The sequence below is a fragment of the Alnus glutinosa genome, chromosome 8, assembly GCF_958979055.1.
Source record: "Alnus glutinosa chromosome 8, dhAlnGlut1.1, whole genome shotgun sequence".
Lineage (NCBI taxonomy): Eukaryota > Viridiplantae > Streptophyta > Magnoliopsida > Fagales > Betulaceae > Alnus > Alnus glutinosa.
Window position 1 is genome coordinate 9,324,921 of NC_084893.1, and position 72,089 is coordinate 9,397,009.

Sequence of the window (72,089 nt, forward strand, 5' to 3'; positions counted from 1 at the left end):
CAGAGCAGCAACATCACACACAACAATGGCTTCAGAGAGACTAACTCAGCACAATAACCTTACAATATAACTCTCTAAGCACTAAGGAATTCAATACCGAATTCTTACTGTTCTCAAAGTAAATAGCAAGTGTGTGCACAAGTGTCAACGAAAATAAGCACAGCGGAAAATAAATGGCACAAGGATTTTTGTTAACAAAGTGGAAATTCAATCAAAAGAAAAACCACTCTGGGGCAGCCAAACCCAAGAATTCCACTATTCAGAAGACAAGACTAGATACAAGATAGTAACACTCACATATACCCGATGCAATGGTCGTACCTTACTCTCTAACGTCTAACCCAACACGAACGTCTCCTAACCAAGTCTCTTACCTGAAGGGGTCTTCAATGGAATATTGTACCTTAGGGCCAACCCCTAAGATAGACTTCAGTTTATAGCGCAATGGCTTCAGAGGAAACTTGAACAGCTCGAACAATCTCTCAAAATAACTTTTCTGAGCACTTGTGGAATTCAATACCGAATTCTTGCAGTTCTCAATGCGCAGGGGCCTCTATTTATAGGCTGAGGTGCAGAATGGGCGACTGCTGTAATATGTATGGACGGCGTCCAGACGGTGAACCTGAGCCGTCCGGACGGACAACTGTGCAACAGGATTTTTCGAGAATTTCGCTAAAAATCTTTCTTGTTTAAGAGCCGCGTCCGAACGGTGAGACATTATCGTCTGGACAGTCGCACGTCCGCTACAAGTACTTTCCATATAAGGCTTCGCGCGTCCGAACCATGGGGGATGAACATCCGGACGGCTGAACTTCAACACGCAATTTCCATATCTGCTATGCGCGCGTACGGACTATGATAGGCAGTCGTCCGGACGGTTGAAGTCGAATCGGTAATTTCCATATTAGTTGCACGCAAGTCCGGACCAAGGCTGATTGACATCCGGAAGGTGATATTTGAATTGCGATTCTTGCCTTATGTATGAGCGGGTCCGAACGGGAATCTATGTCGTCCGGACGGGAATCTACGTCATCCGGAAGGTTGAAGCAATCTTCCCTTAAATTGAACTTGGAAAGAATCCAAATCTGATCGATCACTGAGAGGCGTCCGGACGAGCTGCTGAGACGTCCGGAAGGATACAGGCTGGAACAGTAGCTTCTCGATACAGTAGAGGTCCGGACGGAAAATGTACGTCGTCCGGACGAATGATGCTTGGTGTGTCTGGCGTCCAGACGATATGACACGTCGTTCGGACGGGTGGAACAGTGGACAGATGGGTGTTCGGACGGGATGGCACTGTCGTCCGGACGGCTGACAGGGAACCGAAATCTTCGATCTTTCACGCAGTACAAAGTCTTCTGAGAGTGCTCTGAATAGTGGAATCCATGTTTACAGCATCTTTATACACACAAGTGATTTTGTCCAGAATGAGGCCAAAATACTAACAAACTCCCCCTTTGGCCATTCTGGGACAAAAAATCACTTGACCGGTTTGGAAATACATTCCCGGTCCAAACCCAAAAATTACTCCCCCTTTTTGTCACAAAGGGACAAAGGGTAAAACAGAGTAATAAAAATACACAACTGTAATAAAAATTACTCCCCCTAACGATCTCAGAAGGACCCGGGAAATAGAGTAATATTAGTCCATCAGTTTTAAAGTCAAAAGGAAAGGACGAAAAAGCAAACATCAAGCTGAAAGGTAGAAAGAGGAGCAGCATGGTTAGGTCCTTCACAAGTATAAGAGCACACGCATGTATCCCTGTCTTGAGAAATTAGTCACAAAGCATGTCAAAATTATTCAAACATATAGTCGATAGACAAGGATAAGATAGGCAAAGATTCCCTTGCAAACAGAGTAACGAGAGTAGCGCTATTACCTCATGCAATGTGTGGGTGTGTGAAGACTTTGCCCATAAGGTATGACTTTCAATATTTTGACAAATAGCAACCAGATTTCCTAGACAAGGGAGAAATTAAATAGAAGATAAGCCAAAAGTCAAACCTTATAACTTACTAGGGCCTAGACACCCTCATCTGATACACTCCCCCTGAGATGCAGCACCTAAGTGATTTACTTGTATCATGAAGGACAAAGTAAATGTTTTACTTGCACGTAGAGGGCAAGGTATAAAGCAAATTTAGCACATAAGCAGTTAATATACAATTTAAAGCACATAATTCATATGATTAACTGTTTGTTTCTTATGGTGCTGCAAACTAAAGAGAATGCCAGAGTTTTTAGGTTCTAGGTTCAACTAGCATGTGGTCAATTTGGTCATCTTATCAAAAACCTCTTCTCTTATCCAAAAATACTGGAAACACAAAGTCAGAGAAGGAAATATGTACCTTTAAGGGAGTCTTTGGATAGTGTATATTTTCATCACACGAGGAAATAAGCTATCAATCATAACAAGTGAGCAGGAAACCTTTGCATATGTCAGACTTATGTTCTCAACCATATGTAAGAATAATTCATCAATGCATAGTGAACTAATAATCCAAGTAAAATACATGAGAGAGCTGACATACCTTAGAAGGGACCAACCTGCTACAATCTCCCAAAAAAAAAAAATTAATTTTTTTTTAAACACAAGAAAACAAAACATGCAATATGGAAATGACATCATATGCAAAGCAAAATCAAACCTGATGATGCCATTACAGAAAAAACAGTCGCTCGACCTGCTTTTTCTGTCTTCCCCAATAAACACCTGCAAAGATCTCCAAACAAAATATAGGGGGCAAAACAAAGTACCACTGGTTCCTAGATTGCAAATATAACAGCAAAATAAGCAATCAAACCTGATGCCTTAGGATTAGGAACTGAATCCTAGGCATGAACACCTTCTCCTGCTAGGTGCATTCATTCCCCCTCATGGGGTGAATGGTCTCATCACTCTTGACCCATACATGCTTAACCCGTGGGGATGGTTTGCGGGTCATGTCCATGTTGGCCATACTCCTGAGCATACCTTGTATTAGGCTCAGCAATCCTTCATAGCCATGGTAGCTAATGGGCTTCTGCGGCTTTCTCTTGTAGCGCCTTGATTTGTTCTTCTTTGATTTGCCACTATGATAGGTGTTAGTATTTTGGCCTCATTCTGTGTTTGGACAAAATCACTTAAGTTTAAAGATGCTGTAAACAGGGATTCCACTATTTAGAGTCTGCAAGTCAGAAGAATTCAAGTTCCATGTCAGCCGTCTGGACGATCGAGCCATCCCGTCCGGACGCCCATCTGTCCATTGTTCCATCCGTCCGGACGACATGCCATCCCATCCGGACGCTAGACAGACCAGCATCATCCGTCCGGACAAAGTGTTCATTCCGTCCGGACCCCATACTGTATCGAGAAGTTTCTGTGCCACCTTGCATCCGTCCGAACGTTTTAGCAGCATGTTCGGACGCCTCCCAGTACTCGATCAGTTTCTGATTTCTTTCCAAGTTCCAAGAAAAGGAAGATCAATCAATCGTCCGGACGATGTGGTATCCTGTCCGGACACGCGTCTCCGTAAGGCAAGAATTGTAATTCAGATATGACCGTCCGGACGTCTGACAGCTGTGGTCCGGACGCGCGTGCATCAAAGAAGGAAATTGCCGATTCGACTTCAACCGTCCGGACGACTGCCTATCATGGTCCGGACGCGCGCATTACCGATATGGAAATTGTGTGTTGAAGAATAGTCTTCCGGACGCTTATCCCCCATGGTCCGAACGCTCGAGAGCCTTATAAGGAAATTACTTGCAGCGGACGTGCGACCGTCTAGATGATGTGCCATCCCGTCCGGACAATGTCCTTAAACAGGAAAGATTTCTCCGCGAAATTTTTGGAAAATCTTGTCGCACAGTTGTCCGTCCGGACGGCCCATGTCCACCTTCCGGACGGTGCACAGGTATATTTTGCCTGAAGCTCATTTGAGCCCCCAGCCTATAAATAGAGGCCCCTGGGCACTGAGAACTGCAAGAATTCGGTGTGAATTCCATTAGAGCTTAGAGAAGTCATCAATCCCTCTGAAGCCGTTTTACAAGTGTGTTGTGCTATAAACCGAAGTCTATCTTAGAGGTCGGCTCTAAGGTAAGGAGTTTCATTGAAGACCCCTTTAGGTAGATGAACCTGGTTGGGAAGCGTTCGTATTGGGTTACACGTCAGAGATCAATGTACGACCACTGCATCGGTACATGTGAGTGTTACTGTCTTGTATCTAGCTATGTCTTCTGAATAGTGGAATTCCTGAGTTTGGCTTCCCCGGAGTGGTTTTTCTCTTAATTGAGTTTCCACTTCGTCAACAAAAATCTGTGTGTCATTTACTTTCCGCTGTGCTTTAATTTTTGTTGACACTTATGCACACACTTGTTGTTTAAATTAGAAGTCATTTCAAATTTCTATTTTCAATTGGTATCAGAGCTTGGTACACTCTGAGAAGATTAATTTCTTGAGTGTTATTATATTTGACTTTTATATCTTGATATGTCTCAAAATCTTAATTCTATTCCTACCTTTGATGGTACGAACTATGGCTATTGGAAAGCTCGGATGCGATTCTTTTTAAAATCTATTAACTGTTGGAGTATTGTTGAATCTGGTTGGACTAAACCAGAGGATACAACTCCTGAAATAATCCCTCTGAAAAACGCCCAACTTTCCAATGATAAAGCCCTCCATGCTCTGTGCCAAGCACTTTCTCCCTCTGAATTCGCCAAAGAAGCATGGAAAATCTTGGAAACAACATATGAAGGCACGAAATTAGTTAAATCTGCCAAACTTCAAATGTTGACTTCAAGATTTGAAGAAATTAAGATGTTGGAAGAAGAAACTTTTGGAGAGTTTTATTCCAAGATAAGTGACCTTAGAAACTCCATGGTGAGTCTTGGGAAATCTATCTCGGATGTAAAACTCATCCGAAAAATTCTAAGATCTTTGCCCGAGCGTTTCAGGATCAAGGTAACAACGATCGAAGAAAGCAAGGATCTTGAAGAGATGAAGATTGAAGAGCTAGTTGGATCTCTTCAAACATATGAGCTATCTCTGCCCCTGGTCAAGAAATTGAAGACCATTGCCCTAAAGGCTTCCAAGAAGAAGGTAGAAGCCTTATCTGAAGATGAATCTGAGGATGAAGACAAAGCTATGGCTATGTTAGCCAAAAATTTCAGAAGACTGATGAAAGATGATCGGTTCAAGAAGAAGTTTTCTGATAAAATGAAACAACCTCTCAAAGAAGCTGAACTAAAGGAAGAGGAAAAGAGAGATCCCAGAGGACCCCGATGTTTTGAATGCTCAGGCTTTGGGCATATCCAGGCGGATTGTGGAAATCTCAAAAAGGGCAAGGGGAAGGCATACAATGTGACTCTCAGTGATGAGTTAGAAGAAGAAGCTCCAGAGTCTGAAAAATTTCTGGCCTTTGTAGCCCCACATGTTGAAGAAGAAGACTCATATTGCTTGGAGCATAGTGAAAATGAGGAAGAGCTCAAGGAGGCCTACAAGACACTCTACAAAGAGTTTGAGAAGCTGAGGGAAGGCCGAAAGCAGCACCTGAATGATCTGAACAGTTTGCAGACCGAGAAGAGTTCATTGCTGCACAAAGTACAAGAGCTAGAGGAAAAGCTACTAGAGACACAGCTCTAGCTAGAGAGAGTCACTGATGAGAAGTTGACTTGTATGTTGTCCATCCAGAAGAGTCCAAATGACAAGACTGGTCTCGGGTATATAGCTTCCTCTTCTGATGTTCCTTCTTCCTCAAAGACTGTATTTGTGAAACCTACATCCCAAAGCTTCCTCCCGTTGTTGAAGATAAACAGAAGGAAAAGGTCAATGATGATGTTCCAGGCACTCAGCAGCCTCATTCCATCAGAAGACCTCCTATTTGCCATCACTGCGGTCTCAGTGGGCATGTTCGGCCTCAGTGCTCCCTCTTGAAAGCTCAAAAGGCCAAAGCCAAGAAAGAAGCGCCTAGACAAGCTCATTATGACGCCAGACCTGCGGCTCAGCATCAGACTCCTTGGCATCAAGCATCCTATCAAGTACCATGGGGACAAGTATCAAGGCATAAGTATCAAGCCCCTTGGTCTCATGCTCCTCAACATCAGCGGCCTCAGCAGCGGTTCGTACCAACCAATTACAGAGGCACTTACAAGAGCAAACCCAAGCATTTGAGAAGGCCTCAAGAGCAATACTCCAGTGAGCCTCTTGTCTGGATGCAAAACATGATGGAGTTGATGATGCAGTCTTGTCAGCAACCACCCACTGGAAGGCAACTTAGGCTGAGAAGGGCAGTTACCCCAGGAAAGGGAACCGATGCACCTAGCAGGTTCAGGTGTTCATGCCTAGGATTTTGTTCCTAATTCTAAGGCGTCAGGTTTGATTGCTTGCACTTTTTATGTTATATTTATGTGCTTGTTATGCAATCTAGGAACTAGCTTGTTGTGCCCCCTGTTTCTCTTGACAGAACTTTGCAGGTATCTATTGGGGAAGACAGAAAAAGCAGGTCGAGCGACTGTTTTTCTGTACTGGCATCTTTGAGCAGTTACAGGTGTGGTCTTACCTTTGCATATGATGTCATTTCCATATTGCATGTTTTGTTTGTTTTTAATAATAATAATAAAATAAAATAAAAAATAAAAAAAATTGGGAGAATTTGCAGGACTTTTTCTTCTTGGCTTATTAGATATTGTATGTATCCTTACCTGATATCTCAATTCTGTGAGCATTAATTTACTTTGCTTAGATACATTTGAGAGTATATGATTATTTTGGCCAAGTTAGTTTTCCTGGTTGTGCAAAAGTAGGATAGCTCCTTTCCTCATGCGATGAAAAAGTGCACTATCCGAGACTCCTTAAAGGTACATCATTCCTTCTCTGACTATTTGCTTCTAGAATTTCTGAATAAGAGAAGAGGTTTGTGATAAGATGGTCAAATTGACCACAGGCTAGTTGAACCTAAGATCTACAAATTCTGGCATTTCCTCTAGCTTGCAGCACCATAAGAATTGAGCAGTTATTTGTATGATTTTTGTGCTTTAAGATTGTTTATTCACTGCTTCTGTACTGAATCTGCAATATGCCTTGCCCTCTATGAGCAAGTAAAAAATTTATCTTGTCCTTCATGGTACAAGTAAAACAATTCGGTGCTGTATCTCAGGGGGAGTGTATCAGATGAGGATGGCTAGGCCCTAGTAAAAGTAAGGTTTGACTTTTGCCTAATCTGTCACGGATTCTCTCTCTTCTTTAGGAAATCAGGTTGCTCTTGTCATGATTTTTTAAAAACCTTGTGGGTTCAGTCTTCACACACATACACGCATTGCATGAGTTGAGTTGCCTATTTGAATTTTCTATTTTCAGGATAACTATTTGTGCTAAATGAAATCTCAATTCTCATTTATATCTCTGTTTAGTTTTTGAGATGCTCTCTGATTGTGTTATCAGTTGATTATACATGCGTGTTCTAACACTGACTTGAGGAAATTTGATCTCTGTAAATTTTCCTCAGCTTTTCTGGTGTTTCAGTGTGGAGCGTCCGGACTGTCTTCATTGACATCCGGACGGATTGGTGGTCCGGACGTCTCTCTCTTGGAGTCCAGACGGAGATGGAGCCCACATGTCCGGATAGGACCTGACGGAGTCCGGACGCGCGCTGTCATCATCGTCAGAATGGTCTCTTTATATCGTCCAGACGCGCGCGACCAGTCTGCTCCTTTCCGACGCAGCGAGCGTCCGGACGTCATCAATCCACAATCCGGACGGGGACCACACAGTGGCTATAAAAACCCCTGCACACCGCATTCCCTTCATATCCCACAAAATCTGAACTTTTGGCTACTTGTGAGTTATTTGTCTTTGAGTTCTTTGGTTTTTTGCATATTCCTCTCATATTTCAGGTAATTTTCTAGTCTTTTTTTCTTCAATTTTTTTTTTAAACTGTTAGAATGTTATTTTTTTAATATGAGATGCATATTGCTGCCATGTTGAACTTCCATGGACTTCATTGTGATATTGCTATTTATTTTCACAAGTTTTTTTTTACTACTGTTATTCTGCCAAATTTTTGTTATCCTAACAAGAATATTTTTGGAATATTTTTCTTTGGAAAATTCTTGTTGGATCTTTTGCAGAATCATGTCTGCCGGCAGTCCACCCCGCAGGGTCCGTCAGAGGCTTGTGGAAGATAGGGTTGCAATTCAGGCCAAAATTATGGACCGCTTGGTCATTGCTGAGCGGAACGTTCTTCGGGCTGATATCATGGTGCCACCGCTGGACAACATACTTGCCATCATCCAGACGTACAACTAGGGATATCTCCATAGCTGTGCTTGTCAGGAATACACCAGATTAGTCAAGCTGTTCTACGCCAACCTGGAGGTGGTTTAGAATGATGATCGTGGAGTGGTGCTTCAGTCCTTAGTTGCAGGCCATCTCATCACTGTTGATCCTCAGGTCATCAGCCACATCATCCGAGTCCCAGTGGTCGAGATTTCAGCCAGCCCATACAATGAGGTGGTGCTTCCTCCATCCCTGGATAATCTCAGGGAATTCTTCCGTGCCGTTCACCAAGGTGAGGAGCGCTCTACTGCCATCCGGATTGGTGACCTATCATCCACCCACCGCATGCTGGCCAAGATCGTTCAGCAGAACATCTGGCCTGTTGCCCAGCTCAGTGATCTAATTCTGAAACGGGCCCAGTTTGTCTAAGCAATCAACCTACGCTTGCCTTTCTGCCTATGCAAGCACATTTTGGGGGTTATATTATAGGCCCGTGATGAGAGCACTGCTGGTCTCCCTTTTGGCTGCCTCCTTACTCAGATTATTCTTCAGTCGGGCATCAATGTCAATGGTGAACCGAAGATGAAAATCAAGTAGCCCATCAGCAAGCAGACATTATGAAGTCTAATGCGCAGCTGCGGAGAGATGACTCCGATGATAAGGTGCCCCCACCTGTTGCTATGCTAGTCGGCTTTCCAGATATAGCTTCATCCTCACATATTGTGCCGCCATCTGAGCCAGAGGTCAATTATGCTCAGATTATGGAGGCTCTTGCTGCACTTCAGGGAGGGATGAGTAGAATGCAGGTGTCTATGTCCTAAATGTAGCAGTCTATGAGTTCCATGCAGTTAGCTGTGCACTCCATCGACAGGCGCATGGAGCAAAACCAGCTGGACCTTCAGGAGTGCCTGAAGTATCATCATCCTAGCAGCAATGATGATGAGGATGTTGCGGATGGGATTTTACCCATGACTGAGGATGTTTGATTCCATCTTATGTTTTGTAGACTTTTTATTGACTTTTGTTATTTTGAGACAATTTCTGCTTTGTTAAAACTTTTTGGATATATATTACTCTGTTTCCCGGGTCCTTCTGAGACCGTTAGGGGGAGTAATTTTTATGACAAATAGTTTTTATTACTCTGTTTTACCCTTTGTCCCTTTGTGACAAAAAGGGGGAGTAATTTTTATTTTTCGATCGGGAATGTATTTCCAAACCAGTCAAGTATTTTTTGTCCTAGAATAGCCAAAGGGGGAGTTTGTTAGTATTTTGGTCTCATTCTGTGCTTGGACAAAATCACTTAAGTGTAAAGATGTTGTAAACAGGGATTCCACTATTCAGAGTCTGCAAGTCAGAAGAATTCAAGTTCCATGTCAGCCGTCCGGACGATCGAGCCATCCCGTCCGGACGCCCATCTGTCCATTGTTCCATCCGTCCGGACGACGTGTCATCCCGTCCGAACGCTAGACAGACCAGCATCATCCGTCCGGACGAAGTGTTCATTCGATCCGGACCCCATGCTGTATCGAGAAGTTTCTGTGCCAGCTTGCATCCGTCCGGACGTTTCAGCAGCATGTCCAGACGCCTCCCAGTACTTGATCAGTTTCTGATTTCTTTCCAAGTTCCAAGAAAGGGAAGATCAATCAACCGTCCGGACAATGTGGTATCCCATCTAGACACGCGTCTCCGTAAGGCAAGAATCGTAATTCAAATATGACCGTCCGGACGTCTGACAGCTGTGGTCCGGATGCGTGTGCATCAAAGAAGGAAATTGCCAATTCGACTTCAACCGTCCGGACGACTGCCTATCATGGTCCGGACGCGCACATTACCGATATGGAAATTGCGTGTTGAAGAATAGTCTTCCGGACGCTTATCCCCCATGGTCCGGACGCTCGAGAGCCTTATAAGGAAATTACTTGCAGCAGACGTGCGACCGTCCGATCGATGTGCCATCCCGTCCGGACGATGTCCTTAAACAAGAAAGATTTCTCAGCGAAATTTTTGGAAAATCTTGTCGCACAGTTGTCCGTCCGGACAGCCCATGTCCACTGTCCGGACGGTGCCCAGGTATATTTTGCCTGACGCTCATTTGAGCCCCCAGCCTATAAATAGAGGCCCCTGGGCACTGAGAACTGCAAGAATTCGGTGTGAATTCCATTAGAGCTCAAAGAAGTCATCAATCCCTCTGAAGCCGTTTTACAAGTGTGCTATGTTGTAAACCGAAGTCTATCTTAGAGGTCAGCTCTAAGGTAAGGAGTTCCATTGAAGACCCCTTCAGGTAGGTGAACCTGGTTGGGAAGCATTCGTGTTGGATTACACGTCAGAGATCTAGGTACGACCACTGCATCGGTACATGTGAGTGTTACTGTCTTGTATCTAGCTATGTTTTCTGAATAGTGCAATTCCTGGGTTTGGCTGGATTGGTTTTTCTCTTAACTGAGTTTCCACTTCGTCAACAAAAATTTGTGTATCATTTACTTTCCGCTGTGCTTTAATTTTTGTTGACACTTATGCACACACTTGTTGTTTAAATTAGAAGTCATTTCAAATTTCAATTTTCAATAGGCAGGAACAAACTGCTGCTGATGCCGTGGAGCCTGAAACGCCGTAGGAGGTAGAGTGCCTGATGTAGCTCTAGTTGGCAGCTTCCTCTGAACCTTCAACTTCTGGAGTTGTGGGCATTTGGATCGGATGTGACCTGTGATGCCGCAGTGATGACAGGTAGGCAAGCTTCTTTTGTTTGAATGCTTCTTTGTATTCTCTGTAAAATTATGATTAGCATTCTTACAAAAAACATTGCCTTTACCTTTTATATGTCTCCTATGCGGAGGGACATATTTTGCTGAGGAAGAATCTTCTACTTCACTTTTCCTCAGAGCATCCTGCTTAATCCAAGGCCTGTGGGGTTTCAACAAATAACAATTTGGCCTAATATGACCAATCTTCCCACAATTATGACAAGTAGGGACAAACTTACCATGAGCTTGTGTACCTGTATCTTTGGATTTTGACATCACATGATTAGTTAAGCAAGAATTTTCTAAACAAGCTGTATCTACTATCACATGCTTAATATCAATAGAATCTATTTCATAATCAAAAGCATGTGAAGTAGAAGTACTCATATCATCAACAATTGAAGCAGGCTTGTTAGAAATATCTGAATGAATACAAAGCATGATTTTCAAATTATCACTTGAGAATTTTTTCAAGAGATCCTCGGATTCTTTTAATTTATTCTCAAGTGTATCAATAATGTTAAATAGCATGGTATTCTCAGATTTCGAAGAGTCAATCAAAGCATGTGATTCAGATAACTGAACAATCAAAGACTCTTTTTCTTGCTTCACCTTTTTGAGCTCTTTTAGAGAAACAATTTTATCTATATTAGCAAAAACTTTAGAGAGCTCAATATCATGATTTTCTTCAGATAACTGAGAGAAATCCATGATAAGAGGTGTAATAAAAAAATAGAAGTCACAAGAGATGAGGATCACACTCAGGAAATAAATCCTAAACAGAGTGTACCTGCTCTGATACCAATTGAAAATTGAAATTGACTTCTAAAAGTAAATAGCAATTGTGTGCACAAGTGTTAACAAAAATAAGCACAGCAGAAAATAAATGACACAAGGATTTTTGTTAACGAAGTGGAAACTTAATCAAGAGAAAAACCACTCCGGGGCAGCCAAATCCAGGAATTCCACTATTCAGAAGACAAGACTAGATACAAGATAGTAACACTCACATATACCCGATGCAGTGGTTGTACCTTGCTCTCTAACGTGTAACCCAACACGAAGGTCTCCCAACCAGGTATCCTACCTGAAGGGATCTTCAATGGAATCCTTTACCTTAGGGCCAACCCCTAAGATAGACTTCAATTTATAGCGCAGCAACAGCACACTTGCAATGGCTTCAGAGGAAACTTGAACAGCTCGAACAATCTCTCCAAATAACTTCTCTGAGCACTTGTGGAATTCAATACCAAATTCTTGCAGTTCTCAATGCCCAGGTGATAAGTGCTGAATGTTACACATTCAAGCCCCTTAATTTACATATGTTATGCTCTTAGTTTTGTTATAATTTGATGTTTTGTGTTGTTTTTGTGTTTTTTTATATTTTACAGGTTTTAGAAGAAAAACCAATCAAATTCCAAGATTATAATGAAGTCAGAAAACTCACTTTTGGATAGATTCAAACTCCAAATCAATTTTGAATTTAAGGAAAGAGAAGTTGGCAAAAATTCGTTATCTTTGGAAAGAATCCAGAATGAGCATGTCTCAGTAATTTAATCATAAATTTCGGCTCAAGTATCAGATTGCAACAAAATTGATGGCGTTGGAAAGCTAATAATAAATTCAACAAATATGTCAGAAATAGGTTTTTCCTAATTCGGACGTTTTCTATGCCAAAATCGCCCCGCAATAAAAGACCGTAAATCTGTACTAATTTTGGAATCCTTTTCCTACTTGGATAGAAATTTCAGAAAAATGAGAAGACTTGTAATTATTCTTTTTGGACTAGAAAACCTACTTAGAATTGTAATAGGAATTCTAGAACTTCTAAAGCTTCTCTAATCCCTATAAATAGGCCTCTAGCCTTTGAAGAAAGACACAAACTTGGAGGAAGAATCAAAGGCTACATTAAGAAGGAGGTTTTTTATAGTTTTTATTTTCTTTCTTTTCCTTTATTAATTTCTTATAAGGATGATTTCCATCCAAATTATGTGTAACTAATACTTTAGTTAGGGCTCGATTGAAGCCTTAATCATGTCTTTTTAAGTTTTTCAATTTGCCTTGCTACAATTTATATATTGATGCTTAACTTGATTAATTCTAGTTTCTTGAATTCCTCGCATGTTTATGTTTAGCTAGCATATTCTTGTGGTATGGATTTGTTATTTATGTCAATTTGGATGACCGAGTCCTGGGCATAATAGAGTAACGGAAGAACCCCGACACAGGTTCTTGGATTAATCAACATAAAGACAACTGGAATAGATACCATATTCCAATCTGAGTGTGTTTACCGATTTCCATAGATTTATGCTTTCTTGAAGAACAACTTAGTAGATACCATGCTAAATCCTTTAAGGAAGAAAAGAGTTAGAGTAGATACCATGCCTAACTCGTTATTTAGGGAAATCGATAGCTTTAGGAGAAGATACCATTCCCTTGTGGCTGATAAGCATTAAGCATCATGTTATGATTGTAGTATTGTGCATATTGCGAATCTTATTTGAGTATGATTAGCAGTGGATATCGAAGCCCTACCTTTTCTTCATAGTATTTTTAATTCAATCTTTTATCCTGTCTTATTCATCATATCGCTTTTAGGAATTTCTCTTTAAAGACAATTTATACCAATCCTCGTGGGAATGATCTCGTATTTGCCTGCTATACTATTGTTTTGATCTTGTGCACTTGCGAGTAAAACGTACAAGTATTTGCCTATTTATTTAGGTAGATATTTGCACAACAAGTTTTTGGCGCCGTTGCCGGGGATTGTGTTAATTGTGTTTTAAAAGTCTTTCCTTTTATTTTTCGTATTTTTGTTTATGTTCATTAAAAATTTAAAAAAAAAAATTAAAAAAATTAAAATTAAAAATTAAAAAAATTCTTATCCGTTTCTGAGTTCTTTTCTGCAGAATTTCGAATTTGGTATTGTGGACGAGCGCACAAGCCATATACGCTCGAGCACAGTTCTTCCAAACAGCAGTACTGAAGCTGCTATCCACGGATACAGAATTTTCTGTCTATGCAAGGTCGTCGATCTCAGAATTCAGACGTTATTCCATACGATCCAGAGATCGAACGCACTATTCGACAGCCAAGAGACACCTCAAAATCAGAAAATATATTCAAAGTTGAGGAAGAGATGGCAGAAGAACTTGTAGAGAATCCACCGGAGCGGAAGCCCATGAAGAGTTCTTTCATACCACAGAATCTAGATCAGCCCTCTTGCATTGCTTTCCAGCCGAATGTCCAAAGCAATTTCAATTTATCCCCCCACCTGCTCAGCATGGTTCCACATTACAGAGGCACACCTACAGAGGATCCTTATCTTCATATTCGAGACTTCTTTGATCTTTGCAAGACACAAAACATCCATGGCTTAAACGCGGAAGGAATCAGGTTAATTCTTTTTCCGTTTTCCTTGAAAGATAATGCTAAGTTATGGTTAAACTCTTTGGCTGCAAGGTCTATTCATAATTGGGAGGAGTTGGCCACAAAGTTCTTGAAAAAGTTCTTTCCAGCCCAAAGGACTAGGCAATTGAGGAGGGAGATCCAAACCTTCCAACAAAAAGATGGAGACCTATTCTTTGAGGCGTGGGAGCACTTCAATGATCTACTTCTAAAATGCCCACATCATAATCTATCTCAAGACGATCAGGTACAAGCTTTTTATGAAGGTTTAAATAATTCTAACAAAAGTCTTGTAGATTCAGCTTGTGGAGGCGTGCTAATGGAGAAAAATAGCGAAGAGGCCATCGAACTCTTTGAGACTCTAAGCGAAAACTCCCAACAGTTTTCATCCCGAGAAAGACAAGGACTCAAAGGAAAGGGCGTCTATGAAGTAAATGTCAATAATGGCGTTCAAACTCAGATGGCTACCATGGAGAGGAAACTGGATATGCTAGTAAAAGCCATGACTACTCATCACATCTCTCCCATTCAACAGATTGCTCAAATTGAGGTATGTGCCATATGTTCTCACTCTGACCACACCACTGAGACTTGCCCCATGTCTTCTTTTACAGATCAAGAGCAAGCAAACTATGTGGGACAGAATAACTATCCTCCAAAGAACAATCCATACTCCAACACTTCAATGCAGGGTGGCGAAACCACCCCAATTTTTCATGGAGTTACAATCAGAATGTGCAGAATCCACAAGGGCAGCAAAGAAATTTCCAGCAAGGAAATAACTATCAAGCTCCACCACAAGTAGTCCAACCGAATCCAGAACCAAAGAAGAATGACCTCGACAGTGTTCTATGCCAATTTATAACTTCACAACAGCAAACCAATACTCAGACCAATCAAGCTATTCAAAGGTTGGAAACACAAGTGGGGCAATTGGCCAAAGAGCTGAGCAAGAGAAAGAGAGGTGAATTTCCATCCCAAACACTACCCAATCCAGGAGGTCATGAGCAACTCAAGGCTGTATCAACCCTCAGAAGTGGGAAGACCATTGATAACAAGGTGGGAACTGAGGAGACAATACCAGCATCTCCAACTGCAGCCACAACCTCCAAGGTAAGTGAAAAAGAGAAGGTGAGTGCACCACCCTTCCCTCAGAGGTTAGTAAAACCAAAGAAAGAAAAGCAACTCCTAGATATTTTTGAGACTTTGAGAAAAGTTGAAATCAATATTCATTTACTAGATGCAATTAAGCAAATTCCCTCTTATGCTAAATTTTTAAAGGATTGCTGCACTAATAAAAGGAAGTTTCAGGCTCATGAAAAAGTTGCTTTAACAGAAGAGGTCAGTGCAGTGCTATTGAGAAAGTTGCCACAAAAATTGAAAGATCCAGGTAATTTCACTATTCCTTGTAGGATTGGTGACCAACTTTTTGATCGTGCATTACTGGATTTGGGAGCAAGTATCAATCTATTGCCATACACTATATATGGGAAATTGGGTCTGGGGGAGCTCCAACCAACCTCAATCACCTTACAATTGGCAGACAGAAGCATTAAAAGGCCGAGAGGTATTTTGGAAGATGTCATCGTAAAGGTAGATCAATTTATTTTACCTGCTGATTTTATTGTGCTTGATATGGAAGAATCTCCTATGCCATTGCCTTTACCTATTATTTTGGGAAGACCCTTTATGAGAACTGCAGATACAAAAATTTGTGTGAAAAAGGGCATTGTAAGTATGAAAGTAAATGGGGTGAAAATAGAGTTCAAAGTTTTTGATGCATTAAAATTACCCCAGGATCATCTTGATTGTTTTAATGTTTGTGAAGTTCAAATTTTTGTGGAGAAAGCTTTTCAGGTCCATCATATTGATCCATTGGAGGCCACTCTCACTCACAGTTTCAAGATACAAGACATTGAGCCCGATTCTGAGGATTTTTCTAATGACATCATTGAAGCCGTGCAATTCCTTGATGCATCTCCACCACATTCAAGTAAGTATGCACCTCCCTTTGAAATGCTTGAGCCAACTAATACTACTCTTGTTCCATCTATTGTCCAGGCCCCAGTTTTAGAGTTGAAGCAGCTTCCGACCCATTTGAAATATGCCTATCTGGGAGACAATGAGACACTACCAATAATAATTGCTGCAGAGTTAAGTTTCGGGGAAGAGGAGAAGCTTTTAACGGTTCTTAGAGATCATCAAACTGCAATAGGATGGACTATTGTCGACATTAAAGGCATAAGCCCCTCCAAATGCATGCACAAAATTCTCCTTGAGGATGAAGCAAGGCCAACCAGGGACGCACAAAGACAACTTAACCCACACATGAAGCAGGTGGTTAGAGATGAAGTTCTCAAATTGCTAGATGTTGGCATTATCTATCCCATCTCAGATAGCAAATGGGTAAGTCCAGTTCAAGTAGTGCCGAAAAAGAGTGGAATTACAGTGGTGAAGAATGAAGAAGATGAGTTGGTACCTACAAGAATTACCACCGGATGGAGGGTATGTATTGACTATCGAAGGCTAAACAAGGAGACCCGAAAAGATCACTTTCCTCTACCTTTCATTGATCAAATGTTAGAAAGGTTAGCTGGTCACAACTACTATTGTTTCTTGGATGGGTACAGTGGGTACAATCAGATTGCCATAGCTCCGGAGGATCAAGAAAAAACCACATTCACATGTCCTTTTGGCACATTTGCCTACCGGAGGATGCCATTTGGATATGCAATGCACCCGCTACATTCCAAAGATGCATGATGAGCATTTTTTCAGACATGGTGGAAAAATTCATTGAGGTATTTATGGATGATTTTAGTGTTTTTGGCTCTAACTTTGATGAATGCCTCCATCATCTACAGATTGTTCTCAAAAGGTGTGAAGACTGCAATCTAGTGCTTAATTGGGAAAAGTGCCATTTCATGGTACAACAAGGCATCGTGCTGGGTCATGGTATTTCTAGCAAAGGTATTGAGGTTGATAAGGCAAAGATTGACATCATCTCCAAAGTCCCTCCGCCTATGACGGTAAAGGGTATAAGAAGTTTTCTGGGGCATGCCGGATTTTATAGAAGATTCATCAAGGATTTCTCCAAGATTTCTAGACCCCTCTGCGCACTGTTGGCCAAAGATGCAAAGTTTGTATGGACTGACGAGTGCATGGATGCTTTCAATTTATTGAAAAAACTACTTACATCTACACCAATCATGATGGCACCAGATTGGAACCTCCCATTCGAACTTATGTGTGATGCTAGCGATTTTGCCTTGGGAGCTGTTTTAGGCCAGCGAGTTGATAAGGTACCTCATGCTATTTATTATGCTTCTAGAACCTTAAATGATGCTCAGCTAAATTATTCCACCACTGAAAAAGAGCTGTTAGCAGTCATCTTTGCATTGGAAAAGTTTAGATCATATCTGATTGGATATAAAGTCATCATCTTCACTGATCATGCTGCTATCAGATACTTGTTTGCAAAGAAGGATGCAAAACCTAGATTGATTCGATGGGTCTTACTACTGCAAGAATTTGATCTAGAAATAAGGGATAAAAAGGGAAGTGAAAATGTGGTTGCAGATCATTTGTCCAGGTTGCTTCATGAAGAAGAAGGGAGTGAGCTCCCCTTAGGCGAACAATTTCCAGACGAGCAATTATTTGCCGTCAATGTCCACCCTCCTTGGTATGCAGACATTGTGAACTACATCACTACAAAGGTTTTTCCCCCAAGTATGTCTAGTCAAGCAAGGAAGAGATTAATATCTATATCTAGACAATACCATTGGGATGAACCTTATCTATTCAAATTCTGTCCTGATCAAATCATTCGGAGATGTGTACCCGAGGAAGAGCATACCAGCAATTTACAGCATTGCCATCAGCTTGCTTGTGGAGGACACTTCGGAGCAAAGAAGACAGCACTGAAGGTATTACAAGCAGGTTTCTTTTGGCCTACTATATTTAAATATGCTTTTGGGTTTTGCAGTGCTTGTGATAGATGCCAAAGAACAGGGAACATCTCTTCTCGAAATCAAATGCCATTACAGAATATTCAAGAGGTCGAACTCTTTGACGTATGGGGTATTGATTTCATGGGCCCTTTCCCTAACTCCTGTGGATTTTTATATATTCTAATGGGGGTTGATTATGTGTCTAAATGGGTCGAGGCTGTCCCCTCTAAAACTAATGATCATCGAGTTGTTGTGAAGTTCTTGCAGGATTATATTTTCACTCGATTTGGGACCCCAAGAGCGATCATTAGTGATGGAGGAAGCCATTTTAACAATCACCCTTTTGCTTCTTTGCTAAAGAAGTACGGGATCACACATAAGGTAGGTACTCCATATCATCCCCAGACCAGTGGACAGGTGGAGATTAGCAATAGAGAAATCAAGAGCATCCTAGAAAAGACGGTGAACACTAACAGAAAGGATTGGTCTTTGCGCTTAAATGATGCACTATGGGCTTATCGAACTGCTTACAAGACTCCAATTGGTATGTCACCATATCGGTTAGTCTTTGGGAAGGCCTGCCATTTACCTGTGGAGTTGGAGCATCGAGTATACTAGGCCATAAAGCAACTCAATTTCAATATGAAGCAAGCAGGTGAAAAGAGAAAATTGCAACTGGTTGAGCTTGAAGAATTGAGACATGATGCCTATGAAAATGCAAGGATCTACAAGGAACGAACTAAGGCATATCATGACAAGAAACTTGTTCGAAAAGAGTTTCATGTAGGCCAAAAGGTATTGCTATACAATTCCAGATTACGACTTTTTCCAGGTAAGCTTAAATCTCGGTGGTATGGCCCTTACACTGTTACTAAGGTTTTCTCTCATGGAGCACTAGAAGTTCATAACAAAGAAAAAAAATCACACTTTCATGGTGAATGGGCATAGAGTGAAACCTTACTTTGAGACCGACTTTCAGCCTCAAGAAGAAGATCTGGAATTACATCCAGTTCTGAACACTGCCTATCCTGCTCTCGAGCGAAATTCAGACTAGGCTCGAGCGCATCTACCTCGATCAGTGATACTAAGGCCACATCATGCACTGACACTGCCATATCCTTTAAACTTTTTGTTTGTTTTGATTTTTGTTTATTCTTTTTGGTTTTCCTTTGTCTGGCTGAAGACGTTAAACTTAGCGCTCATGGGAGGCAACCCATCTTGTCATAATTTTTTTTTTTTTTTCCCTTCCTAGTTTTGTTTTTCAGGAAAAGTGTTTCTGCATTCAAGTTTGGGGGTGTGCTACGAGCCATACCTAGTCCAACCAATTTTCTCATCTCCCGGGTATGATCTTTCCATTCTATCTACACATTGAGGACAATGTGTAATTTAAGTTTGGGGGTATGGGACACACACACACTTTTAAAAAAAAAAAAAAATGAAATTGCACGTTCATGTTATTTTTAAGACTTTGGTTGATCTAAAAATTGTGATTTAAATTTCATTGGTGAGCTTAGAATGTTGAACACATAATCATTTGAAATTGATGCTAAAGTCCTACTACTTACTTTTGGCATCTAAGGATTCATTTGTTTCAATCTAAACTATCACAAGCACATTAGCATATAATTTTTGAGGTATGATATATGAACCTAATTGTGTATTTTTCAATGTCTTAAGTGAAGCTGGGTGACTTGTTAAATGGATACCTTGGCATATTTATAATAATAATAATAATAATAATAATAATAATAATAATAACCATTTTTGAAGCTTTCACCGAGTAACTGGACTTCTTGCCTCATTAAGCAGTGAATGTTCACGTCAAAAAGTGAGAAATTCAGATTGGTTAAAGTCATGACTAGTTTAGTTCTGTAGCCTTTTTTACTCGAGTTAGTAAGCTCTTAAGGGTGTTTCAACACTTAATGCCTTAAAACCATCTGGTTTGGGAGCATTAGCCTAACACTCGTTACATGGGTCAATTAGAAAGCTTAAGAGAACTAAGCATTACACAGTCTGAAAAAAATTAAAAATAATAAATAAATAATAATAATAAATAAATAAATAAATAAAGCTCTTGCTATTATGCCTTGGTTATTCAATTTGATGGGGATCCCAGTGAATTTTGAGATATTGAATCATTGCACATTGGAATTAATTTGAAGCCACATGATTATGTGTTAGTTCACCTTACACTGAATTGAACTTATGATGCCTGAGCTTGTCATCTGTAAGTGGTTAGACTTTGGAATTCTATTTTATATTGAAGAAGGAGTTTATCTTTCTAAGCTTGCTAATGAATGAGAATCATAATTTTGGTGACACTTAACTCTTTGGATTAAACATGAATTTTGGCATAATGTTTGTGGGTATCATTCATGGCAAACCCTTACGAGACTTCACTCGTCCACTAGGGAGTCCTAGGGGTTTAAAAGGCTTATTGCATACGCTAAATGCAATCGTGTTTCCCGCGACAGAGGAGGTAGAGTAGTTATTGTTTTAGTTTTCATTTTTTTTCAATTCTGCATTGCTAAGGGACTAGCAACATGTAAGTTTGGGGGTGTGATAAGTACTGAATGTTACACATTCAAGCCCCTTAATTTACATATGTTATGCTCTTAGTTTTGTTATAATTTGATGTTTTGTGTTGTTTTTGTGTTTTTTTATATTTTACAGGTTTTAGAAGAAAAACCGATCAAATTCCAAGATTATAATGAAGTCAGCAAACTCACTTTTGGATAGATTCAAACTCCAAATCAATTTTGAATTTAAGGAAAGAGAAGTTGGCAAAAATTCGTTATCTTTGGAAAGAATCCAGAATGAGCATGTCTCAGTAATTTAATCATAACTTTCGGCTCAGTAATCCAGAATGATGGCGTTGGAAAGCTAATAATAAATGCAACAAATATATCAGAACTAGGTTTTTCCTAATTCGGACGTTTTCCATGCCAAAATCGCCCCGCAATAAAAGACCGCAAATCTGTACGAATTTTGGAATCCTTTTCCTACTTGGATAGAAATTTCAGAAAAAGGAGAAGACTTGTAATTATTCTTTTTGGACTAGAAAACCTACTTAGAATTGTAATAGGAATTCTAGAGCTTCTAAAGCTTCTCTAATCCCTATAAATAGGCCTCTAGCCTTTGAAGAAAGACACAAACTTGGAGGAAGAATCAAAGGCTACATTAAGAAGGAGGTTTTTTATAGTTTTTATTTTCTTTCTTTTCCTTTATTTATTTCTTATGAGGATGATTTCCATCCAAATTATGTGTAACTAATACTTTAGTTAGGGCTCGATTGAAGCCCTAATCATGTCTTTTTAAGTTTTTCAATTTGCCTTGCTACAATTTATATATTGATGCTTAACTTGATTAATTCTAGTTTCTTGAATTCCTCGCATGTTTATGTTTAGCTAGCATATTCTTGTGGTATGGATTTGTTATTTATGTCAATTTGGATGACCGAGTCCTGGGCATAATAGAGTAACGGAAGAACCCCGACACAGGTTCTTGGATTAATCAACATAAAGACAACTAGAATAGATACCATATTCCAATCTGAGTGTGTTTACCGATTTCCATAGATTTATGCTTTCTTGAAGAACAACTTAGTAGATACCATGCTAAATCCTTTAAGGAAGAAAAGAGTTAGAGTAGATACCATGCCTAACTCGTTGTTTAGGGAAATCGATAGCTTTAGGAGAAGATACCATTCTCTTGTGGCTGGTAAGCATTAAGCATCATGTTATGATTGTAGTATTGTGCATATTGCGAATCTTATTTGAGTATGATTAGCGGTGGATATCGAAGCCCTACCTTTTCTTCATAGTATTTTTAATTCAATCTTTTATCCTGTCTTATTCATCATATCGCTTTTAGGAATTTCTCTTTAAAGACAATTTATACCAATCCTCGTGGGAATGATCTCGTATTTCCCTGCTATACTATTGTTTTGATCTTGTGCACTTGCGAGTAAAACGTACAAGTATTTGCCTATTTATTTAGGTAGATATTTGCACAACACCAGGGGCCTCTATTTATAGGCTGAGGTGCAGAATGGGCGACTGCTGTAATATGTACGGACGCCGTCCGGACGGTGAACCTGGGTCGTCTAGACGGACAACTGTGAAACAGGATTTTCTGAGAATTTTGCTGAAAATCTTTCCTGTTTGAGAGCCGCGTCCGGACGGTGAGACACTGTCGTTCGGACGGTCGCACATCCGCTGCAAGTAATTTCCATATAAGGCTTTGTGCGTCAGAACCATGGGGGATGAACGTCTGGACGGCTGAACTTCAACACGCAATTTCCAAATCTGCTATGCGCGCATCCAGACCATGATAGGCAGTCATCCGGACGGTTGAAGTCGAATCGGCAATTTCCATATTAGTTGCACACGCGTCCGGACCAAGGCTGACTGACGTCCGAACGGTGATATTTGAATTGCGATTCTTGCCTTATGTATGAGCGCGTCCGGACGGGAATCTACATCGTCCGGAAGGTTGAAGCAATCTTCCCTTAAATTGAACTTGGAAAGAATCCGAATCTGATCGATCACTGAGAGGCGTCCGGACGGGCTGCTGATGTAACGCCCCGAATTTGAACCAGCAAATTCGTAAGCAGAAACCTCCGGTTTCCACGTGACGTTACTACATCAGAGATAACTCTCGCAGCGGAATATATAATTATCCAACAGACTTGGATTAAATAACACATTAGAGCTTTTAAATTAAATACCTCTAGATATTCATTAGAAAATACTTATAACAAATACAAGGAAACAGGTGTCCATAATGACACAAAAGAATACATATAAATCATTAGCAATCTTGTCAACATAAAATACTATAAACACAGAAGACTACAAACAAAATATAAACTATGCGTCCTTAGCTATAAAACCTCTTGAGCTCTGGTCTTTATCTATTAACCTGCATTAACGGAATATATATATATAGAAACAAAAACACAAAACAACCAAAGTGAGTCCACTGTTTCCAATAATAAGGTGAATACTGATTTACTTAATAAATTCCTTAACATGCAGATATGGCTTTATAGCCACGCGTATAATGCAAATGTATGGGTTGTATGAATATGCATCGTAGTAACCATTTAGTTTGATGTTTTATGATCATCTTTCTTCAGACCTCTCGTTCTAGGTTATCTGAACCCGTTCACGTCCGTTGCCTCCCACTTAAAGTCGTACCTGTTTTTACTGGAATCCTACCGGTCCCAGCATTAGTTATATATTAGGTCTTCGGATACCCTTGGGTCACTATGAACCCCTCTTGGATCCACTGACTAGCCATACTTTCCCCTAGCTACTACATCAGCTTGTTGATGGCTATCTCATCAGCCGTTATATTATTTTAGACACAACATGCTATGCATGATCGGCCACATGCAATGAATAAATTATATAAAACAATAAACACAATATTATGGAAAAATCCACCAGCTTCGTTCTTAGTAAGTATAGAAATACTTACCCTCTTCTTCGTGTAGTTCCTTTAAACTTCTTTTCTGCATATAAATCCATCCATGCAATAATATATTTATCAATCATCTATCAAACGAATCATTGTTTATAGACCCTCATCTTTTTATATTTATTATTCATCACTTCATTACGTTTGAGACGATCACTCATAATAAATCTTAAAACCTTGGTTCATGATTTGGTGACGAGGCTATATAACCAATGCTACCAAATATGAACTTGAAGGATTAAAATATATCATAAGGACAATAAGGAATAAATACGATCAACTCATGAGAATCATGAGGACAATGAAATGAAAAGGGAATATAAATACGATCAACTCATGGAAGTCATGAGGACAATGAAATATAAAAGGAAATATAAATACGATCAACTCATGAAAGTCATGAGGACAATGAAATATAAAAGTAAATATAAATACGATCAACTCATGAAGTCATGAGGACGATGAAATGTAAAAAGGAAATATAAATACGATCAACTCATGAAAGTCATGAGGACAACGAAATATAAAAGGAAATATAAATACGATCAACTCATGAAAGTCATGAGGACAACGAAATATAAAAGGAAATATAAATACGATCAACTCATGAAGTCATGAGGACAATGAAATATAAAAGGCAATATAAATACGATCAACTCATGAAGTCATGAGGACAATGAAATGTAAAAAGGAAATATAAATACGATCAACTCATGAAGTCATGAGGACAATGAAATATAAAAGTAGTTTATATTACTTTCTTTTTATCTCTTAAGCTTATTGGGTCTTTAAACAATTCAAATAACAAGTAATGAAATCATAACCTATATCATCAAATTAATGAAACTAATGATTAGAAGCTTACCCAAAATACTTCCTAGCATACACTTCAAGCCTTGAACAACACAAGACTACACAAATCCCACAATTTTCTCTCTTGGCCTTAGGTGTGTGTGTGAGTGAAGCTTAATGGGCATTGCATCTTCCACCTTGGTTCTATTTATAAGAGAATGAATGGTTAGGATCAAGTAGACACATTTTGATCCAATGGATGGGAATTGGTGCATCTTAGCCTTATTTCCAAGGCACATGGGTTTCATCATCACTAAGGTGGTGCATTCTAGATGTGGGATGTGGGCAACACTTGTGGTGATGAGTGCACACATTAGAGGAAGTGGGTGATGAGTTGTCCAAATCAAAGGAAGTATTAAATAATGATATGTATGAATTTTCGTCCAAATAGAGGCCAGCTTACTCCAAACAACGTTTTGATGGTCAAATCTAATCCGATCACTGTGAAATTTTGAGGGTAGATAGATGACGTCAAGACGAACACTTTCTATTTTTGGTTCAACTCAATCCGAGTTCGTTACGACTTAGTTTTGGTCAATCAAAGTTTCTGGTTTACTTTGACAAGTTAAACCAAGATATTGTTTAGACTACTTTCATTTTATGATTACTCTAGATTCTATTCTAGACATCCTTTATTCTTTCATCATAAGAGGGGGAGGGAATAAATGTAGTGGAATGTTGTACTAGGTGTTGAATCATTATATCCTCTACTAACATATTTAATCATCTAACACACATTAATTAATGGCATTTCTTTAAGGTATAAAAATAGGTCTTTCACATGTTGAGTTGGGTGATGACTCATGTAATCATCATGATCATAGGAAGATAACATGTGATAGATGGGTTGGGTTTGTGGATAGCAATTGGAATGGGTTGGGTTTGTGGATAGCAATTGGAATGGGTTGGGTTAAGTCCAAAGATGGCCCATTAATGAATAATGTGAATTTCCGTCCAGAACAGGGGTCGTATTTTTGACGGATGTTTTCATGGCCTTAACGATGTCCAAACATCATGAAATTTGGAGGGGACCTAGAGGACTTCAAAACGAGTGTCTCAGTTTTTGAATCGACCAAAATGGAGTTCGTTTGACCCTATTTCCGTTATTCCAAAGTTTAAGGTCTGTTTTGAGTTTTTATCAAATTGCAGCTATAAACGTTTCTAAAAACAAAAATACACATTTATTTTCATAAATAATCATAGTTATTCTTTTGCCTTATTAAAAGTGTTTTAAAATTAATTTAAACCATTATAATTTATGTCTTAAAATCTGGGGCGCTACATTCCTCCCCCCTTAACAGAATTTCGTCCCCGAAATTCGTAAACTATGCTTCGCATAAAGTTTACATTAAGGGAAGATTTAGATTCCTAAATCTTAAGTCTAGTGATACAGATTTTATGTGAAGTATCTAATTATTAAACATGAAAAATAAACAAGCATACAACACCGTATGACAAATTATCATATATAGAATTTTAAGCTCATTATAACAAGAAGTATAACAGATCAAACTAATGTGTAGATTGCAGAAGAGAATGCATTTATTTTACTAATCGAACTAGTATGGAAATTACTACAGCGGTTGCATTTATTTATCTCATTATAGGAAAAATTTCCTGTATAACATTTCCCTTTTGCGTTGATGCTTTCTGATAATCTTGGTGGAAAGCTTGCCAAATAAGAACATGGAAACCAGGAAGGAGAGGGAGGCGAGGCAAGCAATCCGGAAAGGATATGAGTGCAGTACTCATATCGTGATGCTCTCTCTCTTCTGTCATAGATCGCCTTCACCGGATTGAGAGTAGATGCTAGAAAAGTTCACGGTGATGAGACAGAAGAGAAAGATGTTTCATCTCAGAAGCATGATCAAGAATAATCTTGCTTCTGGATGACATGATCAAAAATAATCTTGCTTCGTTGTTTGTGAATCTGGTTGTGATGCTGCATTTTTCTTGATTTAGGTTTGAGGTGGTGATACTACATCTTTCTTCTCAAGAAGTGATGATAGGTTCAAACCAGAAGGAAAATTTTGGCTTTCGAAGTGTGAAGGTTTGAGAACCCAAAGGTGTGCTTTGCAAGAGGGAAGACGGGTGAATTTATAGAGATTTGAGAGGAAACGGTGCAAGTGGTGCCGACAGTGTATCGTGAAACGCTCTTCCAGCTCATTCACGGGATGCTCCTCTACGACTGCTAGTTGCGAAAAATGCGGCAATGAATCCGAAAAAGTCTTTGGGTGAATTCGGAATTCGAGAAGGTGAAAAGGGTGAAAGTTGAAAAAGAGAAGAACTCGTGATTCGAGGGCTGTCTACTAGTGGTAGTGGCGGTCGTGCCCAGAACGACGTTGATTAGACCGCGTCTTGTCTACTGATTAAGCTCTCTTTTCTTCCTTCAGATCTTTCGAATAACCGCTTCATTTCTATCTTTTCTCCTTCAGGTTTTTTGAGGAGTATCATCATTTCCTTAGTTTTTTCCAAAAATGGCTTCCTCATCCTCTCAAAATAATTTTGATCTAAATACTGCGCCTGTAGTACCAGAAATTTGGCGTCCATTGTTCCTATCTCAGAGAGGTCCTCTTCTGACTAATGACTCTGTGATGCTGAATGATGCAGTAGCTGCATCTGTGGCTCAAGACATCATGACTCCTCGAGATGAAAAGTTGTTGGCTGATAGGACTGATGCTCAAGCCATCAGTGACTCTCTGGCATTCAGTATTCAGGGTGCCTCTTCAGTTTCAAATATGGCTCGCCGTCTGCAAGTTCGAGGGAATGAGATTCAAGCGTTGAAAGCTCAAATTTTGACTTTGCAGCGAATGTACATGGACTTTAGGCGAAGGAATCGGGTTCTACAGCAAGAAAATAGAAGGCTGAAGAAGGTGGTAGATTCGTATGCGAAAGACTTGGGAAAGAGGTATGCTGACTTGGAGCAGAACACCAATCGTCTCCAAGGACAATACCAGGATCTCTTGCGTGCAGTCCAAAATCTTAGGGTTTTCCGCCCTGAGGTTTAGCCAGGTATTCTATTTGATCTAGCAGTTCTTTACTAACAAAAATAAATAACTAACTGTAGTACAATAAAACGCAGGTATAAGCATACCGAACTCTCCGGGAATGATGCAGAAAAGGTCCTATTTGCAAGTTTATGTTTTCTTTGAATCAAAAGTAGTTCATCTTGTAAGACAATAATTTCTACGTACCATCCTTATCTCCTATTATTTAAAAACTCTCTTAAGATTGTTGTAATCCTTTGAACTGTTATTTCTTCTCAATCTTTTACTAAGGTGTAATTCTTATATGGTACTATGTTCTTCTTTCTATTTCTGCATAATTACTATTATCCTCAAATTTCATTAGATTAAAAATCTTAGTATTACTCCAATTTAGTTATGCAGTCAATCAATACTTAAATTTGCTAATCATAAACTTATCCGTCAAGTAAGGATTTCTAAGAGAATCAATAAATCACATAATCAAGATTTTATTTAACTTAAGCTCTAGAAAGCCTCAATAATATATAAACTTCTCTAAAGTTCGTCAGATGCATAGGGGAAAATAATCTTTCCAAAAATCATCAAATCATTTGATCAACTAATTTCCTCAACATATAAAAATTAGTAATTTACGCTTTATACACCTATCTTCAAAAGATACCAGATTTGGAATAATAGATACTCATTAATCATAGCATACCTTTCCTTACATTCTAGGGTTAATCGGATAGACCTCAAAGCCTCAAAATTTATCTCTGATCCTTAGGTTATCCTTATTATGGTTATGGGAAAGTTGTATCTCTAAGCACATGAAATATCTATAGAGTGCTTTATAAATTTACTAACTTAGTATCCATAAATTATTTCAACGTATTAAACATATGGATTCTGTAATCTATATCTCCAAAAAAGAAACATTTATGACTATACCTCAAAAATAATACTAGATATCAAATCATCTAAATTCTGAAATTACTTCTATTTACATACCTCCGATTTCTTATCCCCTTACGCTAGGGTCATCATCAAGGTGGAAGGTTTCTGCACTAAGATACATCACACAAAGTATTTTATAAAAAATAAATGGTTTACACCTATAGCTCTTGTGTTATTCTTAGACTCCTATGGTCAAGTCTAACGGTCCTCAGAGCAAACCGCTCTGATACCATTCTGTAACGCCCCGAATTTGAACCAGCAAATTCGTAAGCAGAAACCTCCGGTTTCCACGTGACGTTACTACATCAGAGATAACTCTCGCAGCGGAATATATAATTATCCAACAGACTTGGATTAAATAACACATTAGAGCTTTTAAATTAAATACCTCTAGATATTCATTAGAAAATACTTATAACAAATACAAGGAAACAGGTGTCCATAATGACACAAAAGAATACATATAAATCATTAGCAATCTTGTCAACATAAAATACTATAAACACAGAAGACTACAAACAAAATATAAACTATGCGTCCTTAGCTATAAAACCTCTTGAGCTCTGGTCTTTATCTATTAACCTGCATTAACGGAATATATATATATAGAAACAAAAACACAAAACAACCAAAGTGAGTCCACTGTTTCCAATAATAAGGTGAATACTGATTTACTTAATAAATTCCTTAACATGCAGATATGGCTTTATAGCCACGCGTATAATGCAAATGTATGGGTTGTATGAATATGCATCGTAGTAACCATTTAGTTTGATGTTTTATGATCATCTTTCTTCAGACCTCTCGTTCTAGGTTATCTGAACCCGTTCACGTCCGTTGCCTCCCACTTAAAGTCGTACCTGTTTTTACTGGAATCCTACCGGTCCCAGCATTAGTTATATATTAGGTCTTCGGATACCCTTGGGTCACTATGAACCCCTCTTGGATCCACTGACTAGCCATACTTTCCCCTAGCTACTACATCAGCTTGTTGATGGCTATCTCATCAGCCGTTATATTATTTTAGACACAACATGCTATGCATGATCGGCCACATGCAATGAATAAATTATATAAAACAATAAACACAATATTATGGAAAAATCCACCAGCTTCGTTCTTAGTAAGTATAGAAATACTTACCCTCTTCTTCGTGTAGTTCCTTTAAACTTCTTTTCTGCATATAAATCCATCCATGCAATAATATATTTATCAATCATCTATCAAACGAATCATTGTTTATAGACCCTCATCTTTTTATATTTATTATTCATCACTTCATTACGTTTGAGACGATCACTCATAATAAATCTTAAAACCTTGGTTCATGATTTGGTGACGAGGCTATATAACCAATGCTACCAAATATGAACTTGAAGGATTAAAATATATCATAAGGACAATAAGGAATAAATACGATCAACTCATGAGAATCATGAGGACAATGAAATGAAAAGGGAATATAAATACGATCAACTCATGGAAGTCATGAGGACAATGAAATATAAAAGGAAATATAAATACGATCAACTCATGAAAGTCATGAGGACAATGAAATATAAAAGTAAATATAAATACGATCAACTCATGAAGTCATGAGGACGATGAAATGTAAAAAGGAAATATAAATACGATCAACTCATGAAAGTCATGAGGACAACGAAATATAAAAGGAAATATAAATACGATCAACTCATGAAAGTCATGAGGACAACGAAATATAAAAGGAAATATAAATACGATCAACTCATGAAGTCATGAGGACAATGAAATATAAAAGGCAATATAAATACGATCAACTCATGAAGTCATGAGGACAATGAAATGTAAAAAGGAAATATAAATACGATCAACTCATGAAGTCATGAGGACAATGAAATATAAAAGTAGTTTATATTACTTTCTTTTTATCTCTTAAGCTTATTGGGTCTTTAAACAATTCAAATAACAAGTAATGAAATCATAACCTATATCATCAAATTAATGAAACTAATGATTAGAAGCTTACCCAAAATACTTCCTAGCATACACTTCAAGCCTTGAACAACACAAGACTACACAAATCCCACAATTTTCTCTCTTGGCCTTAGGTGTGTGTGTGAGTGAAGCTTAATGGGCATTGCATCTTCCACCTTGGTTCTATTTATAAGAGAATGAATGGTTAGGATCAAGTAGACACATTTTGATCCAATGGATGGGAATTGGTGCATCTTAGCCTTATTTCCAAGGCACATGGGTTTCATCATCACTAAGGTGGTGCATTCTAGATGTGGGATGTGGGCAACACTTGTGGTGATGAGTGCACACATTAGAGGAAGTGGGTGATGAGTTGTCCAAATCAAAGGAAGTATTAAATAATGATATGTATGAATTTTCGTCCAAATAGAGGCCAGCTTACTCCAAACAACGTTTTGATGGTCAAATCTAATCCGATCACTGTGAAATTTTGAGGGTAGATAGATGACGTCAAGACGAACACTTTCTATTTTTGGTTCAACTCAATCCGAGTTCGTTACGACTTAGTTTTGGTCAATCAAAGTTTCTGGTTTACTTTGACAAGTTAAACCAAGATATTGTTTAGACTACTTTCATTTTATGATTACTCTAGATTCTATTCTAGACATCCTTTATTCTTTCATCATAAGAGGGGGAGGGAATAAATGTAGTGGAATGTTGTACTAGGTGTTGAATCATTATATCCTCTACTAACATATTTAATCATCTAACACACATTAATTAATGGCATTTCTTTAAGGTATAAAAATAGGTCTTTCACATGTTGAGTTGGGTGATGACTCATGTAATCATCATGATCATAGGAAGATAACATGTGATAGATGGGTTGGGTTTGTGGATAGCAATTGGAATGGGTTGGGTTTGTGGATAGCAATTGGAATGGGTTGGGTTAAGTCCAAAGATGGCCCATTAATGAATAATGTGAATTTCCGTCCAGAACAGGGGTCGTATTTTTGACGGATGTTTTCATGGCCTTAACGATGTCCAAACATCATGAAATTTGGAGGGGACCTAGAGGACTTCAAAACGAGTGTCTCAGTTTTTGAATCGACCAAAATGGAGTTCGTTTGACCCTATTTCCGTTATTCCAAAGTTTAAGGTCTGTTTTGAGTTTTTATCAAATTGCAGCTATAAACGTTTCTAAAAACAAAAATACACATTTATTTTCATAAATAATCATAGTTATTCTTTTGCCTTATTAAAAGTGTTTTAAAATTAATTTAAACCATTATAATTTATGTCTTAAAATCTGGGGCGCTACAGCTGAGACGTCCGGAAGGATACAGGCTGGAAAAGTAGCTTCTCGATACAGTAGAGGTCCGGACATAAAATGTACGTCGTCCAGACGGATGATGCTTGGTGTGTCTGGCGTCCGGACGGTATGACACGTCGTCCAGACGAATGGAACAGTGGACAGATGGGCGTCCGGACAAGATGGCACAGTCGTCCGGATGGCTGACAGGGAACCGAAATCTTCGATCTTTCACGCAGTGCAAAGTCTTCTAAGAGTGCTCTGAATAGTGGAATCCATGTTCATAGCATCTTTACACACACAAGTGATTTTGTCCAGAATGAGGCCAAAATACTAACAAGTATTACTGCCTTGTAACTAGCTTTGTCTTCTGAATAGTGGATTTCCTGTGTTTGGCTACCCCGAAGTGGTTTTCTCTTGATAAGAGTTTCCACTTCGTCAACAAAATATTTGTCTCTTTTAAATTTTTCATTTAATATTTTGTTGCACAATTGATCACACACTCACGTTAATTAAAAGTCTTTATTTTTCAGCTAGGACAAGGGAGAGAAGTACACATTCAACTCTTCAGTTTTGCATATTCTTGAACAGAGTCAAATAGAGTGTCAACCAGATTTCCTTTATTGTTTCTGTTAATACAACTACAACATGAAATCCAGATCTGGTTGTTAAAGTGTCGCAGAATGGTTGAATCGAATGGTTGAACATGCTAGCTTCATCGGGAACTAGTGGTTTCATTGGGATTTATTTATTTTTTTTACTCATTGTAATTGGAGTTCAATCGTAAAAGGAATGTGCATTTGGACATGCTCTTTCTAATCTGACTGCTATCAGACTACTATCAAACTGTAGTTGTAGCTTGCCATCACTAGCAATTTCCTCATTCCCAAAAAATGTGTCGTTCCTCTGCTAGAATTCAGATATCCATTTCCCTCATCAAAGCTGACTCCTGGCTGAGGCAACTGCATAGGCTATTATACTCCTAGCAAGAACATTGAGTGCAAACTCAATCCATTTATCACTAATAGCATCTATAAAACCAATCAAAATGACAAAGTATATTGACATTGTTGTGAAAATTCTGCATTTTGAGAGGAAGTGAAGAAAGAAAACTATACAAAGTCCATGCATGTTTGAGTGTACACATTCTAGTACTCTTCAACAGATGTCAATTTATCATGTTTGATTGTACACATAGATGGTAGAGGAAAACGCCACGTCATTTGGGTGAAAACTAAAACTCTGGTGCTCTCCGCATGGTACAAATGAGAGGTGTACAACATTGCCATCTTCGCTCCCAGAAACGACAATGGAGCGCGAGCACTTGATGACAGAGAGAATGAGAGAATGAGATGATAGATAAAAATATATACTTCAATAAAATAGGCCAACGTTAAAGGTGAGTGCAAAAGAGAGGGGAAAATGAATAATACTACATGTGAAGTACACATGATAGGTTGACCGTTTGATTTAATGAGGTTGATTGACAGAATGAGGATTTTCGTAAGTAAATGGTAGTTCCATGCAGTCAAGTGGTGAGAGTATCAATTCATGGAGCCATATTAACAGAGGGTGGTAGTTCATTGAGGAAAAAGGTAATTACCCCTACATATATAAAATAGGTTATATGATATATTCATTTTTTTTCACATCATATAATATAATGTTTATTAAATAACAGTAGTCAATATATATTAATTATATATTATGTTATAAATATGTAAACATAAATTAGTTAAGTAACAAATAATAATAGTCAATATATATTAATTAACCATAATTAATTGGTCTTCTTTAAATTCAAACCAATTTCCTTGTTTCCCTCTAGTTTGAACTTTCAAACCAAAATTCTCTTTAAATTCAAACCAGCCCACTAATTCAATTGACCCAAACAATTGACCCTTTTTCCTGCGTTGAACAACTTAGTATTCATGGTTATTGGTTTGTTTAGATTTTCTCACCTTGTCAACACATTTCCCCCATTTTCTCTTTGACCATTGGATTTGTATCCTCATTTATGTCCATACACGTCACTCATACAGCTCATAAAAAACCACAGCCCTTTCCTCAACTATTAGATCCCCCCTTTTCATCTCTTCCCTTCAATCCTTATCTTCTACTCTTCCCAAGAAAGCCCACCCATTCCTTACGCACGTCTTTCACCTTTCATCTTCTACCCAATTTTCTCCTTCTTCTTCTCAACCACCATAGCCACTTCTTCCCATAAATCACACCGCCTCTAACATTGCTCCCCATTTTTTTTCTCCCTTGTCTCCCTCTTACCACTTTCTAGTTTCTACCAACCATGGCCAAAGAGAGAACCCATGGTCGTTACAAACCCCCTACAAGAACAGCCCACCTGTTCGCCGAATCCGAGAGCATATCCACTTGGCCTTCATGGTCAACAAGGACAATATGTTGCTCATGTTCGTGACAAAGGGTGGCAAGAAGAAGCAGTTATTTAAGCTAAATTCAAGCTCACCTAAAAATGAAAGCTCAAGCTTGAACTCGCATGGGGTTAAACCTTTGATGAGTGGAGCTCAAGTTAAGATTCTTGGCTCGTGATGAGCTCGAACCCAAGCTCAAGCTCAAGTAAATATTACATGAGTCGAGCTCGAGCAAGCACTAGTCGCTCAAGCTTAGCTCGTTTACACCCTTACCCTTCGCCGACTCGGGGGGCACCGGCAGTAACATGTCTGTATCGCCTACTACTTCAACGAGAGTCAGGCTATCTGGTCCTCGATATAACCCCAGCCTCGGCCTCGGCCTTCTCCTATTGCTTGTTGTTATCTTCTTGGCATTTCTAATTGCTATAATGGATCTGCTGACAGTACCAAAAAAAAATCTGGGTCAGACACGTTACCATAATATTGCATGTGAAATAGTTTGGACGAATATAACGCTAGCTACTAAGTTATTATGAAATATGTTCATGCTGTGAACTCTATTTTGTGAAAATTAGTGATTAGTAACAAGATAATGAAAATAATGAGTTTATAAAAACATGGATATAAAAGACGATGAATATTAAATTACATCATATTACATGGTACACCTGTACATACAAGATTAAGGCCATGGGCTTAATATTATACAAGCTAACCCTATGGTCAAAGAAATTTTTTTTTTATGTTTGGACTTGGATCCAATGATTTTTTGAGACTAGCGCACCATGTACGGATGGGGTCACCGTTATAGCTTTGCTAGTAATGTGGGCCACTTGAGGTCTGACTTGGTCGGGCTGCTAGTGTAAGTCGGTAGGCTACAACATCCGGGGCACCGATGTTGTGTAACAGGTCCCTAAGGGCAGAACCAACCCTACCAGGAAGGGGTTAATATCCTGGGTACCCATATGGAGTTGAACTATGATATGATTCTCTTATTATAGCATATACTATATCTAAATTGCTTTCATGGTCATTTTGTCAAATGAGCGACTATAAATTCACATTGCTGCATGTGATTTATATCTTACACATCTGAGTTCACCATATGATAACATGTGCATCATGCATTTTTATACTCACTAAGTCGTGGACTTATGCTTGTATCCATTCCACTTGTAAAACATGTGTTGTTTTATAGTTAGGATACCTTTAGATATCAGATTTAAGATGGACCTTGAGGCTAAGGCAACCGTTTGGGGTAGTGAGATCGATCCGGTTAATGCTTGAGGACTGATTGCTAGCATTTGAGGCTCGATTGTGTATAAAGGTTTAGTTTGGATCTATTATATATCTGATATGTATAGTATGATTTCAGCTAATGTGATGACTTTTAGTAGATGCTCTAGTTGTAATTATTAATGTTGATAGAATATTTTATGCTTATGTTGTGTAGTATTCTCTTTTTGAAAAGTAGAGATCCGTGAGACTTATTTATTCTGGAATGGGACTAGGAGGCAAACCGTAAAGTTAATTACCAGTTAATTAATTTCTTGGGGCATTACAGATGGTATCAGATCCTTATGCTCTGAAGACCATAGGAACTGATCTATTAGGTGTTAAAAGATGATCTACTAGAACATAGGATGAAATAATTGTACAAGGAATGTAGAGTCTTGACAAGAACGATTTTAAGGACATTGGACTTAAGGATTTTAGGATAAGATATAGTATTAAAGTCAAGATTGAGATCACTTTGTTGATGTCGCTATACGGATTACAAATAATCTATACTAGGATAGTTCGATACAAGTGCTAGGTATAGATCTACGCTAAGATATAGTATAAGTTGGTATTAGGATAGAAGCATAGTAGGGTAAGGTTCGTAATAGGGTTCAAAGTCTTAAGAAAGGCTCGATGTATTGTTCTGAGGCAAGGACTAATCATCGTGGTAACTGCAGATATGTCGACGCAATCAAGACGAGATGATGTATGGAATAGGCATGACAAGAAACCCTCCCAACCCAATGAAAAGACGAGGAATGTCTTGGATGCCACCCAAGCATTGGAAACAGTGGCAATTATTTTGGTAAAGGCTTTGTTCAACATTCAAGGAGAAAGGATTCCGAGTGGAAAGAAAGGTTACTCTCTTAAGGAATTTGATTAGCATCTCTTCCATGTCTTTAATGGGACCTAAGCCCCAAGGGAGCAAAGAATTGGCTTTTGAACTTGGAGGAGCTACTACAAGTTATGGACTGCATTCAGGAGCAAAGAGTCCAGTACACAGCTTACAAATTCTCTGAAGAAATAAGGCAATAGTGGTGCGCCAAAAGGGATTTGCTAGTAAGGGAATTAGAGAGCAAGAAGGCTAGTACGTGGACATGATTAGAGGAAGAATTTTGTTAGAAGTACTCCCCGAGCCCAAGGAGGATGATACACCAAAAGTCACGGATCAGAAGGACAGAGGCTTTTGTGTCATAGGTGTGGCAGGCTGCATCGAGGTCAATGCCGAGTGTGGGAAAGTGTGTGTTATTGATACAGAAAGGTGGGGAATAATGGAAGAGCGCAAGAAACTGCAACCAAAAAACATGAATGGTACTAGTAAACTTGGATGAGAATAATGGAAGAACACAAGAAAAGCGTAACCAATAGTGTTAGTTTGTAATTGGCTGCATTCTGTTGGACAAAATCACTTCTATGTAATGATGCATTTAAACAAGAATTCTGCTACTCAGAGGTCTTCTAGAAGATTTTGCACAGTCTACAAGTCAGAAAAATCGGATCCCTTGCAGCTGTCCGGACGACGTGATATACCGTCCAGACGCCCAACTATCCAAAGCATCATCCGTCCAAACAACGAAAACTTTCTGTCCAGACCTTCCTCTGTGTCAAAAAGCGTCGAACTGCTCCAGCTTGCATCCGTCAGGACATTTCAACAGTACGTCTGGACGACACTCAGTGTTCGACCAGTTACAGCATTTCTTTCCAAAACACAGATATGGGAAGATCCCTGCAACCGTCTGAATGATGTGGATTCCGGTCCGGACATGCTAATCCATAAGGCAAGTCGCGCATTCAAAATTCAGACGTCTGGACGTCAGCCTTCATGGTCCAGACGCGCGAGCTAATGATATGAAAATTGCATGCATCTGATCAAACATTCAAATGCCCATTCCCTTGGTCCGGACGCGTGAAGCCTTAATATGGAAATTGCATGCAACTGAAGTGTGACCGTCTGGACGCGGCTCAAATCAGGAAAGAATTTCAGCTAAATTTTGAAAAGCCGATCGCATAGTTGTCCGTCCATACGGCTTATGTCTACCGTCTGGACAGCGCCTAGGTTTATCAAGCCAGATGCTCATTTGAACCTGCAGCCTATAAATAGAGGTCCCTAGGCTTGAGAACTGCAAGAATTCGGTATTGAATTCCTTAATCCTTAGAAAGTTATATTGTAGAGTTATTGTGCTGAATTAGTCTCTCTTAAGCCATTGCTGTGTGGGCTGTTGCTGCGCTGATCTGAAGTCTATCTTAGGGGTTGGCCTTAAGATAAAGGATTCCATTGAAGACCCCTTCAAGTAGGTGACTTGGTTGGGAAGCATTCGTGTTGGGTTACATGTCAGAGTGCTAGATACGATTGCTGCATCGTGTATGTGAGTGTTACTGTCTATGTACTAGCTTTGTCTTCTGAATAGTGGATATCTTGGGTTTGGCTGCCCCGAAGTGGTTTTTCTCTTAATTGAGTTTCCACTTCGTTAACAAAATTCTTGTGTCTTTAAATTCCGCACTTATATTATTTTATTAACACATTGTGCACACACACTTGTTTATATTAGAAGTCATTTTGATTTTCAATTATTATCAGAGCCTGGTACACTCTGGTTAGATTCAATTCTTGAGTGTTAATCTTTCCTCTTTGACTTCTATTTGATAAAATGTCTCAAAGTCTTAATATTATTCCTGCCTTTGATGGTACGAATTATGGCTATTGGAAAGCTCGTATGCGGTTTTTTTTAAAATCTATTGATTGTTGGAATATTATTGAGACTGGTTGGACTAAGCCAGCGGATGCAACTCTCGAACTAGTCACTGAGAAAAATGCACGACTTTCAAATGATAAAGCCCTCCATGCTCTTTGTCAAACACTTTCACCATCTGAATTTGCAAGAATCTCAAATAGTGAATCCGCCAAAGAAGCGTGGCAAATTTTGGAAACAACATATGAAGGCACCAAACTTGTTAAATCTGCCAAATTTCAAATGTTGATTTCTAAATTTGAAGAAATTAAGATGTTGGAGGATGAGACATTCGGAGAGTTTTACTCCAAGATGAGCGACCTAAGAAACTCAATGATGAGTCTTGGGAAAACTGTCTCGGATGTAAAACTCATCCGTAAAATTCTAAGATCTTTGCCTGAGCGTTTCAGGATCATGGTAACTACAATTGAAGAAAGCAAAGATCTGTAAGAAATGAAGATTGAAGAGTTGGTGGGATCTCTTCAAACTTATGAGCTGTCCTTGCCCCCGGTTAAGAAGCGGAAAACCATCGCCCTAAAAGCCTCCAAGAAGAAGGCTGAAGTCTCATTTGGAGACGGCTCTAAGGATGAAGGAAAAGTTGTGGCCATGCTGGCCAAAAATTTTGGAAGACTAATGAGAAATGAGCAATTCAAGAAGAAGTTTTTTGAAAAAATGAAGAAGGTCCCCAGAGAAGCTGAACCTGAGGAAGCTGAGAAGAAAGATCCTAGAGGCCCAAGATTTTTTGAATTCTCAGGGTTTGGGCATATACAGGCTGATTGTGGAAATCTCAAGCAGGGTAAGGGGAAGGCATATAACACGACTATTAATGATGAGTCCGAGGAAGAAAAAGCTCCTGAGCAAGAGAAATTTCTAGCCTTTGTGGCTCAGCATGTAGAAGAAGAAGATTCTTACTCAGAGCACAGTGATGATGGGGAAGAACTCAAGGAGGCCTATAAAACCCTTTATATAGAGTTCGAAAAGCTGAGGGAAGGTCGCAAGTAGCACATTCATGATCTAAACAGTTTGCAGACTGAGAAGGGTTCATTGCTATGCAAAATACAAGAGCTAGAGGAGAAGCTACTAGAAACACAGCTCCAATTAGAGAGAGTCACTGATGAAAAGCTGACTCACATGCTATCAATCTAGAAGAGCCCAACCGACAAGACTAGTCTCGGGTATGTAGCTCATCCTTCTGATATTCCCTATACTTATAGGACTATCTTTGTTAAGCCTGCAGTCCTAGAGCCTCCCCCCACTATTGAGGATAAAGAGAAGGACAAAATTAATGGAGATGCTCCGGGCACTAAAAAGGCCCCTTCCATCAGAAAGTCTCCTATATGCCATAACTGTGGTTTAAGTGAGCATGTTCGACCCAAGTGCTCCCTCCTTAAAGCACAAAAAGCAAAGGTCAAGAAAGAAGTGCCCAGACAAGCAAATTATGGCACAAGACCTCTATCCCAGCATCAGACTCCATGGCATCAGGGTCCTTACCAGACTCCATGGAATCAGGCTCCTTATCAAGCCCCATGGCATCAAGACCCCAGGCACCAGGTGCCTCAGCATTAGCGGCCTCAGTAGAAATTTATTCCTACCAATCATAGTGGCAAATCCAAGTTCAACAAATCCAAGCAATCCAAAAAGCCTCAAAAGGTGGAAAATAATCTATACTGCAGGGAGCCATCGATTTGGATGCAAAGCATGATGGAGTGGATTGGCCAACAGATGAAGTCTTGCTAGCAACCACCCATAGGAAGGCAGGCTTGGGTCAGAAAGAAGGAAGATTTTCACCCCATGAGGGGGAATAGACTCACCTAGTTGGTGAAGGTACTCCTGCCTAGGATTTGGTTCCTAATCCTAAAGGCATCAGGTTTGATTGCTTGATTTTATAGCTTGTGCTTACTATGCAATCTTGGAACCATGCTTTCCTTTTGCCCCCTATTTCTCTTGAAAGAATATTGCAGGTACTATCTGAGGAAGACAAAAAAAGCAGGTCGGGCGACTATTTTTCTGTATTGGCAACATTGAGCTTACACAGGTTTGATCATGCCTTGCTTGCGTGTTGTATGATGTTATTTCCATATAGCATTTCTTTTTAATTATATATATATATTGGGGAGAAAATGCAAGAAATTTTCTTTTCTTTTCTTGGCATGTCAGATATTGCTTGTGTTTTTACCTGATATCTCAATTCTTTATGCATTAATTAACTTTGCTTAGATATGATTGAGAGTTTATGACTATATATCTGCCAAGTTTTTCCTGTATATGCAAAAATTGGATAGCTTCTTTCCTCATGCGATGAAAATGTACACTATCCAAGACTCCCCTAAAGGTACATCTTTTCTTCTCTCACTTTTTGCTTCTGGAAATTCTGAATAAGAGAAGAGGTTTTTGTTAAGATGATCAAATTGACCAAAATGCTAGTTGAACCTAATACCTAAAAATTTTGGCATTCTCTCTAAGTTGCAGCACCAAAAGAATCAAGCAGTTACTCTTATGAATTCTGTGCTATGTGCTTATATTCACTGCTTATGTGCTGAATTAGCAATATATCTTGTCCTTCATGGTGCAAGTAAAATTTTACCATGTCCTTTATGGTACAAGTAAAACAATTGGGTGCTGCACCTTAAGGGGAGTGTATCAGATGAGGGTCGCTAAGCCCTAGTACCTTAATAAGGTTTGACTTTTGACCGATCTTTCATTAATTTTCTCTCTTGTCTAGAAAATCTAGTTGTCTTTTTGTCATATAAGTTAAATTCATACCTTTTGGGAAAAGTCTTCACACACACACGCATTGCATGAGTTGAGTATTCTATTCAAATTTTCTGACTACAGGAAGACTCTATGCTAATTGAACTCTGAACTCTCTTTTATATCTCTATATAGTTTTGAGATGCTATTTGATTGTCTTATCAGTTGATTATACATGCGTGTTCTAAAGCTGACTTTAGGAAAAATATTTTCTGCAAATTTTCCCTCAGTTTGTCTTTTCAGTGTGAAGCGTCCGAATGGGTGTGGCTCAAACGATCAGATGATGAGGTTACACGTCCAGACATGCGCGGCTCAGACAGCTGGACGGTAAGGTTACACGTCCGAACTCCCACGACCTATCGCATGCTTATGTGGCAACGCGCGTCCAGACGGGTTAATGAGCCGTCCGGACGGGGACCCCACAGGTTATAAATCGTGTTTTACCCTAGCCACAGCCGCATCTCTTTGACCCCACTCGATTTTTCATTGATTTTCTTGTTTTTTTGTTCAATTTTCTCGTGGGTTAGTGCAAAATCTCGGCTCTTTCTGTCTCTTGTGCATTACTCTCTTCTCTCCAAGTATTTCTTTTGGCTCTTATTATTCCTTTTAGTGTTTTGTTATCTCTTGGAATATTTTATCTTTGGGGAATGATTTTAAGATGATAAAGTGCATATTTGAGATATCTGATGTGTTGGAATTACTTGTTTTGGAATTATATTGGACTGTATTATAATTCTTGCTGGATGTAATTTTTTTTTTTGGAAAAGTCCAATTTACTGTTGTACTGCCGGATTTTGTTTTGGAACTAACAAGAATCTGATCTTTTTTGGATTATTTTTTTTTTTGGCAAATCGTGTTGGTTATTTTGCAAAATCATGTCTGCCGACAGTCCACAACGCAAAGTCTGACAGAGGAGATTTGGCAGCTCTGAGAGCCAAAATCATGAACAGATTTGTCATTGCCGAATGGAACGTGGTTCGTACAGATATTGTGGTGGCCCTGCTAGACAGCATTCATGATATCATTTAGATCTACCACTGGGGCTACCTCCACAACTGTGCTTGTGTAGTCCTCACCAGATTGGTATGCCTGTTTTATGCCAATCTTGAGGTCGTGCAAAATGATGACCACGGATTGGTTCTACAGTCTTCTGTGGATGGTCATATCATTACGGTTGATCCTCAAGTTATCAACCAGATCATTGGGGTACCCGTGCTATAGCAGTCTGCCAGCTCGTACAATGAGGTAGTCTTGCCTTCGTCTCTGGATGATCTCCGAGAGTTCTTTCAGGCTGTGCCTCAAGGTGAGGAGCGTACCACTTCCATCAGGATTGGTGCCCTATCTGTCCAGCACAATCTCTAGCCCGTTGTGAGGCGCAGTGATCTGATTTTGAAGAGGGCCCAGTTCGTATATGCCATCTGCCTTTGCTTGCCCTTCTGCCTGTGCAAGCATATTTTGGGAGTTATTTTGGAGGTTTGTGATGAGAGCAATACCGGTCTCCCTTATGGTTGCGCTCACTCAAGTTATCCTACAGTCAGGCATCGACGTCACTCCAGAGAGCCGAAAATGAAGATTCAGGATTCCATCAGCAAGCAGACGCTGTTGAAGTCTAACGCCCAGCTGAGGCGTGATGATATGGACGATACTCCACATCCCCCTCCCATCCATGTAGCAGTTACTGACATGGCATCCTCTTCACAGACTGCTCCTCCACAGTAGGATGCCAGCTATGCTTAGATTTTGGAGGCTTTAGCTGAACTTCAGAGTGGCGTGAGCACTATGCAGCTGACTCTTTTTTGCAGTAGGAGGTTCATTCGATCAACCTCTGAGGGGAGCAGAGCCAACTGGACATCCAAGAGTGTCTCAGGTATCATCATCCATCCAGCAGTGATGATGAGGACGATACACCAATGGCAGATGCATCCTGATTTTTTTTTCTTCGTTGTTGTTTTTGATGTATTTTAAGACTTTATGTATCCTGTTTTGGATATTTTGTTAAACTTGGTTAAAAACTCCTGGATTATATTACTCTGTTTACCCTAGTCCTTCTGAGACATTTAGGGGGAGTAATTTTTGTGTGTTTAGTTCTTATTACTCTGTTTTACCCTTTGTCCCTTTGTGACAAAAAGGGGGAGTAATTTTTGGACTGGGATTGTATTTTTAACCGGCCAAGTGATTTTTATCCCAGAATGGCCAAATGGGGAGTTTGTTAGTTTGTAATTAGCTACATTCTGTTGGACAAAATTGCTTCTATGTAATGGCATTTAAACAAGGATTCTGCTATTCAGAGGTCTTCTAAAAGATTCTGCACAGTCTACAAGTCAGAAAAATCAGATCCCATGTAGCCGTCCAGACGACGTGATATACCGTCTGGACGCCCAACTGTCCAAAGCATCATTCCTCTAGACAACAAGAACTTTTCGTCCGGACCTTCCTCTATGTCAAGAAGCATCGAATTGCTCCAGCTTGCATCCGTCCGGACGTTTCAGCAGCACGTCCAGATGACACTCAATGTTCGACCAGCTACAGGATTTCTTTCCAAAAAACAAATATGGGAAGATCACTACAACCGTCTGGACGATGTGAATTCCCATCTAGATGCGCTCATCCATAAGGCAAGTCGCACATTCAAAATTCAGACGTCCGGACCTCAACCTTCATGGTTCGGACGCGCGAGCTACTGATATGGAAATTGCGTGCATCTGATCAAACGTCCGGACGACCATTCCCTTGGGTTCGGACGCGCGAAGCCTTGATATGGAAATTGAATGCAACTAAAGTGCGACCGTCCGGACTACAGGGCAACACCGTCTGGAAGCGGCTCAAATTAGGAAAGAATTTTAGCAAAATTTTGAAAAGCCGATCACACAGTTGTCTATCCGGATGGCTTATGTCTACCATCCAGACGGTGCCTAGGTTTATCAAGCCAGACGCTCATTTGAACCTTCAGCCTATAAATAGAAGTCTCTAGGCTTGAGAACAACAAGAATTCGGTATTGAATTTCTTAGTGCTTAAAGAATTATATTGTAGAGTTATTGTGCTGAGTTAGTCTCTCTTAAGCCATTGTTGTGTGTGTTGTTCCTGCGCTGATCTGAAGTCTATCTTATGGGTTGGCCTTAAGGTAAAGGATTCTATTGAAGACCCTTTCAAGTAGGTGACTTGGTTGGAAAGCATTCGTGTTGGTTTACACGTCAAAGTGCTAGATACGATCGCTGCACCGGGTATGTGAGTGTTACTGTCAATGTACTAGCTTTGTCTTCTGAATAGTGGATATCCTGGGTTTGGCTGCCCCAGAGTAGTTTTTCTCTTAATTGAGTTTCCACTTCGTTAACAAAATTCTTGTGTCTTTAAATTCTGCACTTATATTATTTTGTTAACATATTGTGCACACACACTTATTTATATTAGAAGTCATTTTGATTTTCAAATAGAATTACTTAGGATATGTGGGTTTCGCTTTATTTAGGAGTTGGAGATTAGGATACTTTATGTATGCCCAGACAACAACTAATTTCGTTCTGTTATGTACTTGCACTCGATTTGGAGTTTTGTACATAAAAGTGTAATATTACCCAAGGATTTTATTAATGCATGATGCTACCTACACTAGATTGGATGTGTTAATTGCCCATTATAAGAATGTTAGGCACGAGATTGTTAATGCTTAATGGGGTAATATTGGACATAGAACCTTGATAATGACACTTGAATGGTATCGATAACGTAGTAGGGGGGAAGTGACTCCATGACTGAGTTAATCGTATATGTGAGTTGGGGAATAAGGATAATTGGATACTGGATTCTGGAATATGATCGAGGTCAATGGAATTTAGCAGATCATTTAAGCCTCGGATTATTGGTATGGATGAGGTATGGTATTATAGAGGATTTTTTGGTGTATTTAAATGAATGGGCTGAAGAGCTCTAGGGTAAAGGTATTGTTCGTTGAGGACTTTGATTTGTAGGATGATGACTTTCTAGATATTGGGAGAATGGACCATGATGGCAAAAATGATTAAGTGAATAGATATATTGGTGAAGACTGCCATTACAAAGAACGTGCAGCATTAAAGACCAGTATGAGTGCCTTGGCCGCTACTCAAATAGAACGAAATAACTATGGATTTTGTAATGGGATTACTAGGAGTACCATCTAGAGAGAACACTAATTGGGTAGTAGTGATCGATAAACATGGACCACCCACTTCATTCCAATGTGGATTAAGCTAGTAGGATTGTATGTTTAGAGTGTGGTACGGTTGTAGGAGCACCGATTTCCATTGTGTCAGAACGTGATTATACATTTACTATTAAGATTCTGGTATAAGGTTGTACGCAGTTAAAGTTTGAAACTATTTTTCATGCATAGACCAACAGTCAGTCAAAGAGGACTATTCGGATCGTTGGAGGACGTATTATGGGCTTATTTCTTGGACTTTAAGAAAGTTGGATTCAGTGTCTACTACGAATTAGGATTGCTTACTATGCCAGATACCAGACAACTATTGGAATACCGCCTTACAAGACACTCTACAGACAAAGTGTAAGTCGCCAGTGTATCGAACTAATGTTAGTAAAAGACATTTATGTGGCACTTGTCTAAATCACCAGGGGATAGGCTTAATGGCATACCAAGTTTCCTTGACATCGAATCTAGCATAAATGCATGTTGCTTGCTCAATATTGTTGTTCAAGGATCTTATTTTTATGGCTAAATTCTTTTCTTGATTGTTTTGGACTGTTTGCAAAGTTGTGTGATTGTCAGTTACAATTGTAGTTAGATGATTTAAGAGTAGTCACTTAAGATAACTTTGCTCTTGTCTAGGAAGCATAGTATCATGCCAAGGTTACCCATGGACCCTAATTGTATGGAACTACTCTTTCTGTGAGTGGATAGATCTAGGGGTTGAAATTGATGGTGGTTGATGTAGTGTGGGTAACATTGACTAGGACGCTCTTGATGACTTACGAGACAACTCCCCACATCTTTTTAAGAATGAAGGAGTTTTAGTGCCAGAGAATGGATGGGATGAGATTACCCAAGAGTTTACTGAGTACGAATCTCACAAGACTACTGACATAAGGTAATGTTACCATTCCTTCAAAGTATTTTCTTTTATTCTAAAATTTTGAGGACGAAAATTTTGTAAAGAGGGAGGAATGTAATACCCTAAAATATTAAAAAGGGTTAAGTGGGCCTTATTTGAATTAATGGGAATGTTAGGGTTTGTTAAATAGAGTGAATTTTTTACTTTCTGTTTTAATCAAACGTTCAAAGTATTGGCCGAATGTTCGACCCTTGCCGCTCGATGAACGTTCGAACATTTGTCGTATGGTACAATCGATCGTATATCAAAAAGTAAATCCCACGCATTTGGTATGTATGTCAAATCGTACACCGAATGTTTGTAAAAACCCTAATAGTACATGAACATTCGACAGTTAGCCCGATTTTTTACTTTCTGTTCTAATCAAACGTTCAAAGTATTGGCCGAATGTTCGACCCTTGCCGCGCGATGAACGTTCGAACATTTGTCGTATGGTACAATCGATCGTATATCAAAAAGTAAATCCCACGCATTTGGTATGTATGTCAAATCGTACACCGAATGTTCGTAAAAACGCTAATAGTACACGAACGTTCGACAATTAGCCCGAACGTTCGACAGTTAGCCCAAACGTTCGACATGTGGTAGTACTATGAAAAATACTTCCATCCTTATCCTCATACCCTTGGGCATCTATAAATACCCCTCCCCTTCACCCCTTCACCTTATTTCCACCTCTTCGAGTTAGTTTTGTTCTAGAGAGAGTGTGAGAGAGTGTCTTGGTGGAGAATGAGTGTTCTGGCCCCTTTGTGCTTCTAAAGAGGTAAATTTCCTAACTCAACTATTTTATTTGTTGTTGCTATGTTGTTGGTTCGTTTTCATAGCATAAGTTCATAGGTTTAACTCTCTAAAATGTTTTGTTGGCCTTAACACTAGCTTAATGATGGATTAGTGTATTAATAATGTTGGACTTATCTTTGCCTGCATAGTTTCATTATTGTGGCTTAGAACTCTGTTAGGGATCATGTTAAGACCTTAGAACTTGCCTAGAGGTATTTTTGTGGCTTTTTTTTTTGGAAATAGGTTTTTATCCAACACTAAACGTTCGGCCCTTCATTGAACGAACGTTTGATGTCGAGACTGAACATTCGACTTCTTCTGTCTGAACGTTTGACGGTTAGACAATGAACCTATTTTGAGCATATTTAAAGCTTAGGACTTGTTTAGCTCAAGTTTAGAGATTAATGATAGGTCTTCTCACAGATTTGGAGGTTCAAGAATGTCTAGAAGATCACCCGGGCAAAACCTGCGACTCAAATGATTAAAACTCAAACGAATACTTTTGATTACTGTGAACTCTATTTTTTGAAAATGAGTGATGAAAAACAAGATAATGAAAATGATGAGTTTATAAAAGCATGCATGTAAAAGTCAGTGCTATTAAATTGCATCGTACGATATGGTACACCGTAGCACTTGTACGTGCAGGATAAAGGCTATAGGCTTACTATTATATAAGTTGACCCGATAGTCAAAGAGATTTATTTTGATGTTTGGCTTTGGATCCAATGGTTATTTGTTACTAGCACACCATGTACGAATGGGGTCACTATTACGGCTCTACTAGTAGCATGGGCCACCCGAAGTCAAACTCGGTCGAGCTGTTAGTATAAGATAGTAGGCTACAACATCGAAGGCACCGATGTTATGCTATAGGTCTCTTGGGACAGCAACAACCTTGTCGAGAAAGTGTTAACATCCTAGGTAGATTGATGAGTGCAAAATATTGCATATTTAAACCCCTTAATTTACATTAGTTAATTCTTTAACTATATCTTAATCTAATATTTTGTGTTATATTTGTGTTTTTAGTGTTTTGTAGGTTGCTAAAGGAAAACGACAGCTTTAAGGTGAAAAATGAAAAGCTTGAAAGAAATCACACTTTAAGAAGACCTAGACGATGTGGTTATGTTTACCATATCAATGAAATGATTAAATCGGAATTTCTCTAATTAGAGTCAAAATCGGATTGGATTAAATTTCAAATTCTGCACATGTCATAGTATTTTAGCCATGACTTTCCGGTCAAGTATCGGATTAAGGTGAAACTAGTGGCCTTGGAAATCTAACTCAAAATACTACAAATCATTGTGAAATAAGATTTTCCTAATTCGGACGTCTACTATGCCAACAGTGTCCCGCAATATAAGAACGCAAATTTAGACGAATCCTATTCCAATTTGTACTAGGATTGCTTCCTAATTTGACTAGGAGATTGAAGTACGATTTTTCTTGGATCTCTAGAACTTCTAGGGTTTGTTTGCTCCCTACAAATAGACTACTAAGTCTCAAGAAAAGAGAGGAGGAGAGCTAGAGACCAAAAATATTTTCTCTTTTTAGTTTAGTTTTTCTTTAGGTGTAGGTTTTATGTCCATAATCATGTGTAGCTAATTTCTCAACTAAGGTTGAGAATGAAGCCTCATCGATAAAGAACAACAATACTTTCATGTAAGTCGTTATTATCCGATTTTATTTGGTTTAATTTTTTCAATGTTTTACTTCGTTTCAATGTGTGGAATGATTCTTTGATATCTTTTGTAATTCAAGGATACATTTGATGATTTGAGATAATTTCACATAATTGATTGCTTGATTTTTATGTATAAAACAATTTGATATCCCTTGTGATTTATTATACGGATACAATTGATGTTTTGATTTAAATTGGATATCTTGTTGTGATTTACGGATACACTTGATGATTTGATTTCAATTGGATTTCTTTCGTGATTTGTGTAAAAAATGGATACATGAGATGATTTTGATTAAATGTTTGAAGCATAGTAAAACATACCTAAGATTTTAATTGTGAGAATTTTGGATTAATATTGACGAACATGGAGTATGTTGTTATGATTCGGTGGGTATGGATTCCAAAACCTTGGTGTTTGTTTGTTTGTTTTTTTTTTTTTTTTTTTTTTAATTTATGTTTTCTTTTATTCACCAAAATCAAACCTTTTTTGGGAACTATGTTAAGATTTAATTAATTTAGACATATATTTATTTTCAAAAACACAATTCCCTGTGGGATCGACCTCGCACTTGCAATCCATTAACTATAAACGATTCGTACACTTGCGAGTTAATTAAAATTTGCACATCAAGTTTTTGGCGCCGTTGTTGATAAAGTGTTAACATCCTAGGTAGACCATATGGAATTGAAATATGATAGGATTCTCTTATTACAGCATATACTATATTATCTTGCATTCATGGTCATTTTGTCAAATGAGGAACTATAAATTTACATTGCTACATGTGATTTATATCTTAAACATATGAGTTCACCATATGATAACATGTGTATCATGCGTATTTATGTTCACTAAGTCGTAGACTTATGCTTGTATCTTGTGTACCTGTAAAACATATGTTGTTTTATAGTTAGCTACCTTTATATGTCAGATTTGAGATGGGCCTTGACGCGGATGCGGTTGTTTGACATTGTGATATCGATCTAGTTAATACTTGAGGAGTGATTGCTGGATTTTGTAAGCCGTTCATGGTAATTAGTACTTTTGATGATGTTGTAGGCTTATCATTTTAGGCTCGATTGTATATTAAGATTTAGTTTACATATTTTATATCGATGATATGTATAGCATGATTTCAATTAATATGATGACTCTTAATAGATTCTCTAGTTGTAATTATTAATGTTGGTAGAATATTTAATATTGTTTCCGCTGCGTAGTATTATCTTTTTGAGCAATAGATATCTCTGAGACTTATTTATTGTAGAATGAGACTAGGAGGCGAACCATAAAGTTAATTGCCAGTTAATTAATTTCTCTGGTCGTTACACATAGTTGCAACATAACTCTTCTTCATCATCAGAGTTTCTATCACGCTCCTCAATTGACAGGTTATCGTCAAAGAACATGCTTCCATCAAGTTGCCCATATAATTCGTCAATAGCTATTTTTGCATTATCTCTACATAACATAGTAGAGTCTTCAACAAGGGCAACATTAGCGGCCCCCCCCCGGCCCGCCCAACACATTCATGTTCCTAGTATACATCAACGTTGATTCCTTGCTCATTTTCTTCGTTATCTCCCTCTACTACTGTTAGAATATCTTATATGTTTCTATTGGTCAGCTTCTACACCATTTTCCAACAATCAACGAATTTGGGATCTTTGAAATAAAACACTTGCGTAACTTGGCATGCTAATATGAACGGGTCGGACTAATACCATTTACGAGAAGTATTCACAATCATAAAGCCTTGGTCCCTTTTTATTTCACTCGTAATCCAAGTATCCCAACAATCGCACTTAAATAGATACACAAGATTTGGGACAGGCTAACGTAACTCAAGAACATTCTTCAACTCACCACAATTCTTAATGATATATGTGTCGTGCTCACCTCGAACAAAAATACTATTGTTCTGGGTAATACGAGTTTATGCACATTCTTTTGTATTGAACCTAACCCCATTCACAATGCAGCCTCTATACGTTCTAACTTGATAATCATGTCCGCATGCAAGATCATATAATTGCTTTGGGACATGTTATCCATTATGCCCACCACTGTATATATAATCTCAAAACCAAGGCTCAAAATTGGCCTCATGCTTCTTCTCAATGTCATGACAGCCTTCTCATCTAATCATCTGACAGTGTTCACTGCATAGAAAAGCACAATTGTTAGTAATCATCTTGTATAATGAGTAAACATAAGGTAAATGTAAGAAACCCCCATTGCTACACTTACTCCAAGTAGGAAGACATTTCCTTACAGTTACTAAGCACATACCATTGAGCTCTTACAAAAACGTTCTCATCAAGTGTTACAAATTTTTCTGCACCCAACGGTCGAACTAGTTGAGAGAACACATCCAAGACTTGGTCAGTTTCATGCAAGAAGCCGCCAGCATTTCTCTCTTTATGGTTCCATCTTGTCTCTCCCACTAAGATACATGGAGCAAAAGGTCAAACTCTCATCAGGTAAATAGCACTCGGCAATTGAACCCTTCAGTTGTGCTTTGTTCCACATACCTCTTATATATACCAAGTTCAAACATTCAATCGTGGCAAGTTCTATAAAGCCTTCAATCATATCACGATCGATCAGACTAATGCACTAGGATCAATCAAATGTTCAATCTAACCTTCGATCATGTCAAGTTCGATTGATCCTTTGATCGTATCACGATCGATCAGACTAATGCATTAGGATCGATGATGTCTAATGGGAGGATGATTCAATCATATCACGATCGATCGGACTAATGCACTAGGATCAATAAAATGTTCAATCTAACCTTCAATCATGTCAAGTTCGATTGATCCTTTGATCGTATCACGATCGATCAGACTAATGCATTAGGATCGATGATGTCTAATGGGAGGATGATTAAGAAATTATTACAATGAATGATCTTGTGGAAGAAAGTAAATATGACATATCTGCAAAAGTGTATTTTGAAAAGCCATCAATTAGTTAGTGACTTATGTAATTTTTGTATTGAGCACCCCTATAGAATGTCTTCATCGTATCACAAGTGATATGACTAATGCACTAGGAATGATCGGACGTTCAATCGAACCATCAATCATGTCAAGTTCGATCAATCATTCGATCTTATCACTATCGATCAAATTAGTGCACAAGGATAATACGAAATCCATAGAGTTCGATTGATCATTTGATGGTATCGGGATCAATCGAATTGATCGAATGTTTGATCAATCCTATCACGATCGATCATAGTAATGCACTAGGATCGATCGGACTAATGAACTAGGATCGATCGAATGTTCGATCAACATTCAATTTTATCAAGTTTGATCAATCATTTGATCGTATCACGATTGATCAAACAAATGGGGTGTGTGTGTGTGTGTAATAAGAATAGAAAAATAGAAAATTTTATTAATAATATAAAAAAGAATTAATTTTTTCTATAGGTTTTAATTGTTTTAATTTTTAATAGGCTAATATGATTTTAATAGGCTATTATTTTAGTTTTAAAAAAAAAAAAAAAAAAAAAAATTTAGGGTCAAAAGCGTCAACCAAGATAGTCGACACTAGTGACCTCATATTCAGCGTCAACTTTTGACAGTCGACGCTGATGATAGGCCATTAACGTTGACACCAAAGTCGATTCTAATGCATTATTTATTATTATTATTATTATTATTATTATTATGGGTCAATAGCGTCAATCTAAATAATCGACGTTGTTGACCCCTTATCAACGTCGACTTTTGACTCCGACGCTAATGATAGTTCATTTGCATAGGAATGAATGTCAACACTAAAAAATGTCAATTTAGGGTCACCATCTTTTAATTTTTTTCAATATCAACCCTCCCGTTCAAATTCAACATTAAATTCTAATGGAAAAAGTAAAATCCCCAAAATACCCCTCCCTTCTAAAAAAATGGGAAAATGTGTCCCACCAGTGGGTCACTGATTTAACGTTGAATTTGGACAGGAAGGTTAGACATTGCAAGAAATTGAAAAATAGTAACCCTAAATTGACACTTTAAAATTTAATAGTTTGATTGCAGAAGTAATAAAAGATCAGGGGTAGAAAGTGTTCCTTAATTTCATACAAGAAATATAGGGACAGTTGCGATGAGGTGGCAGTAAGGGTGATTCCCTACTACATGCCCTTCCCGGTTCCTTGGCCAGGTGGTCGAGCTACTGGGCCCAGGTGGCTAGTGGTTTTAGGCCCAGCGGTTGGTCCTCAATGGGCCTAGTCAGCCCAGGTCTGATCGTGTAGATATTGGTACATCATATGCTTTAATCTTCAGAGGTTCACCTGATTATTATTTTGCATTGAACAGCAATGGTATGTGAAATATAGTAGAAAACGAGAGATGCAACGCACCACACCTGTTACAACTTTGAACTCTTCGGTTTTTATTCAAGTTGTTTGCTCTTAAGATGACGCTTTAAAAGCTCAAGTTTATTCTCAGCTTGCCTGGTTTTTCCAGTTTCTCAAACTTGCAAGGGGATGTCTTCAGTCTTCAGAAGTTCATAAGATGAGAAGTCCAATAAGTATCACAATGGATGCCATCCATATTCAACCTTAGAGAAAACGAAAGTGTTGTCAAGTAAAGCAAGTAACATATCAAAAGCTAAACATTCAAAAAGGTATGAGAGAGAGAGAGAGAGAGAGAGAGAGGAAATAAAAGGCCACCTTATATCGGCTTCAGAGCCTTTCAAAAATATTTGATGAACATAAAATAAACCTTCATTAAATTGATCTATCGTGAAGGATTTCAAAGACAGCGATGAATTGAGTGCACAGGAGGGAAATGTCTACAATTTTGTATATATAGATCCGCAGGTCCAACCATTCTCAACATTTTTGTTGTTCTACAGGCAGAAAATTTCTTCTAGGAAGCATTTTCAGTGATCTCTTAATATACATATCCTTGGATTAAGATTACTGTCAACCCCATCTTCGACGTACCTAGAGTATTTCCTTCCAGAACCGGATAGACCTATCAGTCCCAGAGGAAATGAAGGCTGCCTCTACTGGTGAGTGCTCAACCCAGCGGGGCGCACCGATATGATTGGACGGCCACCGTGCTACTTTCTCTGCTGTCAGAGCATCCCATACTACAATCTGCAGCCATCCCCAGAATCCTCAGTTGAAGTCCAGATTATTGAGCTAAAAGGACAAGAAGTTACACAAACCTCATTGCTTGGTTCATCTACGGATAGTACAAATTCTTCAGTGTCATTGAAAACAGCCTGCAAACAAAGATTCAAACATTTGATAGTATGATTACATGGTCCATAAAGATCATAGTACCAATATAGAACTTTCCTTTTCAACTAATAGTGAGGACCAAGTATTACTTGGATCTTAGAAAGGAAAATCCATCATCCATATAGGAACGTATATGCAAGAGGAAGGCCAAAAGAAAAAAGGGCATTAACTATTCAAAGCACTTTTACTACAGTAATTTTTTTTTTTTTTTGATGAGTCAAGAGCATTTTACTACTGTTTACAGCAACAATGCTGTAGGTTTGGCTCATCAATTGATTAAGCAGAATACCAACTGTACAGAGCATATGTAAGTTCAATTAAATCTATGAATTGTCCTTTTTACTCATAGATACAACCAAAGTTATAAATTATCCTTTTTCACTTGCAATAACCTATAATAGGACAGAATTTGGTAGCCACGAAAGCAACATAATTCTAGTTCTACACAGGGAAATTCACGTCCCACCTGAGTCTATAAACCACATTATTAACCAAATCCTCACTTCTAAGTTATAAAGTAGATTGTAAACAATAAACCACAATGGGGTTAAAAAAAATACTATCAGGACACATAGGAATATGTGTCAAATTTCTAAATCACTCTCTCATATATATGTTCATTCATAGATTTTGGAAGCTATGGGACCCTCTCTGAAGAAAACTCCTTACTTTGAGAAACCCTCCCCATTTTTTTTTTTGATAAGTAAGAAGAAAATTTTATTAGAAAAACACAATCAAGTATACAGGGGGTATACAAGAGAGACAATTAAGAAGAAGAAGAAGAAAGCAATACAAGGAAATCGTTATAACTAATCTCTAGAGGTGCTAAATGCGCAGCCGTCCAGGAGTACAAAGAATGGAGAAAAAAGGAAATGAGCTCCTCTATGGTTCTTTCTCTGTCCTCAAACTGTCTATCGTTGCGTTCCGTCCACAAGCACCACATAAGACAACAAGGAGCCATCTTCCACACGACCGCACTACGGGACCGTCCCCCCGACCACCAACATGCAAATAAGTCTATCACCCGAGAAGGCATCACCCAATGCAAACCGAACCGGCTAAGGATGACATACCAAAGAGCGCGTGCAACCTCGCAATGAAGAAGAAGATGATCCACAGTCTCCCCGGTCATTTTACACATGCAACATCTATCAATCACAATGACACGCTTCTTTCTGAGATTGTCCAAGGTGAGAATTTTCCCTAACGCTGCCGTCCAAGCGAAGAAGGCCACTTTCAATGGGGCCTTGGTCCGCCAAATACTTTTCCAGGGGAAAAAAGAAGCTTCTTTGCAGGCAAGAGCCTTATAGAATGATCTAACATCAAAAAACCCTTTGCGAGAGAGGGTCCACCAAAGCCTGTCCCCCCCATCTTGAGCCACCTTGGATGAATACAGTAAGGAGAAAAAGGAAGCCATAACGTCCACCTCCCAATCGTGAACATCACGGAAAAATCTGACATCCCACTGATAGGAGCCACTTACCACTACCAAATGGTCTTCTACCAAAGAATCCTTGACACAAGCTATATCATAAAGAACTGGAAAGGCTTCCTTGAGGGGCATCTCTCCACACCAAACATCATCCCAAAAACGAATCCTCGACCCATTGCCCAAGATAAGTCTGGTATATCTACAAAACAAGCTCCACCCCTTCCTTATGTTCTTCCAACTCCCCACACCGTGAGACCCAAGGGGATCTAAGGAACACCAACCAGCCCTAGTAGAGCCATACTTCGCATCCACCACGGATTTCCACAGGGCTTCTCTCTCATTTGCATAACGCCACAACCACTTCCCTAACAGCGCCTTGTTGAAAATTCTCAAATTTCTTATGCCCAAACCACCTTCAGAAATAGGATGACAAACCTTGGACCAACTGACCAAGTGGTATTTGAATTCGTCGCCTATGCCACCCCACAAAAAGTCACGATGCAGCTTCTCAATGCGACTAGCAACACTGGAGGGAATAGGGAATAGAGAGAGAAAATATGTAGGAAGGTTGGAGAGAGTACTCTTTATAAGGGTAACCCTACCCCCCTTCGACAAATACAACCGCTTCCAGCTAGCCAACCGCCTCTCAATCTTCCCTACAACTTCATCCCAACAAGACTTAGCCTTAAAAGGAGCTCCCAACGGAAGACCAAGATACTTTATAGGAAGAGAGGACACTCCACAACCCAATATGTTAGCCAGACCGTCCATATTATCCACCTCACCCACAGGAACCATCACAGATTTGGCCAGGTTAATCTTCAATCCTGACACAGCTTCAAAAGAAATAAGAAGCATACGAAGATAATGAAGATGATCAGAATTAGCCCCACAAAAGACTAAAGTATCGTCTGCGAACAATAGGTGAGAAATGTTAATAGCTTCCCTGTTGCCAGAACCCACAGAGAACCCTGAAAGGTAGCCCTTTTGAACAGTAGCGAAGAAGAACTTACTAAGAGCCTCCATCACAATGACGAACAATAGTGGTGACAGAGGATCACCCTGTCTAAGGCCACGAGAGCTACTGAAAAAACCGGTTGGGGAGCCATTCACCAGCACAGAGAATCGCACCGTAGATATACAGTGCGCTATCCAAGAGCACCATCTCTCCCCAAAGCCACATCTTCTCAACATATACAGTAAGAAATCCCAGTTAACGTGGTCGTAAGCCTTCTCAACATCCAGCTTACAAAGTAACCCTGGTTCGCCGGATTTGATTCGACTATCCAAGCACTCATTGGCAATAAGAACTGAATCAAGAATTTGCCTGCCTTTCACAAAAGCATTTTGAGGGGATGATATAATCTTCTCCACCACCTTTTTAAGTCTATTTGCAAGGATTTTAGCAATGATCTTGTACACACCACTAACAAGACTGATAGGACGAAAGTCCTTTAAATCCACAGCCCCAGATTTCTTCGGAATTAAGGCAATAAAAGTGGCGTTAACACTTTTAACAAACTTGCTTTGAGAGTGAAAGTCCCATAAAACCCTCATAAGATCTGTCTTGATCACATCCCAACAGTCTTGGAAAAACGCAAGAGAAAACCCATCTGGACCAGGTGCCTTATCTCGATTCATGCTTTTCACCACCTCTAAGACCTCCACCTCCTCGAAAGGAAGTTCTAGAGAAGAGGCCTCAGCTGCATCCAAGGTGTCGAAAGCAATATTATCCATTCTAGGTCTCCATGGGAAGGGTTCTGTAAAGAGAGACTCATAGAATTGAGCCACATGCTCTCTGATAACCTGCTGGTCGGATGAAACAGAGCCATTGATGGAGAGCGACTCTATGGAATTAGACCTCCTGTTCGAGTTAGCAATCCGGTGGAAGAATTTAGTGCATTTATCACCCTCTTTCAGCCACAGAACCCTAGACTTCTGTCTCCAACTAATCTCTTCCTGCAAGGTAGAGTTCTCCAGTTCTCTGATGACCGCACATTTCCTCTCCTTTTCTACAGAAGATAAACCTTGTTGTTCCTCCAACCTATCAAGAGTACATAACTCTTCCATGTGCAATTTTTTGCGAAACTCCACATTGCCAAACTCCTGATCATTCCATCTCTTGAGATCAACCTTTAAAGCCTTAAGCTTTTGAGTGAAGATGAAGCTAGGAGAACCCTGGAAGCGATAAGACTCCCACCAAATCCGAACCCTATCCACAAACCCTTCAGCCTTCAACCACATATTCTCAAACTTGAACGGTCTGGAACCCCATTGAATGCCACTACAATCCAGGAGGATAGGGAAATGATCAGAACACAATCTAGGAAGCCTTTTCTGAATAGACCCTGGAAACTTGACCTCCCAATCTGGAGAGACAAGAAATCTGTCAATACGAGACCAGGAGGGGTTCTCCTGATTATTGGACCACGTGAAAGTCCCTCCAGCGAGAGGAAAGTCCATGAGGCCCTGCTCGAAAATAAAGTCTGAGAACTCCATCATAGCAGCGGTAAGGCGACCTTCCCTAGACCTTTCAGCAGGAAAACGAATGACATTGAAATCACCCCCAATACACCAAGGCATCTCCCACCAAGAAGCAAGGCCAGCCAGCTCGTCCCAGAGCAACCTTCTAACAGAGTCAAGGTTAGGACCGTATACCCCCGCGAAGGCCCAAGTAAAGTCATCGGCAACACTCCTAAAAGAACAAGCGACAACAAACTCCCCCACATACACATCTAATTTCTCGACAACCCTTCTATCCCACATGATAAGAATACCACCAGAGGCCCCGCTTGAGGGTAAGTAACACCAATCAACGAAGTGACATCCCCAAAGGCGCCTCACTAAGCTGTTGGAGATGAACTCCAGTTTGGTTTCTTGCAAGCAAATAATGTCTGCCTTCCATTGTCTAATTAGGTTTTTAACTTTCAACCGCTTGCTACCCTCATTTAAGCCCCTGACATTCCACGAGAGAATTTTTGGCTTCATAAAATACCTCCAATCGCCCTCCCTTTACACCTACTCTGAGAGTTGCTTCCGCTTCTCGCATCATAATTAATAGAACAAGATAATCTATTAAGTTCTCTATTGAACTTGTTGCCCGCTTTCAGAGAAGAACCCGTCTCCTTCTTGTCATTTTCAGCAAGGATAGCCTCAAACACGGCTGAAAGCTGACCTTCATAGCCATCACACGTAACCCCCACCGACTGGCTATACTCCAGAACCGCCTTCAAGAAATCCATTGGAGATTTTTTACCGGAAAGACCCCTGAAATTATCACCCGGACAGCAGCACAAAGGAGCCGGCTCTTCCTCCGGGGGCTCAATAAGCTTCATTCCATTCATGGGCCCCAAACCGGAAGGGGAGAAGAGAGTAATAGAGGTATCTACAACTTCTAACTCCGAGGGATAAAAGCCCGAAGGCATCAAAGGATCCAACGAACTCCGACCAGCCCAAACAACCATCACTGAGTCTGAACCCATCCTAACTGTGGCAGGGACTTCCGGAATTTTAGGAACAACCTCCAACCTAGAACCGGGTAGCTCAGACCCATTAAGAACCAGCGGAGAAGTTAAACTTTCCAAGGCAGGGACAACATTCAGCCCTCCGACGCAGAGCAGAGCTGGGCATATGCCGGTGTCCACCACGTTGATGAGTGGCCCGGGACCTAACTCCAACAGCTTGGAGTAGCATGCTGGAGTTTGGATATCGAGAGGAGCAGAAACACCACCGTCAGTCTCTGTGCATCCCGCAGACTGAACCGCACTCCTGGCTATATCCTTTTCTTCCTTCTCTTCCCTTGTATCCGCATCTCTGATAACAGGACGAGACCCCCGCTCTGGCCTGGAGGCAGACTCGACGCATGTGATCTCCAAAGACGTGATCGTCGTAGAGGGAAGACAGAACCCGCCAGAAGTCGACGCTCCCTCCAAAACACTCTCTGGACCTCCGGAACCCGACACTGCCAGTGGTTCTGTTACTGTAGGCGTTACTATAGGCATAGCCCGATCAGCCGTTGAAACACTTGGGTTGGGCTTAGATTTCGGAACCCAACAAGTCCTCTGCTTTTTCTTCTTTCTGTTCTTTTTCCTCTTCCGCCTGTCACCATTGGGCTTGAAGCCCGGCCCAACCAACAACAGCCCTTCACGCACACTACACAGTGCTCGGTCCACCTCATTTTTCAACTTCTCCAGCTGGCTCTGCCAGAGCAGCAGGGAAGGTAGCGTGTCTTTCCCTCCAAACTTCTGAAATCCATCGCTTTTTTCACCAAAGGAGTAGGCTGACTTGCCTCGGAAAACAGCATGGGACTTTGCTTCCGAAATAGGAAAACTCCTGTCCCCCTGCATAGCGTCGAAGGCATAACGGTCATGATGGTCTTTACCCAAGAGGTGCTCCGTCTGACCCTTCTTCAACCCTTCCTCCTCCGGTCGGCGAGGACCTGTGCATAGCACTTCAGCGTAAGATGGTGCTTTGTCTGTGGTTGAACCAGTAGCATCATCAGTGCCAGCTCCATGATCGTGAACCCGCTCCATCGCAGGCGGAGTTCCAGTCCGAACCAGAACTTTCCCTGCTGAGTCTGAGAGGAAATCCCTGGTCTTACCCAGCTCAGCCAAGAAACTGCTCCATCCCCACCCATTCCGTCCTTCAGGAATGTAAATAATCCCTTTCAAACCTCCCAAGGCATAGGCTGCTACTTCGATAAAACTTCCAGCTGTGTTGCCTCCTCGCCTAACAATGAAGACCTTGGACCCCTCCCTGAAAGACCTTACAAAATCCGTCCCTGTAAACCTTAGCACACTCTCCAGGGTCGAGAGCAACCATCCGCAGCTCTGGGCACCAAGCAGTATGAGCCCTGAAAATCTCCTCCTCCTTTCCTCCACTCTTACCACCGAAGCACCTTCTATCACCGAGAAGACAAACGTTTTGGATTCCACATAGCACCACCCCTCCCCATTTTAACACTTCTTTTGGGGATTAAAGGGCAGAGGTTTTGTGCTAGCAATTATAACAGAGGAAACTCGCCAGATAGCCATGTAAATGCCATCCAACATGCATAGGAAATAGAAGTTAGCCACAAAGAGAGTCTTTTCCCCAGAGTCCTATAGAAGCCTCATAGACATATATCAGTAATTTCAAAGTAAATTATGTCATAACCCTGCTTTCGCACTTTTTGACATTGAGACCCAATTTTCAATTTAATGAAATTCAGACTCATGATTTGGTCATTTATAAATTGAGACCTCCGCTAGTGTTTTTCATCAAATTTTTTTTTTTTTTGGATAGGTAAGCAAAAAAATTTTATAAAAAGTGTAAAGGTGCCCCTAAATATACAAGAAGTATACAAAAATGACATCAAAACAGGGAGAAAAAAAAAAACAAAACAAAACAAAACAAAACAAAACAAAACAAAAAAAAAAACAAAACAAAACAAACAAAAAAAACCTGCATACCCCAAAAACAAAAGGAAACCCAAGCACACCCTAATAGGATCCAGCCCACAAATCACTCAACAATACATCACAGCAAGGGCCCTCTTCTCAAATCTTTTAATTTAAGGGGTATTGTTATATTTTCATATTGTTTCTGCTATTTATTGGCGAAAAACACTAACGAATGTCTCAACTTATTGTTTCTGAAGCGAGTATTGATTTCATTAAATTGGAAACCGGAGTCCTAATGTCAAAAAACACAAATGTATGAAGGGGTGGTAACATAATTTCCCTAAATTCAATAATTAAAAAATCCAAACACACATCAGTGCCAAAGATGCTCAAACCACAAACCCTTCAAATAAGGCCTTTTGTGCATACCTGGCACCGCAACTGTGTATGTGTAGCTCCAAGATATTGTTTGACCAATCTTCCAGTGCCAACTTCCCAAAGCTTCACAGTCGAATCCTTCCCACAAGAGAGAACAAACCTAGAGAGGTAACATTTAAGTCATATTACAAAAGCTAGTACACAACATTTGTGAAATCCAATCTTAATGTATTTAACAAGTTGGTACAAAGGCAGTAATGTCCATCCATTAATAGAATGCATTGAAAACACTATTAAATCATCCATTAGATTCATTAGTATCACTGCATTGTCTTATTGACAGCACTCTTTACCCCAAATCTCTTCCTCATTCCAGTTCCAGCGCATCCAAAGCCGCATATTCCAGAAGAGCATGTATTCGGATCATATCATTAGTTGTGTCATTCACAATTCATGGAACAGCTTGCTTGCACTAATATAATTTCTCATTAGACAATCACCTCACTTTCTACACACACATTCACAACTCAGAGCCATTCCATGACCTATACCTTTGATCCTTTGTAAAATTTGCACTAGTTGCCTCAGCCACTCCATGTGCACCAACTATGGAGCGCACACAATTGGCAGTTACCCCATCCCATAACCGAACAGCACCATCTTTAGATGCTGTAACATACATGCCACCTGTAGATGAATTCCTGACCTGCATGACCAAATACATGGAATTGATTGCTTTAATGACCTTGACTTTATCTGTGAAATGTGGAAATATGATCCCTCCAAGTGTGAAAAAGAATGGGAGTAGACCATGCCTGATTTATGGCTCCATTAGCACCAATTTCTGGCACATTCGCAGATAGATAACACTGAAAGGTATTGACATCGTACAAGTGTGGGATTGGATGATCAGTTCCTGTGATTGTTTTTTTTCGCCCAACAAATTAAGGTGACGCATGATCAGAATTCTAGTAATAGTGCTAAATTCCATTCACATATATCCTACAAAGAAGTTGTACTACGTTCTGTGTAGATAAAGCTTAATCTATACAGAAATTCATTAAAACTTTATGACAGCATCAAGAATTTTTGTGTAGTCTACCATTATAGTTCATCATAAATCAGCTCAACTGCACATGCTTTTTCTCAACATTTCAATAAAGCTCCAATTAACATATGGCATAAATATCACATAGGTCCAAAAAAGATGTACTTGCCACCTATATATTTAGGGATGAAAAATGTAAAGACCATTATTACCTGCTAAAAGAAAATCTCCAGAAGGATGAAAAGATACAGAACGCACATTGTGTGTATCCTGCAATGTTACAAAAATAAAAATTATCAAGAGAATCCTAATATATACTTATATAATAAATTCCGTTGCCAAGTTCAGAATCATGCTTCTATAAAATTACAAGTAAGACCTGTATAACTCTGAATGCTCTCTTTGCAGTCATTTTGGAAAAATCAAAGAACCTGGAAAAGTAACAGCGAGTGATGCATAACAAATTCCAAATCAACTACTGTTTTTTGAAAAACAAAGATTGTAGTGTTTAAGGAGCTTATCAACAGATCTGAAAGGAGAGAGGAAATGAATTATAGATAAAATTGCGAAAGCAGTATCAATGAATCAAGACTAAATGAAATATATGATGTTGGAGAGAGAAAATGAAGTCAGCCTCAGATATGATTAAACTAAAGAATTTCATACTTGATAGTGTGATCTTTGGCGCCAGATATCAGAACAGTATTTTGAGGATGGAAATCCAAATCATTTATTGGCTGCAATTGTATTAGAAAAGCATTAGACAACATATGGGTAGATACAGAGACATCCTCTGATCATTTTCCAACAAAAAAGAAAAGGGCAAAATGAGTTCATTGAAGTTTATAAAAAATTATTAGAACAAAATTGATCCAATCATTAAAATTCCAAGACTTTACTGTGCCAATCTCAACTAAACCTAATTCCCATCTTTCAGAAATTATGCACAGATAAGAATCTGATAAATTCTGGATATATGATGTTTTTGTGAAGGGCAATCTTATTAAAAAGTACCAATAAACACCAAACAAAATGCTTTTTGAACCATTTCACACAGCCATTGCTACTATGCAACAGCTTCGTAACCAAGATTGATTTACTTGTATATGGTCATAAAACGTCCGAATGACAGGTCGCACATGACCATCTCTTGCATCTGGTAGCAGCATTTGCTTAATTTTTGCAACCTGTAAGATAAAATGGCAAACTGTGAGTAAAAGCTCAAGGAGAAGAAGAGCCGATCAAATGGCTAAAGAATCAACACCTCAAACAGCTTTATGGATGTGTCTGCACTTCCGGTGGCAACAAACCTCCCATCAGGACTAAATCTTGCACATCTGGCTACATTCTAAAAAATTTAGCCCATCAGTCCAAATGAGATACTCAGAAGCAATTAATTTATAGTGTACTCAGATCACCAAATGAAAGCAGAGAATTGTACATTAATCTAATGTATACCTTGTGCTCTGAAAGATGCCGTGTCTCATGCTTTGGAAAACTTTTTGATGACCCTTTTGTATCCTGCACAGCACTGGTTTGATAAAGAGATGCATCATCAGGTTTTTTTTCTTTAACAAGGATAAATTCAACAAAATATTGCAAATATGTCAATTTAGGGGTTACTGTTGCTGTATGTCACCCTATGCCGCCCCAACTATTTACTTTAGAACAGGTAAAATCAGAAGTTTCTATTAGATTTTCCTTTAAAATCAATCACATGATATCTACTTATTCTCTAAAACATTAGTGCCCCATGTCCCCTAAACCCATGCAATAACATTTAAGCATATTAAGCAAAGCAGGAACAACAGCTGGCCCAAATCATATGGGATGCATTATTGAATTAGCAAGAAACATAAATTAAAACCTAATAATAGTTTATACAGCCCTTGGGCTTTAAATCAAGTGGGAACAAGTGAGGTGAGGTTGGGGTAGGTCTTATGTTCAAAACTTGCCAAGCAATAAAGAAATGATGGGTTAAGCAGACAGGAGTATGCATCACTTATTGTTAGTCAACCATAAAAATTAAAAAATTAAAAATTAAAAATTAAAAAAAAAAAAAAATTGAGGAATCATTACTTGGAAATTTTAAACATTTTTCAAAGGGAATGATATTCCTGACTACAAAATTCCGACTTTTTCTATTTATAGAAAATATCCATTCCTCCCACAATCTTTAATACCCTGCTTTCCAAAAGAGAGACAAGTGCAACTAAACTTGGTTTTCAGCATAGGAGATAGGATCCAAGTCTGGAAATCCTCTCAGGAGAGGAGGGGGAAGGCTATTTTAAACGGGCATAAAGATTTGAACTCCTAAACAACAATGAAAATGCAGATATTCATTTTTATTTTTAACCCCTTTGTGGTAAAGTGGTAAAAAGCCCACAGCCAGATGACATTATAAAATCCATGTTATTCACAGTGGAAAACAACAGTGCATAATAAAAGAAATTAGTCAGATTGACAAAGAAAGTCATTCAAAACAAAGTGATTGCCTGAAATCAACAGCAGCAGCACGAGGAGCAGGGATTGAGCCATATGATGCAGGTAATGAAGTACCCAAATCAAACAATGCAGATGATGTAACCCCTCTTAACATCTCATCTTTCTCCACTGCAAGACCCTGTTATATCACCTCAGAGCCAAAAGGGAAAAAGCCTTCTTTCCATTGTTTATCCAACAATCAACTAAGAATTAAACGAGGGGACAAAAGACTCAGAAAGCAAATAAGAACCTTAGCAAACAGCTCCAGAAGCTTATTAGGTGGGGCTTCAACATTCAACGGTGTCATAGTTGCTGAAGCAACTGCACTTGCAGCCTAGAAAAGAATAGGAACCACAAAAGTTAAAACCATAACAACATTCAAAACTATTACGTTTACCAAACATAAGAAAATAGAAAATCATTCAAGCCCTTATACTGTTTGGTCACCGAAAAAGTGGCAGAAAATAAAAAGAGCATTTCGTGGATTTCTCACCATTAGAAAACCAATATTATTCTAAAACTCCACTATTTTCCTTAAATGAAGTGAGTAGTCTTTCATTCCTTAGCAACTACAGTTTCTATTTCAACTTTACCTTGCTAATCCCAGAAACCAAAATAAAAAGAAGAAAAGAACAAAGAAAATTCAAGTTCACTGAGCTAAACACTTGTACAAGCCCAGCTGATTCAAATTTATTTTCAATCAAGCAGGCCTATTAAAATTACAAAAGTCCAAATTTACATTTCTTTCTTTTCTTTTCTTTTCCCACATTTTCCAGCAACCAAACAAGCTATGCTCTGTATTTTCCCAATTCTCGATTCTTCAGGAACTAAAACATACAAAATAGGGTTGATAACCGATAACGTACTTTCTTACACAATCCCACATTTTCTGAGAAACCAAACGATATATAAATATATTTACAGAAGTGCTTGCCTGATTGAGATTGTTGTCACGAAGATGAGCAACGATGAGAGAATTGAGGTGCCTGTACAGCTTCCCATCTTGCAGAGTCTGCTCCACGCTGTTCTCCATTTCCAATCAAAACCCTTAACCTCTTCACCTAAAACCCTCTCAATACCATGCCTATTTTTTGCTTTTGGATTGCCGTTTGGCCTTCCGAACACCGTCGTTTTGCTCCATAAACTAGTCTAGACAAGCATATTGAGGATATTAGGCGCTGATTCCGAGTTAACATCCTTTTTTGGTAACGAGTTTGATATTTTTTGTTACGAAAGGAGTTTCTCACGTCCATAGTTAGATTCGTTACATTCACCTTTTTTATCCTTTTTTTTTTTTCTCTCTCTTTTTTGGGAAAAAAATGCTTAATGCTGTAAAATAAAGAAAATAACAAGACAAGATAAAGAAATTAAAATATGTGAAACTAGTTTTCAGAAACTATGTACGATTCTTCTATATTATTGTGTGTTTTATATATTACTTAATATTCATTTTTATAGACATAGAATTATAATGGGAGGTCAAAGAATAGGAAAAAGTAGAACATGAATTAAAATGCTACATCAATATATTACATGAATGTTACAGAAATTCTAAAATGTGACATGAATGTCTAGAATTTCAAAAGACGGAACTAAATGGTCATCCACCAAATGCATGAATGTATTCATAACATTCCCCCTTTGATGACCATACACTAAGAATATGCATCGTTAAAACTTTGTCAAGGAAAATCCGGTGGGAAAAAACCTGTGGCGAAGGAAAAAGAGTATATTGTTATCATGTGTCATCGTACGCTTTAGAACTGCCTCATTAAAAACCTTGCAAAAGAAAGCCCAATGGAAAAAACTTTAGCGAAGGAAAAAAAGTACAATCAGTATAATCATTTTACTGCCACTCATTAATATAAAGAACTTCAATTGTTTATGATAAAAGATCATTGAGCCGTCGCATTCCAATGTTATTCACCAACTTCTTAAATATTGCAGTTGGTAATGTTTTGGTAAATAAATCAGTCAAATTATCACTTAATCGTATCTGCTTCACATCAATATCACTAATCTTCTGAAGCTCATGCGTATAAAAGAATTTTAGTGAAATGTGTTTTGTTCAATCACCTTTAATATATCATCCTCTCATCTGTGTGATACAAGCAGCATTAGTGTTATGTTTCTGGTATTTTTCTTTGTTGAAGTCTTTTTATGACTTCCTTACGTCAACTCAACCATGCTTTTAGGGCTATGAGCTCGATCAAGGATGTACCTTCTCTATTCCGTGACCTTAGGGGCAAGCCCTTTGAACAATAGTTGGCAAACAAAATCACTGAGGAATCGAACCTCAGCTAATGATTTTTGCAGATTGGGGTGGAAGATTAGAATTAGAGATTGATAGAACGAATGTATTGAATTACTGATCTGAGTCATATGCATTCTCAACTTACTTCATAAATTGCAATAATATCTGAGTGATTTGAAGAAGTAGCAACAAGTGTTTGTTTGACAGATCTCCATGAAATAACAGTACTTCCACATGTAAATAGCTATCATGTTTGAGATCTATTTTTATGCGGATTAGAAAGAAAACCAGCATTTGCATGTCTAACTAACTGTGAATTTGAATCTGTAGGATAAAATAGTTCCATGTCAATTGTTCTACAAAGACAACATAGAACATGTTTAACCCATTCCAATGCCTTGAAGTTGGTGCAGAATTGTATCTTGCTAATAAATTAACTGAAAATTCTATATCAAGTTGTGTGCAATTTGCAAGATACATCAGAGCATCAATTGCACTAAGATATGGTACTTCGAGACCAAGAATTTCTTCGCCATTAATGAGTGCAAAATATTGTATATTTAACACCCTAATTTGCATATGCTAAACCTTTAGCCTTGTTATTTTCTAATGTTTTTTGTTAGTTTTAGTATTTTAGTATTTTGCAGGTCATTGAGAGAAAACAATAGCTTTAAGGTGAAAGAAAACACACTTTGAGAAGACCTAGATGATATGGTTATGTTCAACCAAATCAAGGAAATGAGTAAATCGAAATTTCTCTAATTAGAGTCAAAATCGGATTAGATTAAATTTCAGATTCTGCACATGTTATAGCATTTTGGCCATAACTTTCAGCTCAAATATCGTATTAAGATGAATCAAGTGGCGTTGAAAAGCTAATTCAAAGTAATACAAATCATTGTGAAATAGGATTTTCTTAATTCGGATATTTGCTATGCCAAAAGTACCCTGCAATAAAAAACCGCAAATCTGGACGAATTTAGAATCATTTTTCTTCTTAGATTGAGTTTTGAGTCTCCAACTCAAAATAGAAAACTAACCTCCGATTTGTCTAGAAATTCTAGGGCTTCTAGGGTTTGTTTTCTCCCTATAAATAGACTTCTAAGCCTCAAGAAGAAGTGAGAAGCTAGAGACCAAATATATTTTCTTCTTTTTAGTTTAGTTTTTCTTTAGGTTAGGATTTATTTTTCATAGTCATGTGTAGCTAATTTTTCAACTAAGGTTAAAGATGAAGCATCATCAATAAAGATCAACAATAGTTCCATGTAAGTTTTTATTATCCAATTTTATTGGGTTTAATATTTCAATTGTTTTACTTATTTTCAATGTGTGGAATGATTCTTGAATATCTTTTGTGATTTAAGGATACATTTAATGATTTGAGATGATTTTGCATAATTGATTGCTTGGTTTTAATTTACAAAACAATTGAATATCCCTTGTGATTTATTCTACGGATACATTTGATGATTTGATTTAAACCGGATATCTTTGTGATTTGTGTAAAGAATGGATACATGAGATGTTTTAATTAAATATTTGAAGCATGGTAAAACATACCTAAGAGTTTAATTGCGAGAACTTCGGATTAATATTGATGAACATGAAGTATGTTGTTATGATTCGATGAGTGTGGATTCTAAAACCTTAGTATTTATGTTTTTTGGAACCAAGTTAAGATTTAATTAGTTTAGGCATAAATTTATTTTTCAGGAACACAATTCTCTGTGGGATCGACCTCGCACTTGCAAAACCCTTTATTGCAAACGATTCGTGCACTTGCGAGTACATTTAAAATTTCACATCAAGTTTTTGGCGTTGTTGTTGGGGAATTGTTTGATTTTTGAAAACAATTTATTTCTAAATTGATTTTATCTTTCTACTAGTTATAATTAGGATTTTTTTTTTTATTTGCAATTTGTTTTTGTTATTTCTATTTCTAATATATATATATATATATTGCTATTATGATCTTACAGAGTTATCCAAGTGTCTAGGCAGGTTCTGACTAAGAAAGTCTTGGGACTTAAGAGGTCCATGTGACACCCCCCCCACCCCCCACTTTATTGGGAACAAACCTTGGTCCTTTGAGAATTCTATCTACCCCACTTGCATTTTTTTTTTTTAGTTAAAAAAAAAAAAAAAAAAAAAAAAAAACTTAGTTCATATTTTATGTGGGATATTTGCATGTTATAGGATGTAAGTGAAGTATGGATTTTTATTTTGACAATTATAGTAATTTTCTGCACAACATGCTTTGCCTAGTGGTAGGACACCTGCTCCTACCAACTACACTCACAATTTTTACCCATATAAACCATGTTCATATTGTTTCAATCCTTATCATCATGTCAGTGATTGTCTAGCATCTAGACGATTTTCTAATTCATCTTGTGAACAAATAAACACAAATTTTTCAAAAGTGGGGTTTGATTCAAATTCTAATTTTTACAACTCGGGCTGGAGCAACCATACTGATTTTTCGTGGCAAACTCAAGCCACGGGAAATTATGCTCCCCAATACCGTGAACTACACCATCCTGAATATCCGCAATTCGATCACCAATCCTTTCATCTTTCATCCTACAGTTATTCGGCACAAGAATTATCATTTGAAAACACAGTCAAAGCATTCATACAAGCAAGTAGCCAAAATATTCAAGAGCTTAAGAGTGTCACCATGAGCAACAACCAAATTATACAAGAGCTGCAGAACGCCGCTATGAGCAATAGCCAGGATCTACAAGAGCTTACATAGTTCACACATTAAGCTTTTGCCAAGATGGAAGGACATATCGATTATCTGGTTGCTGAACTCAACAGGATAGAGGAAGAAGAGCTTCAAAGTTAGCTGATAGCTCAAGAGCATTACATGATTGATGAGGATGATGCTAGTCATTCTTGTCTTGAGCATGTCCTTGACACCACCATAATCGAGAGAAAGGAAATTTTGGATAACAATAAAGAGGAAAAAGAGGAGCAAATTGAGTACAGAGAGCAAGTTAAGCATAAAGAGAAAATTGAGCCCCCAGCAGATACAAGTCTATCTAATGACAAGGAAGTGAGTACTGAAGCTCATTCCTTCATCATTGTCCACCTTGAGACACAGCATAAATCCAAAGCTTCAATTCTTCAATGTCTCAAATAGCCATCGCATGCCAAGATTCTCAAGGATTTATGCAGACAAGCGCACAAATCTAAGAATCACTGTCCCAAGAAAATATTTCCAAGCAAGCAAATTGGCTTCCTCAGATGGCAAAACATTTTCTCAGAGTGCTACATAAGATTAAAGAAGAAGGGGTGGAAGGGATTGGTTGGACATTCATATGATCAGGACAGGTATGGTAATTTTTTATTTTATTTTATTTTTTGCATTTAATTTTTGAGTTCTTTTTTTTTCTTTTTCATTTTATTTCTTGTCATTTTTTTTTTTGTTTCTGACAGCAATTAACCTTTTGATGTTTGTTTCTATGAGAAAAAAAAAATTGCTGTTAATTTTGTTTATAAGTGTTTTGGTGTTTAAGTTTGGGAGACGCCCTGGCCTTGTTTACACCTTGATGTTTCCTTACTTTTGGTAATGTATTTCTATACTACACATTGAGAGCAATATGTAATTCAAGTTTTGGGGTATGGAAAACATTTTGTCTATTTGTTTGTTAATTTATTTGTCTTTGTTCTAAAATTTTTTTCAAGAAAATAATAATAATAATAAAATTGTGTTATGTTTTTGATTAAGCATGATTACATCACAACTGTGGTTTGCATATCATTAGTTTGTTTACCATATTGAACATTGTATATCATTAGAAATCTGAATCTTTTGACTCACCTGCTGGATTAGAGAGACTTCACTTGTTTAAATTATTTCTCACAAGCACATTAGCATTGGTTCTGTGAGGTATGAGATTTGAATTGAGGAATGTGTATCTTGAGATTTGTAGGATGATTTGTTGATGAAACCTTGGTTTTAATTTACAAAACAATTAGATATCTCTTGTGATTTATTCTACGGATACATTTGATAATTTGGTTTAAACCGGATATCTTTTTTGATTTGTGTAAAGAATGGATACATGAGATGTTTTAATTAAATATTTGAAGTATAGTAAAACATATCTAAGATTTTAATTGTGAGAACATCGGATTAATATTGATGAACATGGAGTATGTTATTATAATTCGATGAGTGTGGATTCCAAAACCTTAGTATTTTTCTTTTGTTTTATTCTATTTTATTTTATTTATGTTTTTCTCTTCTTTTCTTTTTTTTTTTTTTATCAAAAATCAAACTCTCAAGATTTTTTGGAACTAGGTTAAGATTTAATTAGTTTAGGAATAAATTTGTTTTTCAAGAACACAATTCCCTGTGGGATCGACCTCGTGCTTGCAAAACCCTTTATTGCAAATGATTCATGCACTTGTGAGTACATTTAAAATTTCACATCAGTCATCTTCTTGAGGGTGAAAATGGTCTTTTTTCCACATCAAGTGATGAACAACTATTGGAGTGCTCAAAGGACGAGCTTTCTCCATGTAAAAGTGTTTCAGGACTTTTTCTATGTATGTTGACTGATAAACAAGAATTCTATTTTGAAAATGTTTAATCTGTAAGCCAAGACAAAATTTTGTCTTTCCAAGATCTTTCATCTCATACTCATTTTTTAAATAAGTGGCAGTTTTTTTCAGCTCGTCTAGAGTCCCAACGAGATTTAAATCATCTACATAAACTGCAATGATAGCAAATCTAGATTCTAATTTCTTAATGAAAATGCATGGCAAATTGGATTATTCTCAAATCCTTCTTTCAATAAATATTTGCTAAGACGATTGTACCACATTCGTCTGAATTGCTTTAAGACGTATAAAGATCTTTGTAACTTGATAGAATAAATACTTCGGGATTTGGATTTATATGCTTCAAATATTTTGTATCCTTCAAGAATTTTCATCTATATATCATTATCAAGTAATCCATATAAATATGTTGTAACCACATCCATGAAGCGCATATCCAAACTTTCGGTAACTACCAAGCCAATCAAAAAGATCAATGTAATTGCATTCACTATAGGAGAATATGTTTCCTCATAATCAATATCAGGTTTCTACAAGAAACCTTGTGCAACAAGTCTTGCTTTGTAGGTGTTTGGACTATAGGTTCAAATATTTCACGTTTTGCTAGTGAGTTCAATTATACTTGAATTGCTTCCTTCCACATTAGCCAATCCTTT

The 72,089-nt window shown here is 38.5% G+C and overlaps 1 protein-coding gene, 2 long non-coding RNA genes and 1 other non-coding gene across 6 annotated transcripts; all 4 read right to left on the minus strand.

The window, feature by feature from the left end:
* Window positions 1-14,531: 14,531 nt before the first annotated feature.
* Window positions 14,532-14,638, minus strand: LOC133876577 (small nucleolar RNA R71). The gene has a single exon (XR_009901571.1). It is a non-coding gene; the product is annotated as a small nucleolar RNA R71 (small nucleolar RNA).
* An 8,439-nt stretch (window positions 14,639-23,077) lies between these two features.
* LOC133876515 (uncharacterized) lies at window positions 23,078-25,069 on the minus strand. The gene is made up of 3 exons (XR_009901555.1): window positions 24,707-25,069; window positions 23,842-23,875; window positions 23,078-23,280 (listed from the first exon to the last, which is right to left on the minus strand). It is a non-coding gene; the product is annotated as an uncharacterized LOC133876515 (long non-coding RNA).
* A 3,926-nt stretch (window positions 25,070-28,995) lies between these two features.
* Window positions 28,996-30,987, minus strand: LOC133876513 (uncharacterized). Its single transcript, XR_009901554.1, has 3 exons — window positions 30,625-30,987; window positions 29,760-29,793; window positions 28,996-29,198 (listed from the first exon to the last, which is right to left on the minus strand). It is a non-coding gene; the product is annotated as an uncharacterized LOC133876513 (long non-coding RNA).
* Window positions 30,988-52,387: 21,400 nt separating this feature from the next.
* Window positions 52,388-65,841, minus strand: LOC133876522 (cleavage stimulation factor subunit 50). 3 transcript variants are annotated; one of them, XM_062314809.1, is made up of 15 exons: window positions 65,539-65,841; window positions 64,855-64,938; window positions 64,616-64,743; window positions 63,579-63,651; window positions 63,385-63,468; window positions 63,221-63,307; window positions 62,787-62,857; window positions 62,500-62,551; window positions 62,333-62,390; window positions 61,888-61,988; window positions 61,624-61,778; window positions 61,124-61,232; window positions 53,806-53,862; window positions 53,579-53,734; window positions 52,388-53,190 (listed from the first exon to the last, which is right to left on the minus strand). In XM_062314809.1, the coding sequence occupies exons 1-14, from the start codon at window positions 65,635-65,637 to the stop codon at window positions 53,579-53,581; spliced, it is 1,314 nt and encodes a 437-aa protein (XP_062170793.1). In that variant the 5' UTR covers window positions 65,638-65,841; the 3' UTR covers window positions 52,388-53,190. The 3 variants fall into 3 exon arrangements, with proteins under 3 accessions (XP_062170793.1, XP_062170792.1, XP_062170794.1); XM_062314808.1 differs by lacking the exon at window positions 52,388-53,190 and having other exon boundaries at window positions 53,283-53,734; XM_062314810.1 differs by lacking the exon at window positions 52,388-53,190 and having other exon boundaries at window positions 53,283-53,734; window positions 64,616-64,733; window positions 65,539-65,566.
* Between the last annotated feature and the right edge of the window lie 6,248 nt (window positions 65,842-72,089).

Bases quoted from the DNA above. Each gene is read 5' to 3' on its own strand.
- LOC133876522 (XM_062314809.1), bottom strand. From the start codon at position 65,637: ATGGAGAACAGCGTGGAGCAGACTCTGCAAGATGGGAAGCTGTACAGG. The intron at 64,939-65,538 runs GCAAGCACTTCT...ATTCTTTTCTAG, and splicing joins GTGACAACAATCTCAATCAG to GCTGCAAGTGCAGTTGCTTC. The intron at 62,391-62,499 runs GTCTTACTTGTA...GTAACATTGCAG, and splicing joins GAGCATTCAGAGTTATACAG to GATACACACAATGTGCGTTC.